Source organism: Bombina bombina, chromosome 1, assembly GCF_027579735.1.
Source record: "Bombina bombina isolate aBomBom1 chromosome 1, aBomBom1.pri, whole genome shotgun sequence".
Lineage (NCBI taxonomy): Eukaryota > Metazoa > Chordata > Amphibia > Anura > Bombinatoridae > Bombina > Bombina bombina.
The window spans coordinates 1,253,902,170-1,253,974,258 of NC_069499.1; positions in this window are offsets into that span (position 1 = coordinate 1,253,902,170).

Consider the following 72,089-nt stretch of genomic DNA (forward strand, 5'->3'; position numbering starts at 1 on the left):
GGCACTGCTCCCTGTTATTGAGAATGTCACACTTTACAAACTCTGCCAGCTTTCCGGGGACACAAAAAAAAGCATCATCTTTATGAAGAGCAAACATTTGTTGTTTTAATAATTGGGTGATTATGGCAGAGGTGTAGGGTCCATTACTCTAATATTTCCCAAAAGGCAACAATATTTACATCTCCTGTTGAAAATGGATATTATAAAGCTTAACCAGGCAGTGACATTAAACAACCTTTCCTTTCCCCAGGATATTTTTTCATAATCCCAATGAGAATTATTGTAAGGTCAGAGAGATGGAAGAACAGTAAAAAGAAAATGGTAGAAAGGGGATAATTGAGGGGAATAAGAAACAAGTGATATCTTCCTCGACTTTAGTAATATAACCTGGTATACAGGGAGTGCAGAATTATTAGGCAAGTTGTATTTTTGAGGATTAATTTTATTATTGAACAACAACCATGTTCTCAATGAACCCAAAAAACTCATTAATATCAAAGCTGAATATTTTTGGAAGTAGTTTTTAGTTTGTTTTTAGTTATAGCTATTTTAGGGGGATATCTGTGTGTGCAGGTGACTATTATTGTGCATAATTATTAGGCAACTTAACAAAAAACAAATATATACCCATTTCAATTATTTATTTTTACCAGTGAAACCAATATAACATCTCAACATTCACAAATATACATTTTTGATATTCAAAAACAAAACAAAAACAAATCAGTGACCAATATAGCCACCTTTCTTTGCAAAGACACTCAAAAGCCTGCCATCCATGGATTCTGTCAGTGTTTTGATCTGTTCACCATCAACATTGCGTGCAGCAGCAACCACAGCCTCCCAGACACTGTTCAGAGAGGTGTACTGTTTTCCCTCCTTGTAAATCTCACATTTGATGATGGACCACAGGTTCTCAATGGGGTTCAGATCAGGTGAACAAGGAGGCCATGTCATTAGATTATCTTCTTTTATACCCTTTCTTGCCAGCCACGCTGTGGAGTACTTGGACGCGTGTGATGGAGCATTGTCCTGCATGAAAATCATGTTTTTCTTGAAGGATGCAGACTTCTTCCTGTACCACTGCTTGAAGAAGGTGTCTTCCAGAAACTGGCAGTAGGACTGGGAGTTGAGCTTGACTCCATCCTCAACCCGAAAAGGCCCCACAAGCTCATCTTTGATGATACCAGCCCAAACCAGTACTCCACCTCCACCTTGCTGGCGTCTGAGTCGGACTGGAGCTCTCTGCCCTTTACCAATCCAGCCACGGGCCCATCCATCTGGCCCATCAAGACGCACTCTCATTTCATCAGTCCATAAAACCTTAGAAAAATCAGTCTTGAGATATTTCTTGGCCCAGTCTTGACGTTTCAGCTTGTGTGTCTTGTTCAGTGGTGGTCGTCTTTCAGCCTTTCTTACCTTGGCCATGTCTCTGAGTATTGCACACCTTGTGCTTTTGGGCACTCCAGTGATGTTGCAGCTCTGAAATATGGCCAAACTGGTGGCAAGTGGCATCTTGGCAGCTGCACGCTTGACTTTTCTCAGTTCATGGGCAGTTATTTTGCGCCTTGGTTTTTCCACACGCTTCTTGCGACCCTGTTGACTATTTTGAATGAAACGCCTGATTGTTCGATGATCACGCTTCAGAAGCTTTGCAATTTTAAGAGTGCTGCATCCCTCTGCAAGATATCTCACTATTTTTGACTTTTCTGAGCCTGTCAAGTCCTTCTTTTGACCCATTTTGCCAAAGGAAAGGAAGTTGCCTAATAATTATGCACACCTGATATAGGGTGTTGATGTCATTAGACCACACCCCTTCTCATTACAGAGATGCACATCACCTAATATGCTTAATTGGTAGTAGGCTTTCGAGCCTATACAGCTTGGAGTAAGACAACATGCATAAAGAGGATGATGTGGTCAAAATACTCATTTGCCTAATAATTCTGCACTCCCTGTAAACTATTAAAGGGACATTAAACACTAAGGGCCAGATAACAAGTGTCGCGCTAACAGTTATGCGCAAGCAAAAATGGGTTTATCATGGGTGTTTGTGCATGTCAGGTTTAGCACTCGTATTACAAGTTGTAAGTAAATGTGAATGCATGAGTGCAATCCGATTTACGCTAGAATAATTACCACATCCTCAGAGCTCTCAGAGTAAGTTCATCAAGCAGTGACGTAGCCATTTTCCCTGCATGATCTTCTGATAAAAAAATGTGTGTGTTTGTCAGAATAAGGGTTAGTTGTTTATAGCGCTAATCAAAACTGTGAGCCTATATTTATATGTTGTGCTGGCTAAGGGCTAGATTACAAGGGGCGCGTTAACAGTTACGCGCAAGCGAAGGGGGGATTATTGCGAGTTTTTGTGCTCGTCAGGTTTATCGCTCGTATTACAGTATAAAGAAGACACGAATGTGCTCAATGATAACCTCGTCCTAATCGCTCTTTTGTAAAACATAAAAGTGTCACAAAACACATCAAAAATACATTACACAGTACAGTTACACTCAAAATAACATCTAATAAAATTATTACTCAAAGTTATGAGGTCTCAAGTGTTAGAGGGAAAAAAGCCAGGTTAAAGGGCTTTAACATAGAGATACATACCTATACATGTCTAAATATGTATATGTATGTATGTGTGTGTGTATATGTATGAATATATCTATGTAAAGATGTATTTATAGACATATGCACATATATAAACACATAATTACATATGTATACACATATAGACATATATAAGTGCATTGGAGCACATTGCAAGATATTTTTTTACTCTGAGGTCAGTCTATTTAACCCCTTTGGACTGTGGTGCCACTCCTCGAGACACCTAAAACTTGCTTCACTCTCTTTTTTACTTATCTGGGCTTTTATTTGTATTCATTTGTATTAACGCTGCACTTAGATGCCGTATATTAGCTGTGGGCCGTAAGATATCTCAGTATTTGATATATGGCTATTCAGCTACGACTTATTTTGATTATCTCATATATCTTTTTGAACTTTAGCTATTTGCACTTTAGATTTCTGCTTACGGATTTTGTTAGTGATTTAGCTTATTTACATTCTGATTGACATATAGATGCTACTGTGATTTTATTTTTATCTAGGGAGACGTCCTTCTTTTAATATTTTTACAATTATTTTCTTCTATTTGGTTCTATATATTCATATGAATTTGATATAACCAATTTTTGATCATTTTTACATTCATTGAGTAATAAATTGTGTTTACTATATTTTATATTTATATCTTTGATTTATTCCTCTAGCACTCTATTGCTCTTCTGAGCGTTCCTTACCATAAATTCTTTATTTTCTGTTACATTTTTAACTATACATAGGGAAGGGTTAGTTTTGATAGGAGCTTACAGAGTACACTTCTGTGTGCCCTGCCGTTTTAAAGTAACTTAAAGGAATATGACACCCACATTTTTTCTTTCATGATTCATTATGTAACTATGGATGAATCACATTTATAGCACTGAGTATAAAACGGGACTGGGAAGGCATTAAAGGGATATGAAACATAATTTTTTCTTTCATGATTCAGATAGAGAATGCAATTTTAAGCAACTTTCTAATTTACTCCTATTATAATTTTTTCTTCATTCTCTTTGTATCTTTATTTAAAAAAGCAGAAATGAAAGCGTAGGAGTTGGCCCATTTTTGGTTCAGAACCTGGGTAGCACTTGCTTATTGGTGGCTAAATCAACAAGCACTACCCAGGGTGCTGAACCAAAAATTGTCTTCTAAGCTTACATTCCTTCTTTTTTAAAATAAAGATAACAATAGAACGAAAAAAAAATTATTATAGGAGTAAATTAGAAAGTTGCTTAAAATTGCATGCTCTATCTGAATTGTGAAAGAACAAAATGTGTCATATCCCTTTAATGCATTCCCAGTCCCGTTTTATACTCAGTGCTATAAACCAATCAATCATAGGAAAACTGTAGGTTTATGGCTAATTTCTAAATGGTTTAATTGCAAAGTTAAAGGGACATAAAAAGCAAAATGTTTCTTTCATGATTCAGACAGAGCATACAATTTTAAACAACTTTCCAATTTACTTCTCTTTTCTTAGTTTTCTTGTTCTCCTTTGTTAAAAACCAGGGATGTTAGCTCAGGGGTGTGCATGTGACTGCAGCACTACATGGCAGCAGTTTTGCAACAATATTAGACACTAGCAAAAGCACTATTTCCTGTCACATAGTGCTTCAGGCATGTGCACGTTACAAAGCCAATTTGATCATAGAAGTAGATTGGAAACTTTTTTTAAATTGTATTTTCTATCTGAATAATAAAAGAAAAACTTTGGGCTTCATGTCCCTTTAACTCTACATGCTTGAATTACCTTATTAAAACCTAATAATGTGCCAGTGCATTTGGTTTTTATTGAACACCGGAATATTTTATTGGTGCATGATGGAGAACAAGCCTGGTCCTTTGTTGAATACCAGTGCAATGATTTAATTTTTTATTGCCAAAAGCCACATTTTATTTCTATCAGCCACATAAAATAGCAGCATTTCAACATTAATAGATTTTTTTTTAAATTGTAACATACTACAATTTCAATATTTAAGTAGTGTCCCTCTTACTAATGCTTATTGACTGGTCATAGAATACCTAACAGAAAGACCTCTTTGAAAACAAATTAATCACTACTTTGTTATAACAGAAGATAGCAGATATTTAAGGACGTAGTTGTAAAAGAAAAGTAACCTTTGTTAATAAGAACTCATTGGGCTCCATGTACTAAGCCGTCAATTCATCCATCATTGTAGACGCGGATAAACTCGCCGTTACTCGTCGCGGGCGAAATGGTGTCCGCTGTCGCTATGTACTAATAATCCCCCAATAAATAGACACGTCTAGCCCGCTGCGAGCAGTGGCGGATTATTGATAAATTTGACGCCTCACTCGGCGCGTACTTAACTTTCAGTTGAATTGTCTGGCCAATTATTAACACGTGACATGCAAGGTGTCACGAACGTCATAGTAGTCGCGGGAATAGAATTTTGCTCCTATAAAAGTTCAACTTATCTAAACAACTTTATTATTGTTCAAACAAACATATCGATGAAAAATAACCATCATAGCCCCTATGACTTTGGATAAGTGGCGTGAAAAAGCAGATTGACTCATTCCAATAATGACGCTAGAAACTGCCTGAAAGAAGCCTGTTGCCATAAAATGCAATGCAGCTAATAGTTTCAGAAGTCCCGGAATAGCTTGTGAGCGAGCCGTCATCGGCTCCAAATGATCTTCAATCTCTCGATACAGGTGTAATATGGATTCACGATCAAGTCTGAATCTCCTTATGATCTTTCGGTCAGAAAGGCCGTGCAAACCAACCCGTGGAAGGAATACACGGGGGACACGAACTCTCCTCCTTCTAACCAATTAATTTGCGACATTTCCAGTATTCTGTCTTCTAGACCGCATTTGCATCACACGGAGAATAAACAAATACAGAAGTGTCTCCATAGCTGCCGAAATGAACAATGTAAGTACAATGCTGATATTACTGCCTTTTATATATGTCTAGACTGGCGTCTAGAGTGACTTTCCTATTGTTTTGTACCTTGCCCGCCACCTAAAAGGTGGCGAGGCAAAAATAACGAGGTGGGAGCGGAAATTGTCGCAAGATTTTTTAGTACATTCGTTTTTGGCGAGTTTTTGGTCAAATGTGTCTAATTACAGTGAAAAATGGAGAGGTAGCGAGGTTTGGCGGATAAGTACGCTCGCAATTTTAAAGATGCGAGTTTGAACATAGTTGACCACTTTGTACATATCAGTTTGCGAGTTTTGATGCAAGATTTGTTGCGGGTAGCTCACTGACTGCTTAGTACATGGAGCCCATTGTGTATATATATATATTTTTTTTTGCAGAGGTTTAAATTTAAAATTTAACAAATTGAAAATGACAGAGACAATTTTCCAAAATTACAGATTGAGACAGTATTTTACATGTACATATAGACATATGTTATTTCTACAGCAATCACAATAGGTGTCTACTGTAACATTCATTTTGGCACTATAAATTAAAAGAAAAAATATCTTTAGCTTAGACCAGAGCTTTTCAAACTTTTCATGTTGGTGACACACTTTTTAGACCTACATCATTTCGCGACACAGTAATTCAGTTGTACCAGCAAACAGGAGGTTAAACAAACTTGTTTTAAGAGATAGGGACACATACATAAATTATATAATAATGAAATGTATTGACAAGTAACAGTATGTATGTGCAAGAATTAAAAAAAGTTTAATAACACCAATAGCTACTTACTATTTTAACGGGATGTATGAGGTTGATGGGATGAACACAGTTTCTGAATATTTGGTGGAATATTAGATAAAGACACTCACATTTCATTATCAAGCATTTTTAAGCTTCCACTTCCTATCCATATATCAAGAGCAGGAGCAGCAATGCACTACTTGGAGCTAGCTGCAAAAAAACCCACTTTGACTTCTGACTTCAGCTCAGCATTTAAGCTGCCACCCTAGTCCGACTGACTACTGCCCGCACTGCAAACACTCTGCTATCCCACTCACTGACTATACATGCAGTCACAAACCGATTGAGGAGACTACATGTGCAATCAGGAGCCAATGTGCCGCCAAAGGGAATAGTTTCAGTTCCCGGTGAGCTGCGCCAATAGGTTAAGATGATCTGTGACCCACTAGGTATCAATCACGTGTCATCCACGTGATATGCGTAGCAGGCAGGTGGAAAGTCGGAAACCAAAAAAAAATGTAATTATTTTTTTAAATTCAAAGACATTTGTGCTGAAGCAGGGACACACCTACACACTGCCACCGACACACTAGTTTGTCACGGCCCACAGTTTGGAAAGCACTGGCTTAGACAGATAGACACCCTCACACTGAAAATAGACACTGACACACTAGATTTGTAATGTGCAATGATATAAATAAAATTCTCTCATAAAATGTATTGGATAGTTAAAAAAAAAGATTTTACTTAATACACATAAATCATTTTACAGTTCAATAAAAACCACCGGTGGATTCGAAGACAAATTATTAAAACATGTTATACCTAGAGCAAAGTTTCATAAAACAAAATTAAACTAAAAAATAGGAAGTCGATTCTATAGCTTAAACATAAACCATCTCCACTATTTAGCTCTTTAGATTCCAAAAAGTGCTACAAAGGAGCAGGGACTTCTCATCGGATGTGGATGTGCAAGACACTACCCCCGATGCGGGTAAATTTCCTGATTGTGCTTGACAATATATGTCCCATTTATGTATCCTTAATGTATATGTACATATATAAATACACAACTTCCATAATAAAAGACTTTAGTCTTTAGATGACACTGACATTGGAGCTGCAACATTAAGGGCTAGATTATGAATGGAGTGGTAATTACTGCTCCCGCTCGCACTCCAACACCGCTCGACTTCTGCTCTTTGCGCAAGTCAGGTAGTCCTCATATTACAAGTTGAAAGTAAATGGTTATCACTTGAGCGCTAACCCGACTAGTGCAAAGAGCAGAACTTCACGATCGCGTTAACATACTCTCCCACTGACTTCAATGGATAGAGAAAAGTGGGGGGAAACAAAAACCCATGCTCGTGCACTTACCCGAATTGCCATAAGCCCCCTACTCTAACAATCCCTAAACTGCCACTGGAAAAAAAAAACACTGCAACCTTCTAACATTAACATTAAAAATCTATCTAAAAAAACTACTCTAAAAAGTGCCCTGAAATGGGCATTTGGCTGGGCATTTAGCTCTTTTGCTGCCCAATCAAATACAAATTAGCTAATATAATGCAAGCTTTTCTATTGGCTGATTTGAATTTGAAAATGAAAGTCAGCCAATAGGAATATATATATATATATATATATATATATATATATATATATAAAAGGGGTACCTCGCATAAAAAATTCAGTGTGCGGCTGGTGGTGACCACATGAAGAGAATCATTGTTGAAGAATAGAAGATGGATGAAGACTGCCCCCCGCGATAAAGGTAAGAAGATCGAGCACCGCCGGGATGAAGATAAGAACATCGCCGCCAGGATGAAGATGGAGTGCTGCTGTCTGAATTCATCTTCGGTGAGTGCCATCTTTAGGGTTTAGTGTTAGTTTGGTTTTTTTAATTAGGGTTTTTTTCTTTTTCTGGGCAGCAGAAGAGCTAAATGGCCAGCCAAATGCCCTTTTCAGGGCACTTTTTAGAGTAGTTTTTTTTTTAGATAGATTTTTTTTTTGGGGGGGGGGATTAATGCAATAAGGTTGCAGTGGGGTTTTTTTTTCCAGAAAAAGAGCTGATACACTATAGGGCAATGCCCTAGAAAAGGGCTATCTTAAGGGCTATATTTGTAGTTTAGTGTTAGAATAGGTTTTTTTTATTATTATTATTATTTTTAGAAAAGGTATAACTCTTTTTTTATTTTTGATCATTTGTTTGTTATATTTTTTGTAATGGTAGGTTTTTTATTTTTTTGTAATGGTAGTTTTTTTTTAAAAAAGTACTAGTAGGTTGTTTTTTTTTTAAGTTATGGCAGGTTTATTTTTTTGTTTTTTGTAAAGGTAAGGTTAGTCTGTTTTGGGGTAATTTAGGGGGTGCTAGGTTAGGTTAGGAGGTTTAGATGTTAGTGGTTTACTTTGCGGTTGGGTGTGTGGTGGTTTAGGGGTTAATAGTGTAGTGGTTTACTTTGCGGTGGGATGGGTGGCAATAAAGGGGTTAATAGGGTAGTGGTTTACTTTGCGGTGGGTGACAGTTTAGGGGGTAATAGTGTAATAGCTTAGTTTGTGGTAGGGTGTGTGGAGCTTTAGGGGTTAATAGTTTGTTGGTTTACTTTACGTGTGGGGGGTGGAGGTATAGGGGTTAATAGTGTAGATAGGTAGTTTGCGATGTGAGGGTGTGGTGGTTTTGGGGTTCATAGTGTAGTTTAGTGCAACTATTTCCTCTGGACAAGCTCTTTTTGCGACCTTTCAAGGTCGCATAAAAAGTTTGAGTGGTAAATGCAATTGCATTTGAGCAATACGAGTGCACATTCCCGCTCGTCGCTACCCATAGAGTTCTGCGTCCTCCATACCACCATGTGACACTCATCCTACACCAGTCTGCCATGCTAAATGGGTCCTCCGGCTCCAGCAACTTCATGAGACAACAGCAAACAATGTCTCTCAATTATGTCCCAGGTCGCTAGCTTATGGTGTCCCTTGGAAGCATGCTTCCCAGCGATCAAACTCCACAACTGGTCAGCACAGTTTGCAAAATATAGGGCTCCACAGGCAGTTACAACAAGGCTCTCTGCATTCCTCTTTGGAATGCCAACATCAGTCCTATCAACCCATCCTACAGGCTCCGCAGGATCTGTTACTAAGTCCCTCCAAGAATTGTTAAAGGTAGGTAGTGAACGCTGGGGCCCTAAAACATCACCACTCTTATAATTGTCTATAGACGTACTATTCTGGAGAACTTTCTCTGCAGTACAAACACTAGCGGGTTGAACCACCATTGTTATCGCCTTTTCAAACGTAGCTTGATAACCGTCTAAGAGGTAGCTGAGCTCCCTGATAATTTATGCATCAGACTCTATATTGTGTTTATACAGCAGGCATTAAAGGGCAACTAAACCCAAAATCTTTCTTTCATGATTCAGATAGAGAATAGAAATTTAAACAACATTACAATTTACTTCCATTATTTATTTTGCTTCATTTTTAAGATATCCTTAGTTGAAGAAAAAGCAATGCACATGGTGAGCCAATCACACGAGGCTTCTATGTGCAGCAACCAATCAGCAGCTACTGAGCATATCTAGATATGCTTTTCAGCAAAGAATATCAAGAGAATAAAACAAATTAGATAATATAAGTAAATTACAAAGATGTTTAAAATTGCATTCTCTTTCTAAATCATAAAAGAAAAAATGTGGGTGTCATGTCCCTTTAAATGTTATTGAAGAAAATCACTATGCAGCATTAACTATCTGCTTTTTAACCCAGTTTCCTGGAGGCTATTGTGCAGCAGCCCCAGCAAAACAGATGACTGCCCTTGTGATCACTGCATAGCTTAACTGAAGAACATAGGCCATCTTCAATCTGGTTGTGAATCTTCCTAGTTAAACTAGACTCTGGATCTCCCCACAGATGCGTTCTGTCACTTCAGCTATAGGCTCCACCACCATCATTGTGTATTTTAGTTTTTTAGTTTTGCATGAATTAAATTGCAGAAACTCTTTCTGGATTACAGTTAGCAAAGTGCTAACATCATACAATAGTACTGGGCACCAAGCTTATCATGTGGATAAATTCCTTTAATCCTGCATTATTGATAGCTCATTAAAACAACTGCAGTATGCTTTCAGTTTGTCCCATATTCCTTTTCAATCTGTGTTACATAGTCTGCAGAACCATGCGGTACAGTGAGAGGGCGCTCTGACATACATACTCACTGCTCAGCACATGATTGCACAGCAATCCATACAGAAAAATATGTGTCCTTTTTTAATTTTAAAAAAAACAAGGGTTTTAACTGTTTACACAACTCAGAAGAAAAGGAATAGAGGTTTTTCCAAATCAAAGGGTCTATTCCAATCCTCTGACATGGCTTTTCACCGGACGTCTTGTGCAATCAGCACTCTAGCAAAAGCACTAAATAGCACTCAACTCGTAATCTGGCCCAAAATGTTTAATTATGTGTCGTTAAAAAACTTTGCAAAATATTTTCATTATTTTTTTGTTCCCTTTTCCTGTAATTTAACTCTGAAAATGGTTGGTTTTCTAAATTCCTCTGAGTTTCTAGAAAGTAATGGGCGCCGCCATATATGAATTTAACTTTTCCTTTTTTTCACTCTCCTGGGCCCTAATGATCGAAAGTCCTGCGGTGCAGCTATATATTCCAGGCTGCCAACATAATTGTCAACAGGCGGTATTATAATGGGTTATGATACTGGTGATAAATTCCAACCAGCATTGCCACAGACATTGGCAATGTAAAGTAAAGGATCGCTTTGTAATATATAGCACCGGGTCTAATAAATATACCTATGAACCCCTAAGCCAACATAGCCCACCACCGCAAACTAGCCCTACACTACTATCCCCTAAACCTATTATCCCCTTAACTGCCAATAGCCCGTCGCAATAAGCTTCCTAACCTATTAACCCCTAAATCGCCAATAACCCACTGAATTATCAATCTACACCTAACCCCTAAACTGCCAATAGCCCACTGCAATAAACCCTACACTACTTAACCCCTAAACTGCCACAACCCCCACCACAAATGCTTCTACACTCCCTACACTACTTAACTACCTAACAGCTAACCCCCCCAAGACCACTAACCTAACACCCCCTAAGTTACACAAAATAACACACACTAAAGTTACAAAAAAGAACATTACTTTTCAGACAAATTTTTTTAAGATATTTTTTTTAACTTAATGATAGATTTATTTTATTTTTTGTCTGGGCAAAAGAGCTTGATCACTTTAGGGCAATTCCCTACCAAATGCTCTCCTAAAGGCAATGCCCTGCCTTATCAGGACAACCGTTTTTTAGGATAGATTTTTTTTTTAAATGTAAAAAAGCTAAATCTCTATAGGGTAATGCCCTACAAAATGCCCTTCTAATGGCAATTGTTAGAGTAGGTTTTAGTATTAGAATATTTTTATTTTATGGTGGGCTTTTTTAAGGGGAGTTTAATTTTAGGATAGGTAAAACTTTTTTATATTCTATTATTTTTGGTAGTGCTTTGTTTTGTTTTGGGATGTTAGGTTAGAGGTCAGGGGGGGTTGGCTGTTATCTAGTTAAAGGGACAGTCAACTCAAAAAATTTTATTGTTTAAAAAGACAGATAATCCCTTTATTACCCATTCCCCATCTTTGCACATTGCTATATTAATACACTTTTTACCTCTGTAATTATCTTGTTACTAAGCCTCTTTTGACAGTCCCTGATCACATGACTTTAAATGTATTATCTATTGACTTGCATTTAAGCCAATTAGTGCTGTGTTGTTAGAACCCACCGGCGTCAGCACAATGTTATCTATATGACTCACATGAACTAGTACTCCCATGTTTTGAAAAGTAAATACAAAAGCATGTGATCATGGGGCTGGGCTGTCTTAAGTTTAGTGGCTTAGAAACATACATAAATGTAGAGGTTTAAAGGTTATAAAGTCAATATAACCATGCTGGTTTTACAAAGCTGGGGAATGGGCAGCAATTATCTATCTTTTTAAACAATAACAATTTTTGTGTTGACGGTCCCTTTAAGTAGTATAGGAGTAGTTTACATTGGGGCATTGTGGCGGTTTAGGGGTTAATAATTAAGTGGGTGGTTAGGTTTTTGGGTTATGGCAGGTTAGAGGTTAATAGTGTAGCAGGGTTAGGCTGCACTGGGGATGAGTGCACGTAAGAGGTTAATAGTTTATAGTAGGATTACATTTCAATAAAATGTTAAAATGACATGCATTTTTGTGTATAATGTATATTATTTTAATCATTGTATAGAAACAAACAGCTTTTTTTTTGGCGGGTACTTGTTATGATTTAAAATGATTTATAATTTAGGATTATGATTTATAATTTATGTTATCAAAGTCAAGGTGAAAAATTGGTTTATTTTATATATAATGATTAAAATAATATGCATTATAAATGAAAATGCAGATTATTATAACATTGTATAGAGATGTATCGACATAGATCCTATAGTTATAAAAGGGAGGTTTTTTTGTCTATATTAGTCAAGTATAGCGAAGACATGAGGTAGATGTAGGGATTCTGTGGGAGTTCGCTGGGCGCTCTAGGGGAGTAGAAATGTGTGTATGGAAGAATGCGCTGGTTCACAAAGTGCTCAAGGAAATTCGCTGTAATGTCTCATGGTTTGGCGTAGTGCATCCAAACACCATAAACAACAAAAATAGATACTCGCAGAATAGAGTTGAAAAATGTTGGCTTCTTTATTGAGAAACTCATATGGAGCTTCAGATACAAAAAAGCAACTTTTATTTTTCTCAAAGCATTTCAACAGCTTATAAACTGTCTTTTTCAAGAGCTTCAAAAATTTGTGTTACTTCATAAAAAGTTGAATTCAGTTCCGCAACGCAGGCGGCTTCAAATATACAATAATTTGCGCCATCTGTTCTTTCATTGGTTGAGAACAGATTTATACCAGTTCAAATTTAAAAAACTTAAAAACATTATACATATAAAATAAGTATAAAATGAATTAATTGTGTCACCTTGTGTCATTACCTCTCTTTACAAGATAAAAGCACTAGTAAAAAAGGATGACGTAAAGTAATAGTGTAAGGCGAAACTATATAAACATTTAGAATAAAAAAAATTTTATTGACCAATCTGTATGTTACATACAAACCAATCAAAAAAGTTCAACCTATCCTGTGACATATTGAAATTCAGTTCTCATTCGAGCCGTTCCCGTGTGATAGTTTCCATTCAGGTCCGCTTAACATCTCCCAATCACGTGTGGTGTATCGTCCAATCCGTAACTGGGCAAAAAGAAACGTCTTTGGTATGAAGTCTGTAATAATTCTAAAGTTTGCATAAAAGATCGTAAAGAAAAATGAACTAAAATTCAGAAGTAAATAATTATACTTATCATATTCGCCACCAAAACATTTTTTACAACATTTTATTAGTCATGTTTTACCACAAAAACATTTTCAGGGCTTTAGTTTGTACTAATGACATTAACAGCCATATTATATATCCATATATCCACCCAGGAGAATTATGATTGTTGCATTTTTTAGTATAAAGTCCATAATATATTCTAGAGTTTGCAAAAATTATCCTTATCCTATTTGCCTCCAAAACATTTTAAACAACATTATATTTGTCATGTTCACCACCAAAACATTTTTTAGACTTTAGTTGGTACTAATGACAATAAGAATAATAGCCAGATTATATATTCATATATCCACCCAGTGAAATTATGGTTGTTGCATTCTAGTTATTCCAATCCCACAAAAGACAGCGCAATCTGTGAATGCAAACAGATAGACTCCAATAGTGCAATATTGTATGTAAAAACAGCACTTTATTGACAAAAACTTTAGCCAGAATACTCACAATATGCAAGATAAAAACATGCACAAAAAGGTTTCTTTGTATAGCGATATAGTCCGGTGCTTGTGTGGTCTAAGGTAGCTCAGGAGAACAGCAGCAGATTTTCCGGTCGGCGTGTGACGTCAACACCCGACAAACAGCTGATCGATGTTTCCCTTGGTCCTAGTACACACAGGCTTGCAGAGCTTGTTGCCTCAACGCGTTTCTCGCCCCCTGCTGGGCGCTTTCTCAAGAGGAATAATGATCTACCAGACTGTCTCTTCATTGTTAATTTATATCCTGTGCAACAGCACCATCTATGTATAGAATCAGTTATTGCACTTAATATTTAAAAAATATTAGATAAAAATGTGTAAACATTTAATATATTATCCTATTCTTATATCTAGAACAGTTTGTTGTCTAACTTAATTAATAATAATTTAACATGAGTAATTAAAAAAACATTCATATATACACTAATACAGGAGCAAGATTAATAAATACATGATTGGTTGGGTCCTAAAACTTAAAATGTATATTATACCTATTACTAACTTAATTACATTTTTTTAAAATAAATAAATAATATATTATCCTAAAAAAATCTTTTTATCCATTTTCAATTATAAAGGTTAAATAACTTATTAAATTTTTTTATTTTATTATTAATCTTAGTTATCCACTAGTATTACAATTTATGTTATGTATGCTGCCACATCTAAGTCGACATTTAGACCCCTAGGCGCAAGAGTTCCCAATTTATATATCCAGAATGTCTCTCTGCGCCTAAGGGCCAAAAGTCTATCACCACCCCTGGAACTCGGTTTAATCATTTCTATGCCCATCACAGTAAGGCATTTGGGATCACAAGCATGTTTTTGAGAGTAGTGAATTGGTACACTATGTTTTAAGATGGGCTTCTTAATATTATAAATATGTTCACTAAATCTCTTGGATAGAATTGAGGGAGCTAGACCGAAGGTTCCTTCTGATCAGTCATTAACAAGAAATTCTTTTGAGAATGATCATTTTAGAGATTCTGCACCTACTTTTTTAGAATCTCCATGGAGACAAACGAGATGGAAAACCCACTCAGGAGAGAGGGAAGACAGGGACCAGAGATGGAATCAGAACTGGAGAGTAGAGAGGGAACCACAAGTGCCAGTGGAGGGATACAATCAACGAAAAAGAAGATTCAGCGAAAGAGAGGATGCAGATCAGGGAAGAGAAAGCAATTACAAAAGTGCAATAATTCAATAAGAGAGAAAAATGAAGCAAGCATTTACAATTTATCATCATATGTAATTGATAGTGGAAGCCTTGCACTATTGAGTAAAGGTCTATCCTTCGCCCCAAAAAAGAATTTAGATAAATTTAAAGTGTTTATAGATTTCCAAAGATTTATTAGAAATCTAACTTTAAAAAGGTTTTTTGCTTCCAATGAAAAACAGTCAGGGAATAGACAGAAGAGTGTACTACAAATTGATGATCTCGAAGCTTTGGAGAATATGAATTCTTTATTAGATGATGATAACTTACACACACTAAATGATATATATATACATAGTGACAAGAAAGTCAAATCTACCTTTTATCCGATCAGTGCACAGAGAGAATATATTAAAAGTTTTAAGAATTTGGTTGAAAAAGAATTGGAAACATTACCTGCCAATATTGATTTTAAAGATAACCTTAACACCTTTGAAAGAAAAGCGTTGAATTCTTTAACTAACAATAATAATATTACTATTCGCCAAGCGGATAAAGGTGGAGGCATAGTGATTCAAGACCGAGAAGTGTATATAAATGAGGCATTGAGATTATTAAGTGATTCATCTACTTATATTAAATTAAAAGGTGACCCAACAAAGATCTTTTTAAATGAATTAAAAAATATGTTGAATGTAGGGATGGAAGAGAATATTCTAACTAAAGATGAGTATAAATTTTTATATAATGAACACCCTAAACTGGCAATCATGTATCACTTGCCAAAAATACACAAGTCGATCTCAAACCCACCAGGAAGACCCATTATTTCGGGTATTGACTAATTAACAGCAAATTTGTCGAGTTATATTGATTACTTCCTTCAACCCCTTGTTGTTAAATTAAAATCCTACTTAAAAGATGGGGTACACCTAATACATGAGCTCCAAAATATCAAATGGAACAGTCAGATGAGGTTCATCACTTGTGATGTAACCTCATTGTATACAATTATCCAACACAATGTTGGAATCAAAGCTTGCTCTCATTTTCTAAAAGAAAAAGGGATTTTTCCAGACAACCAAATACGATTTTTAGAATATTGTATTAAATTTGTTTTAGAACATAATTATTTTGTTTTTGAGAAGGATTTTTTTCACCAAATATGTGGCACGGCGATGGGGACGAAATTTGCCCCATCGTATGCCAATTTATTTATGGGTCTTTTTGAAGAGAATTTTATTTGGAAAGACAGCCCTTTCAAAAACAATTTAATTTTTTATAGACGTTTTATAGATGATGTTTTTATTATTTGGGAGGGCCCTGAAATTGAAGCAATCAATTTTATTGAATTTATCAACACCAATGATTTTAATGTAAAATTTGTGGGCAATATCCAACAGCAGAAAATTGAATTCTTGGATCTATTGGTGTTTGTAGAGGACAATAATATATACACCAAAAATTATAGAAAATCAGTAGACAGCAATAGTCTATTACATGCCACTAGTGGCCATTATAAAAAATGGGTTAAAAATATCCCCAAAAGTCAATTTGTTAGGATAAAAAGAAATTGTTCGAAAGCAGATGATTATAATAGTGAGGCAGAAATTTTAAAAGAGAAATTGATATGCAAATCACATAATAGAGATCATTTAATACATATTATGAATGAAGTGGATCAGATAGATAGAGAGTGTTTATTAAATAAACAAAAAGAAATAGCTTTGAAATCAAATACACAAACAGTTAAATTTATTACTACATATGGAGAAGGTATTATGAATGTTAAAAAAATACTTAATAAATTTTGGCCTATTTTAAAAGGGGACCCTCTGATAAAAAATGAATTAGATACAAAGCCAAATGTTGTATATAGAAAAAATACTAATTTGAAGAATATACTGGCCCCAAGTAAGTTGAAGGAACTAAAACCAGTCAAGCATAACATCAATGAAAAATTTTTAAGTTTAAAAGGTACCTATAGATGTCACAAAGCCAGGTGCCCCATGTGTAAATGTATTAACAAAGAAAGATCAGTTTTTAGATCAACATCAGGACAGGAATATACAGTCAAACAATTCATTACGTGTAAAACCTCTTATGTAGTATATCTTTTAGAGTGTAGATGTGGATTGAAGTATGTAGGTCGTACGAAGAGATGCCTATCCAAGAGATTTAGTGAACATATTTATAATATTAAGAAGCCCATCTTAAAACATAGTGTACCAATTCACTACTCTCAAAAACATGCTTGTGATCCCAAATGCCTTACTGTGATGGGCATAGAAATGATTAAACCGAGTTCCAGGGGTGGTGATAGACTTTTGGCCCTTAGGCGCAGAGAGACATTCTGGATATATAAATTGGGAACTCTTGCGCCTAGGGGTCTAAATGTCGACTTAGATGTGGCAGCATACATAACATAAATTGTAATACTAGTGGATAACTAAGATTAATAATAAAATAAAAAAATTTAATAAGTTATTTAACCTTTATAATTGAAAATGGATAAAAAGATTTTTTTAGGATAATATATTATTTATTTATTTTAAAAAAATGTAATTAAGTTAGTAATAGGTATTATATACATTTTAAGTTTTAGGACCCAACCAATCATGTATTTATTAATCTTGCTCCTGTATTAGTGTATATATGAATGTTTTTTTAATTACTCATGTTAAATTATTATTAATTAAGTTAGACAACAAACTGTTCTAGATATAAGAATAGGATAATATATTAAATGTTTACACATTTTTATCTAATATTTTTTAAATATTAAGTGCAATAACTGATTCTATACATAGATGGTGCTGTTGCACAGGATATAAATTAACAATGAAGAGACAGTCTGGTAGATCATTATTCCTCTTGAGAAAGCGCCCAGCAGGGGGCGAGAAACGCGTTGAGGCAACAAGCTCTGCAAGCCTGTGTGTACTAGGACCAAGGGAAACATCGATCAGCTGTTTGTCGGGTGTTGACGTCACACGCCGACCGGAAAATCTGCTGCTGTTCTCCCGAGCTACCTTAGACCACACAAGCACCGGACTATATCGCTATACAAAGAAACCTTTTTGTGCATGTTTTTATCTCGCATATTGTGAGTATTCTGGCTAAAGTTTTTGTCAATAAAGTGCTGTTTTTACATACAATATTGCACTATTGGAGTCTATCTGTTTGCATTCACAGATTGCGCTGTCTTTTGTGGGATTGGAGTTACTGTGTATCAGCTGCAGGACAAGCAGTGTTTTTCAAGCAGCTGCAACTGGGTCTTCAAAAGGGAATCTCCAGACTAATCTTTCAGTATTAGTAAGACTGTTCTCAATTTGAGTTTACACCCTGTTTTGGACTATTGTTATTTTGGACTATTCACTACCCATATAATATCTTTATTAGTAATATTTTGATCCATATTTATTGCCATTTTAGTGCTGTGTCCATACCGTTGCTATATATATTTTTAGTTAATATCTCTCTTATACATATTCATATATTTGCTGAGTGATTGTCGCGCTGATTGTTTTTGGTGGTTTGTGTGCATTCTAGTTATACTGATAAAGACAAAAGTATATATAATAAAATAAGGAACGTTGCATGTTGTATACTGATTATAAAAATTATATGAACTATATGAATGCAGCAATCCTAATATCTTTATTTAAACCCCAATGTGCATGCGTTTTTAGTGTGTGAATCCACCTTAGTTCCCTTTGATCTAATTGTTTTTCTATATTACCCCCTCTCCAGTGTACTAAAGCGTTTTCTATTCATAACCATAGAAAAGTATCTTTATTGAATTGCATGCAATTTGAAATTTATTTATTTGATATAAAAAAGTTTTAATAGTTGAAAAACAAAAAATCTAACATATCTGCTACAATGTGGCTGTAACAGTCAATACTTAGGACAGACCTCTGGATTCTTAAAAGACAGAATACTAGAGCACTTATAGGGATAGTAAACCCCAAAAAATGTATTTTATGATTCAGATAGAAAATACAATTTTAAACAACTTTCCAATTTAATTCTATTATCAAATTTTCTTCATTCTTTTGTTATCCATTGCTGAAGGGACAGCATTGCACTACTAACAGGAAGCTGAAAATATCTATTTAGCCAATCACAAGAGACAAATGTGTGCAGGCACCAATTAGCAGCAGCTCCCACTAGTGTATGATATGTGCGCATTCATTTTTTAACAAGGGATACTAAGAGAACGAAGCACTTTTGAAAATAGAAGTGAATTTAAAAGTTTCTTAAAATGACATGCTCTATCTGAATCATGCAAGTTTAATTTTGACTTTTCTATCCCTTTAAATAATATAGAAAAAGAACATGATGATCATGGAGTACCTATACATTGCAACAATTGCATGAAATTCAGTATAGATACTTTTCTATGGTTGGGAATAGATTGAGAGAGACTGCTGGACAGCAGTGGTTCTACTTTCAGAAGGGAGTAAGATCCATATTTTTCTTTTTTTTTGTTCGAGGGGAGTAACCTGCAATTTGATTAGGATACATTGCCAGTAGTGCAATCTATTACAATCTCTGATGGACAGGTTATGTGTAGAGTTTCAGCCATGTTTGTCTCGCCACCTTTTCAGTGGCGAAATGTTACAGTGTGAGGCAGGTCGTGTAGGTATAGTGAACTTAAGTTCACATGGGCATTATTTGAAGTGGTCTTACATGGAAACCATTTTTGGTTTCAGTGAGTGCACTATCTGTGCTATGTAGGAACACTTCAAATATGCCCCTGAATTTCATGCAATTTGCAATTTATTTATTTTTTTATTTGAAATAAAAAGTTTTATTAGTTGCAAAACAAAAAATGTAATATATCTGCTAGAATGTGGCTGTAACAGTCAATACTTAGTAAGAACCAAAGGAGGCAGCAGCATGAATAATCACAATTGTTTATTGGTACAAAGAGCCAACAATGTGTTGGGGGTTCACCCCTTAAACATGTGGATACAGAGTAACACTGAATCTCTGCCTTTTATACACAGGTGTAATTAACACATAATTATCAATTAATAGGTACAATTTCCATATTCATACCAACCGCTAGTGGTGGTCATACAAAATGACATCCTCATTTTTCCACTAAAGGATATTAAAAGAATAAAGTGTCATAACTTATAAAAAATACAAAATCATTATTGTCACAGAACATCTCATAGGAAAATAGACCAATCAAGGTCCGTATTCATACCTTTGGGTTGTAAAATCCCCAATTTGTATATCCAAAAAGCCTCTCTCATTTTTAATAATACTTCCCTGTTTCCACCCCTCCTTGGTCTATGGACATGCTCAATAATTTGAAACCTAAGTTGTGAAATTTGGTGATTTGCTTTAGTAAAGTGATGAGCTACAGGGGCATCTAAATCCCCCCTCCTAATGCTGGATTTGTGCTCATTCATCCTCTCCTGTGCCTTACACATTGTTTCACCCACATAGAGAAGCCCACATGGGCATTTGATAAGATAAATTACATATTCGCTGTTACAGTTGCAGTAGCTCTTTATATCAATTTTTTTTTCTTGTATATGGGTGAAAGAAGGCAGCACCTTTAATCATGTTTCCACAGCTAAAGCAGCCCAAACAGGGGTAACATCCTTTATTGGCACTCGTAATATACCATGTGCCACTCACCTTAGCTGTGCCCACATAATTTTTGATCAATTTATCCCTTAACGAAGGAGCACATCTAAAGGCGGGTATGAAAATATCTTTAAATGCAGTGATATTGGGGTTACACTCATATAAGATATGCCAGTGCTTCCTTAAAATACTCAGCACCTTTTTACTTTGTCTGTTAAACTCTGTAACAAAAGTGATTCTCTCTTTTGTCCCCTCCTTTTCCTTGAATTTATTGTTATAAATCAAGGGTTGTCTGGACCGCTCTTCAACATTTTTCAAATTACACTGAATCACCTCACTAGGATAGCCCCAATCACTGAAAAGTTTACTCATTCCAGTAAGTCTTTGTTTAGATTTAACAGGATCAGAAACAATTTTATTTACCCTTAAAAACTGACTGTAGGGAAGAGAGTTCAATAATGCAGATACTGTAAATTCTAGGAAGGTCAGTGTAGGGTTATGCGCATAATGGCCTGCTTTACCCCAGAAAAACTTCTTTATGGTAAGATCTCTTACCATTTTGTTCACATCCACAATTGTTTTGAACAGATCGAAGTTTAGATTTGGTACAAAGCCCAGCCTGAGACCTAAGGCTTGTTGTTCGTCTAAGGTCAGATCTATATAGGAAAGATTAATTACTTTTAGACATTGTATTTGTTGCATCCTTCCATCCCCCCTCTGACTCCCCTCTGTCCCTGTCTGCCTCTTGTACCTCTTTCTATGATTCCCCCTCCTTCTTGGGGTCTTATGACCCTCTGAAAAACCTGCTGGTCACACACCTTAATACATGACTAATACAATGTTGTTAAAAATGTTTTGATGGTGAATATGATAAGTATAATTATTTACTTCTGAATTTATGTCTTTTTTTTTTTTACAATCCTTTATGCAAACTGTAGAATTTATTACGGACTTCATACCAAAGACGTTTATTTTTGCCTAATTACGGATTGGACGATACACCACATGTGATCGGAAAATGTTAAGCAGCCCTAACTGGAAACAATCACATGAGAACGGCCCGAATTTCAATATGTCACGGGATAGATTTAACTTTTTTTGATTGGTTTGTTTGTAACAAACTGGTTGGTCTATAATTATTTTTTTATTCTATTTTTTATATTGTTTTGCCTTGCAATATTACTTAACGGCCTTCTTATTTACTAGTGCTTTTATCTTGTAAAGAGAGGTAATGACACAAGGTGACACAATAAATTAATTTTATATTTTTTTTATATGTAACATGTATTTAAGTGTTTTCAATTTGAACTGGTGTAAATCTGCTCTTAACCAAGAGAACAGATGGCGCAAATCATTGTATATTTAAAGCCGCCTGCGTTGTGGAACTGAATATGACTTTTTATGAAGTAATTCTACTAAACAATCTGATTATCAGCCTATGTTTCTTAAATCTCACTCCACAGCTGATACTAGTTTAATGACTCTGATGTTATCAAATTTTAATCGTCTTGTCCTTTCACCTTCAAGACCTATTTATCATATTTCCCATCCTTCTATTTCTCCTCAGTTTGTTGCACTTTTTGTTGCTAGTGTGAAAAAGTTTGATTATTTACAAGAATGGTATATTAATGCTTCTCATCTTATTATTCCAGGATATGGTGGCATACCCCATACAGGAAAGAACATCTGTCTCCTATGCAGTATTGATTTACTTTCTTCTCCTGCAGGAATTCTACATGATGATAAACAAGTTCCTTTGGTTATGTCAGATAATATTTTATCTTGTGATACAAGTAGCACAGTAGATTTCTCTAATGTTTCTTATATACCTGCTACTTTATTAATTAATCATTTGAATCCTTTTGATTCTGTAGGATTATGGCAATGTATGGACCATGGTATCTCCCAATTTTCTGTTCATATTAGTATATTTGTACATACTACTACTTCACTTCCTTTGTCTAAACCTATTCCTACCTCTTTAGAAAAACCTTTTCATGAAGGTGATCCTATTCAGGTACGTTTAGATTCTGCGACACAAGTTGCTTATGATGTTGAATATCGTTTTGTTACTTGGCATCTTCAATTGTCAAGGTGGATGGTTTCTACACAATATTCAAACTGCACCCCCTTTATGTCTGTACAAGAAAAATCATTCCAATGGTGGTTTCATGAAAGTTTACTGCAAAATGTTTCTCTTCGATCTAATCATAGAACTAGGAGAGATGTACTTGCGACTGGCTTGGGAGCATATGGTAGTATGATTGGCTCTACTGCACAAATAAATTCTGAAATATTAAGATATAAATTAGCAAATCTTGCCTCTCATGCAGCTACAGGCTTAGATACTCAATATGGAATTAACAATAAATCTCCAGCAACATCAAACTTATGTTATGGTGGATATTACTAATATTATTAAAAATAAATTTAATATTTTAGTAAATGAATTATATAATTTTACACAAGAAACAGCCTGGGCTATGTTATGCTCTCAAGTACAATCTGATCTATCTACTGACTTAAAGATTCAACTTCAAAGTTTATGGTCTGGAAAGTGGCCAGCTTCTTTAAGTTTAGCTGCATCTAAGTCAGTCACTAATTTTGCCATGACACATCTTTTATGGTCGGAAGTAATTTTATCTGACTGCACCACTGAATTTTGTATGATTCATACATTAATTCCTTGGTCTGGTAAAGATACTATTATTTATCGCTTAGCGACAACTGGTCTTCCTGCTAATGGTTCATTACTGTTTCCAGTATTGTCACATCAATGGGTGTCACATAACATTGATGAATCAAAATGGACACTTGTTGATGTATCATTGTGTCATTCCAATGCAAATTTGTTTATCTGTTCCCTTTCACAATTCCATACAACCAATGAAACATGTTGGGAAAATCAAAAGTCTTGTACCTTACAAAGTCATTTTAATGTACTTAGACCGGTATTTTATTTAGGATCTGACAGAGTTTGTTTTCATTTATTTAATTCTGATACTATTATATTCCAAACACAGGATAATGTATTTGCTAGTTCTCATTTATTATCTGGTACCTGGTGTAATACTATTCCACTAAAATATATTGCATCATCTAATTGGAATTTTACCATGCCCCAAACTCTTAATATTACTTTAAATTTAACATGGGACCATGTTATGAATTTTTCTGTTTATAATTTACCTTTGGGTATGGGATCACAAATGAAAAAATGGTTAACTGATTCTACTATAATTTCTTCCTTATTACAAAATCTAAAACATGTTTCTGTAGATACTAAAATTACAGTTGAACATGAACAAGGAATTTTAAAATCAGCTACTTCTAGTATTTTACAGGATGCAAATATATCTTGGTGGGAATCTGTATTTGGATATAGTAGTACAGTTACTCAATTTTTTAATATTATGTTACACCCTGTTATTGTGTATATAAGCTTTGCATTTGTATGAGGCTATTGTTATCTTCAGCCTTCAGATCTCGAGGTATGTATCAATCTTTCTGTGATTAATAAATAGTTTATGTCAACTAATATTTGATAAATATGAGTATTAATTTAATCTGTTAGATAACCCAGATTAAATATTTGTCTATAGTTAGGGTTTTGTCTAGCCAAGGCATATGAAGTAATATAAGAATAATTCTTACAAGCATCTCATTTTTATCTTCTTTTGCGAGAATCATACATATACATCTGTTGCTAAACAATCATTTAGTGACAGCCCTTTAGACAAGAGGTATATATACGGCAGAAATAAAAGCCATTTTGGACCTGAAGCTGCAGGAGATTTCTCAATAAAGAAGCCAAATTTTTCAACTCTATTCTGTGAGTATCTTTTGTTGTTGTTCATGGTGTTTTAATGCACTACGCCAATGTGAACATTTTGAGACACTTCATCTCAACTGGGAAACCGTGAGACATTACAGCGAATTTCCTTGAACCTTGTTTACCAGCGCCTCCTTTCATACACATTTCTACAAACAGCTTTGGGAGAGACTGTTGGACGGAAGCGGTTTTACTTTCTGAGGGGAGTAGGATCCATATTGTTCTTTTTTCCTTTTTTTCCGGGGAAGTAACCTGCATTTTGATTTGGATACATCGCCAGTAGTGCAATATATTCCAATCTCTGATGGACAGGTTATGTGTAGAGTTTCAGCTATGTTTGTCTCGCCACCTTTTCAGTGGTGAAACTTTACAGTGTGAGGCAGGTTGTGTAGGTTTAGTGAAATTAAGGTCACGTAGGCATTATTTGAAGTGGTCTTACACAGAAACTTACACAGTTTTTGGTTTCAGTGAGTGCAGTGTCTGTACTGTGTAGAAACACTTCAAATATGCCCCTCACCCGTTGAAAGTTGCAATGTCGGCGGAGTTGAGCAGAAGCTGCAATCCCCATTATTTCCAATGGGAGACACATCACAACTTGTCGTCAGTTTGCGGGTCCCGCTTTTATTCTAATATATCACTAGACCGAGGGGTGTTGTGTCTCGCTAGGCCAAAAAGCCATTTTCCCGTCTGTCTGGTGATGTTTTGAATATTTGGGTCCCACTGAGAACACTTAGTGTCAAATATAAATCAGACAAACAAGGCTGTGTGGAACATCTAAAGTACAACTAGAGAACTTTTTAGAAACTAAACCTTTACACTTATATATTTAATATTTAAACAACTAATGTAATTATAAAAAAATGCATACACACACATAAATATATAAATATATATATATACAAATACAAAATTTGTTTTTTTAGCACACCTTACAAAAAGTTTAAATCATCATCTGGGAGTGCTGCCAATATGACCCAGTAATTACACAAACAAAGAGGTATCAGCGCACATCAATTTTCAAAAGCACAACATATGTTTTACTGCTGCAAAAAATTGCCTGCATATACATCAAGAGACAACTAATCTTTTTAAAAAAAATATTGGGAACTTAGTCACACAATATGGCCATATTTTGCTTAGCCAGTCACCACTTACAAGGTGCCCCAATTCGACTGGTCCTACTCTAAGTCCTTTTGCCACATAGGGCTGAAACATTCCTGCTTTTACTCTTCATAATAGAATGAGACTCCCTGGCTTTTTATTCACAACTCTTTAACACTGTAATGAGCACACCTGAACTTGGGTGGGGTGCTTAAACCAATGGGGGATGGTCAGTCTCCCTGGTAATTTTAAATACAAATACAAAATTTGTTTTCTTAGCACACCTTACAAAAAGTTTAAATCAACATCTGGGAGTGCTGCCAATATGACCCAGTAATTACACAAACAAAGAGGTATCAGCGCACATCCATTTTCAAAAGCACAACATATTTTTTACTGCTGCAAAAAATTGCCTGCATATACATCAAGAGACAACTAATCTTTTTTTAAAAAATATTGGGAACTTAGTCACACAATATGGGCATATTTTGCTTAGCCAGTCACCGCTTACAAGGTGCCCCAATTCGACTGGTCCTACTCTAAGTCCTTTTGCCACAGAGGGCTGAAACATTCCTGCTTTTACTCTTCATAATAGAATGAGACTCCCTGGCTTTTTATTCACAACTCTTTAACACTGTAATGAGCACACCTGAACTTGGGTGGGGTGCTTAAACCAATGGGGGATGGTCAGTCTCCCTGGTAATTTTAAATACAAATACAAAATTAGTTTTTTTAGCACACCTTACAAAAAGTTTAAATCAACATCTGGGAGTGCTGCCAATATGGCCCAGTAATTACACAAACAAAGAGGTATCAGCGCACATCCATTTTCAAAAGCACAACATATTTTTTACTGCTGCAAAAAACTGCCTGCATATACATCAAGAGACAACTAATATTTTTTTAAAAAAAATATTGGGAACTTAGTCACACAACATGGCCATATTTTGCTTAGCCAGTCACCGCTTACAAGGTGCCCCAATTCGACTGGTCCTACTCTAAGTCCTTTTGCCACAAAGGGCTGAAACATTCCTGCTTTTACTCTTCATAATAGAATGAGACTCCCTGGCTTTTTATTCACAACTCTTTAACACTGTAAAGAGCATACCTGAACTTGGGTGGGGTGCTTAAACCAATGGGGGATGGTCAGTCTCCCTGGTAATTTTAAATACAAATACAAAATTTGTTTTTTTAGCACACCTTACAAAAAGTTTAAATCAACATCTGGGTGTTCTGCCAATATGACCCAGTAATTACACAAACAAAGAGGTATCAGCGCACATCCATTTTCAAAAGCACAACATATTTTTTACTGCTGCAAAAAATTGCCTGCATATACATCAAGAGACAACTAATCTTTTTTTAAAAAATATTGGGAACTTAGTCACACAATATGGCCATATTTTGCTTAGCAAGTCATACGCTTACAAAGTGCCCCAATTCGACTGGTCCTACTCTAAGTACTTTTGCCACAGAGGGCTGAATCATTCCTGCTTTTACTCTTCATAATAGAATGAGACTCCCTGGCTTTTTATTCACAACTCTTTAACACTGTAATGAGCACACCTGAACTTGGGTGGGGTACTTAACCCCTTAATGACAGAGGACGTACCAGGTACGTCATAGAAAAAACTCCCCTTAACGACAATTGACGTACCTGGCACGTCCTCTGTTGTTTGAAGTGCTGGAAGCAATCATGATCGCTTCCAGCTGCTTCCAAGGGATTGTAGTGATGCCTCAATATTGAGGCATCACTGCAATCCCCTATTTTACCCACCGATGCAGAAAGGGCCACTCTGTGGCCCTCTCTGCATCGGCTATTGATTGCAAATCATTCGATTACGTTGGTGGGTGGGAGCAGCTTCCTGGAGCTTGTTGTGATGTTTCTTACTTTCCAATCATTCAGGATCGGATATTGCCTTTCTGCGGTTGCGGCCGGGGGTGCGGTGGGCGGCGTGTGCGCGTGCGTGCCCGCGAACGCAAAATATGCAGTTAAGTAAAAAAAAAAAAAACTGATGCCGATTAAGTGGTGTCTCAGTTGTTTAGTAAGGGATCTGGGAGGGGGAGGTATGTAGATTGTTCAGGGGGGGCCTGCTACACTACAGAAAACACATTTTTAATATAAAAAAGTAAAATAAAACAATTTTTGGGGGCAAATTGGGTACTGGTAGACAGCTGCCAGTACCCAAGATGGCGGCAAATAGGTAGATGGGGATGGTTATGGAAATGTTTGTGGGGGAACAGGGAGGTTGTGGGGTTAGGGGGATCCATCACTGCACACTGTATGAAAAAAAAATTTAAAAAAATTATAAACGCTTTTTATTTCAGTACTGGCAGACTTTCTGCCAGTACTTAAGATGGCGATGGCAATTGTGAGGTGGGGGAGGGAAGAGAGCTTTTTATGGGGGGTCAAGGGGAATCAGGGGGTGGGATGTGTCAGGTGGGAGGATGATCTCTACACTAAAGATAAAAATTAACCCTACAAGCTACCTAATTAACCCCTTAACTGCTGGGCATATTACAAGTGTGGTGCGCAGCAGCATTTAACGGCCTTATTATTACCAAAAAGCAAAGCCAAAGCCATATATGTCTGCTATTTCTGAAGAAAGGGGATCCTAGAGAAGCATTTTCAACCATTTGTGCCATAATTGCACAAGCTGTTTGTAAATAATTTCAGTGAGAAACCTAAAATTGTGAAAAATTTAACAGTTTTTTTTATTTGATCGTATTTGGCGGTGAAATGGTGGCATGAAATATACCAAAATGGGCCTAGATCAATACTTGGGGTTGTCTACTACACTAAACTAAAGCTAAAATTAAACCTAAAAGCTCCCTACAAGCTCCCTAATTAACCCCTTCACTGCTGGGCATAATACACGTGTGGTGTGCAGCGGCATTTAGCGGCCTTCTAATTACCAAAAAGCAACTCCAAAGCCATATATGTCTGCTATTTCTGAACAAAGGGGATCCCAGAGAAGTATTTACAACCATTTATGCCATAATTGCATAAGTTGTTTGTAAATAAATTCAGCGAGAAACCTAAAATTTGTGAAAAAAATTGTGAAAAAATCAACAATTTCTTTTATTTGATCGCATTTGGTGGTGAAATGGTGGCATGAAATATACCAAAATTGGCCTAGATCAATACTTTGGGATGTTTTCTAAATAAAAATATATACATGTCAAGGGATATTCAGGGATTCCTGAAAGATATCAGTGTTCCAATGTAACTAGCGCTAATTTTGAAAAAAAAGTGGTTTGGAAATAGCAAAGTGCTACTTGTATTTTTTGCCCTATAACTTGCAAAAAAAAGCAAAGAACATGCAGACATTGGGTATTTCTAAACTCGGGACAAAATTTAGAAACTATTTAGAATGGATTTTTTTTGGTGGTTGTAGATGTGTAACAGATTTTGGGGGTCATCTCTCTCTTTAAGCACCCAAGTGTGTTTTTTTCCATTTTTTCCTCATATTTTATATTTATTTTTATAGTAAATTATAAGATATGATGAAAATAATGGTATCTTTAGAAAGTCCACTTAATGGCGAGAAAAACGGTATATAATATGTGTGGGTACAGTAAATGAGTAAGAGGGAAATTACAGCTAAACACAAACATTGCAGAAATGTAAAAATAGCCATTGTCATTAAGGGTAAGAAAATTGAAAAATGGTCCGGTCATTAAGGGGTTAAACCAATGGGGGATGGTCAGTCTCCCTGGTAATTTTAAATACAAATACAAAATTTTTTTTTTTAGCACACCTTACAAAAAGTTTAAATCAACATCTGGGAGTGCTGCCAATATGACCCAGTAATTACACAAACAAAGAGGTATCAGCGCACATCCATTTTCAAAAGCACAACATATTTTTTACTGCTGCAAAAAATTGCCTGCAGCAGTAAAAAATATGTTGTGCTTTTGAAAATAGATGTGCGCTGATACCTCTTTGTTTGTGTAATCACTGGGTCATATTGGCAGCACTCCCAGATGTTGATTTAAACTTTTTTTAAGGTGTGCTAAAAAACCAAATTTTGTATTTGTATTTAAAATTACCAGGGAGACTGACCATCTCCCATTGGTTTAAGCACCCCACCCAAGTTCAGGTGTGCTCATTACAGTGTTAAAGAGTTGTGAATAAAAAGCCAGGGAGTCTCATTCTATTATGAAGAGTAAAAGCAGGAATGTTTCAGCCCTCTGTGGCAAAAGGACTTAGAGTAGGACCAGTCGAATTGGGGCACCTTGTAAGCGGTGACTGGCTAAGCAAAATATGGCCATATTGTGTGACTAAGTTCCCAATATTTTTTAAAAAAAGATTAGTTGTCTCTTGATGTATATGCAGGCAATTTTTTGCAGCAGTAAAAAATATGTTGTGCTTTTGAAAATGGATGTGCGCTGATACCTCTTTGTTTGTGTAATTACTGGGTCATATTGGCAGCACTCCCAGATGTTGATTTAAACTTTTTGTAAGGTGTGCTAAAAAACCAAATTTTGTATTTGTATTTAAAATTACCAGGGAGACAGACCATCCCCCATTGGTTTAAGCACCCCACCCAAGTTCAGGTGTGCTCATTACAGTGTTAAAGAGTTGTGAATAAAAAGCCAGGGAGTCTCATTCTATTATGAAGAGTAAAAGCAGTAATGTTTCAGCCCTCTGTGGCAAAAGGACTTAGAGTAGGACCAGTCGAATTGGGGCACCTTGTAAGCGGTGACTGGCTAAGCAAAATATGGCCATATTGTGTGACTAAGTTCCCAATATTTTTTAAAAAAAAGATTAGTTGTCTCTTGATGTATATGCAGGCAATTTTTTGCAGCAGTAAAAAATATGTTGTGCTTTTGAAAATGGATGTGCACTGATACCTCTTTGTTTGTGTAATTACTGGGTCATATTGCCAGCACTCCCAGATGTTGATTTAAACTTTTTGTAAGGTGTGCTAAAAAAACTAATTTTGTATTTGTATTTAAAATTACCAGGGAGACTGACCATCCCCCATTGGTTTAAGCACCCCTCCCAAGTTCAGGTGTGCTCATTACAGTGTTAAAGAGTTTTGAATAAAAAGCCAGGGAGTCTCATTCTATTATGAAGAGTAAAAGCAGTAATGTTTCAGCCCTCTGTGGCAAAAGGACTTAGAGTAGGACCAGTCGAATTGGGGCACCTTGTAAGCGGTGACTGGCTAAGCAAAATATGGCCATATTGTGTGACTAAGTTCCCAATATTTTTTTTAAAAAGATTAGTTGTCTCTTGATGTATATGCAGGCAATTTTTTGCAGCAGTAAAAAAATATGTTGTGCTTTTGAAAATGGATGTGCGCTGATATCTCTTTGTTTGTGTAATTACTGGGTCATATTGGCAGCACACCCAGATGTTGATTTAAACTTTTTGTAAAGTGTGCTAAAAAAACAAATTTTATATTTGTATTTAAAATTACCAGTGAGACTGACCATCCCCCATTGGTTTAAGCACCCCACCCAAGTTCAGGTGTGCTCATTACAGTGTTAAAAAGTTGTGAATAAAAAGCCAGGGAGTCTCATTCTATTATGAAGAGTAAAAGCAGGAATGTTTCAGCCCTCTGTGGCAAAAGGACTTAGAGTAGGACCAGTCGAATTGGGGCACCTTGTTAGTGGTGACTGGCTAAGCAAAATATGGCCATATTGTGTGACTAAGTTCCCAATATTTTTTTAAAAAAAGATTAGTTGTCTCTGATGTATATGCAGGCAATTTTTTGCAGCAGTAAAAAATATGTTGTGCTTTTGAAAATGGATGTGCGCTGATACCTCTTTGTTTGTGTAATTACTGGGTCATATTCGCAGCACTCCCAGATGTTGATTTAAACTTTTTGTAAGGTGTGCTAAAAAAACAAATTTTGTATTTAAAATTACCAGGGAGACTGACCATCCCCCATTGGTTTAAGCACCCCACCCAAGTTCAGGTGTGCTCATTACAGTGTTAAAGAGTTGTGAATAAAAAGCCAGGGAGTCTCATTCTATTATGAAGAGTAAAAGCAGGAATGTTTCAGCCCTCTGAGGCAAAAGGACTTAGAGTAGGACCAGTCGAATTGTGGCACCTTGTAAGCGGTGACTGGCTAAGCAAAATATGGCCATATTGTGTGACTAAGTTCCCAATATTTTTTAAAAAAAGATTAGTTGTCTCTTGATGTATATGCAGGCAATTTTTTGCAGCAGTTAAAAATATGTTGTGCTTTTGAAAATGGATGTGCGCTGATACCTCTTTGTTTGTGTAATTACTGGGTCATATTGGCAGCACTCCCAGATGTTGATTTAAACTTTTTGTAAGGTGTGCTAAAAAAACAAATTTTGTATTTGTATTTAAAATTACCAGGGAGACTGACCATGCCCCATTGGTTTAAGCACCCCACCCAAGTTCAGGTGTGCTCATTACAGTGTTAAAGAGTTGTGAATAAAAAGCCAGGGAGTCTCATTCTATTATGAAGAGTAAAAGCAGGAATGTTTCAGCCCTCTGTGGCAAAAGGACTTAGAGTAGGACCAGTCGAATTGGGGCACCTTGTAAGCAGTGACTGGCTAAGCAAAATATGGCCATATTGTGTGACTAAGTTCCCAATATTTTTTAAAAAAAGATTAGTTGTCTCTTGATGTATATGCAGGCAATTTTTTGCAGCAGTAAAAAATAAATAAATAAATATATATATATATATATATATATATATATATACACACACACACACACACACACACTCTTTCTCCCTCCTATCCTCTGTCCAGCAAGACCTAAATTCTGTTTAATTATTCTTCAGTCATATATTGTATAATCTTAAAGGGGTATAAAAGAAAAAAAAATTGGTAATTTATTTTTTGTTGGCTGTTCGGTGTAAAGTGAATACAAGGAAAGCAAAAAACAAACAAAGAAACATAAAGGTTACTAAGGTAGAAATTGAAATTCTAATTAAAACATCCTTATTATAGGATTTCTTACGTGTTTTGCTGATCCTTTTTTTTTTTAAATGTAAAATTTGAAAGGGGCAGACTTGCTGAACTTGAGCTACATGTACTGGACCCAAAGTACAAAAGTTGGAAAACATAAACAAAAGAAGTGCTCCAATGGTGTGATATCTTCACAGTAATGATATGCACATAAGTGAAGAAACATACTCACAGATTCAAAAGCACAAATGTGCAATTCTGGCAGACTGGACTGTTGGATGTCGCCCAGCAAACTTGCTCCCAGGATGTCAGCTGCAATAAGCGAATATACGAGCCGAGAACTCAGTATGGTATAGGTAGCCCAAACCAATCAGTGCTCCGTCAGTCTCATTCTTAGATATGGCTCAAAACAGTAAGAAATTGTAAAAACAGGTGTTTTATTAAAAAACAGTTTAAAACAGAATCAATAAAAAAGCCCACAACGCGTTTCTCGGATTTACTGTTTCATCCGAGAAACGCGCTGTGAGCTTTTTCATTGATTTTGTTTTAAACTTCAAAAAGCAGTTATATGGGGTTACAAGCGGTGGGTGTGGGCTGTTAGGAGAAAAAAACGGCACTTAAAAGTGACTTTACATTGCGGTCTATTGGAACTGTGTGTTCCCTGTAAATATATATGTATAGGTTTAAATACATATATATGTATGTGTTAATAATGTGTATATGCACATAATAACACATAAATATCATATACATATATATTTAAAAATGCTGCCCATCACTGTGCTACTTACCTCATTTGCTGCACTAGGTTCTCATGTCGTGTCTCATGGCATGAGAATGAGGCTCCTATTGGAGCCTATGGAAGTGAGCTCTCATGAAAGCAATGCTTCCTAGCAATGCGAATACGAGCTCGTGTTCACATTGTGCTGAACTTGTAATACCAGCACACATTATCGTGCACTGGTATTACTCAGTGGAGTTCTAATATCGCTTTGCAAAAGCAATATTTAGCGTTCAACTTGTAATCTGGCCCTTTATGTTTAAGTTCCCAATCAAATCTGAAAAAGCAGGGGCACATTAAAATAAACCTAAATACTATATAGTATTAATATAGTAAACTATTATATTGTCCGATGGTGAAAATTTAGTTTCAGAATTTACTTGATTTTTTAACATTTGTTTGGGAACTTAAACTACAGTGTTATCATACTTTTGTGTCACTAAATTTCCTAAGGTTTTTATTGTAAAACATGTAAATAAATCTGTGGGCATGAGATGTCTCTATAGTTTGTGTGTGTGTGCAGCATGTTTGTAGAGTGTGTGTGTAGTTTGTGTGTCTCACCTTTGTATGATTAGTGTGTACATGGTTTGTGTACTGTGGGCTAGATTACAAGTGTGATGCAAACGGTTTTGCACTAGCGTAATCGTGAATTTGCAAGCCATTTTCAATCCGCTAATATTACAAGTGCTGCAAAATTGCGCTATCATGAACGCCTTTTCCGCTTCAATCCTTTCCGCGATCTAAGAGCTGTGGTAAACTTGTTTTATGAAAATATAATGTTACATAAAACACAACAAAAATACATTACAAAGTACACTTACATCCATAAATAAACTATAAACCCCTATACTGCCACACCCCCATTGCAACATACCTAAATAAACTATTAACCCCTAAACCACCACCCCCACATTGTAAAGTACCTAAAAAAAAACCTATAAACCCCTAAACTGCCATCCCCTCACAATGAAAAGATATAAACTAAACCCCCTAACCTAACACCCCCTAACTTAAACCAAATTAAAAAACTCTTAAATTAGCTAAAAAAATCCTAACTACCTTAAAATAAATTAAATAAAAACAAAAAACCTACCATTACAGAAATAAAAAACCTACCATTACAAAAAATAAAAAAACTAACATTACAGAAAATATAAAATGAAATTACTAAAAATAAAAAAATGATCCTATTCTAATACCCCTTAAAAAAACAACAACCCCAAAATAAAACAAAAACTATATTCTAAAAATAAACTACCAATAGCCCTTAAAAGGGCCTTTTGTAGGGCATTGCCCTAAAGCGATCAGCTCTTTTGCTTAAAAAATACACTAACCCCCTAACATTACAACCCCCCACCCCCAAAATAAAAATAAAATAAAAATTACCCATTGCCCCAAAAATGGCATTTGGATGGGCATTGCCCTTAAAAGGGCATTCAGCTCTTTTGCTGCCTAAAAAAATAATAACCTATAAAAAAACACACCTATAAAAAAAAAACACACCTATAAAAAAAAACACCCCTATAAAAAAAACACCCCCCTCCCCCAAAAAAAATATTAAGACTAACCCCAAAGTTGATACTTGCTAATGATGATGGGTGGAGGTCTATCTTGATGATCTTGATTGAGGTGGCGGACTATCTTCTAACTTCATCCTGTTGTCGGCGGCAAGGTCAGCAGCGATGGTGGCGGTGACATCTGTGGTCCTCATCAGACTTTTAACGCGGAGGTACTCTTTTATATAGGGGTACCCTTGCATTCCTATTGGCTGATTTGAATCTTCAAATTATATCAGTTTTATTTGTTCCCAGGTTGAGCACTTCTCTCTTTTTATTTATGCAAATTATGACTCTTAGGGAAGTCTCCCTAAGTGTTATGCGGGAATAAAGACGTGGACCCGTTGTTCAGTGTGCCTAGCGGGATATTGCTGCACCTCACTGACAAGGCCCACACTAGGCCGAAACGTACTTCTGAGGTTTTGCCTTTTCTCTCGTTCAGAGAGGGATTACCTGGTATTTCGGGGCTGGACTCTACTGTTAAGTCAGGATCAGACTGATATGCTATAGGAAAGTTCTTCCCTGGGAAAGGCATATCTTGAGCAAAAAGAGGCTGCTTCTAGGGTGGTAACTAGCCATAGAACAAGCTATTATGCTATTGTTCATTCCCAGGTTGAGCGCTTCTCTCTTTTTATTTATGCATTTGCATGATTAGGCTGTTAGTTATTTTCCCACTTTTTGTCTCCATTGATTTCTATGGGGGAACACATGCACACAAAGACTCAGATTAGGATTTTTGCACTTCTCGGGTTTACCACTAGCGCAAAATATTTTGTTTGTTTATATTTGTAAAAAACCAATGGAATCCAAGAAGTGCAAAAAGCCTAATCCTAGTGATGTTTTTGCTAGCATTTTTTTTTTTACTGCAACACTTGTAATCTAGCCCTGTATGTGTAGTATTTATAGTGTGTAGCCTGTTTAGTGTGTGTAGAATGTGTGTCTAGTAGTTGTGTGTATAGTATGTGTACTGTGTGTCTGTATAGTATGTGTAGTGTGTGTTGTCTGTATAGTGTGTGTAGAATGTTTGTAGAGTGTGTGAGTAGTTTGTGTGTCTAGCAATTCTGTGGATAGTGTGTGTACTGTCTATGTGTATAGTATGTGTAGTGTGTGTTGTCTGTATAGTGTGTGTAGAATGTTTGTAGAGTGCTTGAGTAGTTTGTGTGTCTAGCAGTTGTGAGGATAGTGTGTGTACTGTGTATTTGTGTAGTGTGTGTTGTCTGTATAGTGTGTGTAGTCTGCCTTCCACTGTATATGTTTTACTACAGGTAACAGGACAGGATGTTGCTATCGTCCAAGTAACCTGCTGACAAATGCTTCTACTTAGCATGTATTAAGTTCTATTTTTAAACCTTTGTTTTCCTCAGCAACCACTGTATGTTTTCTCAAGAAAAAGAAAAAAACACCCACTAGACAATAAAATCTAGGGTTTTTGAGAATCATTTCAATGTTAAGATACTAGGAGAAATAACTTTTTTCAACTTGTATGGGTTGGTAAGAAAATTGTGCTTTTCTTATTAAAGTTTTGCCAGTGATCTGAATCCCAAAATGCTTCTGGCATTAATACCCCCTCAAGCTCTAAATCGTTATCTTCAGCAAACACAAAATCACTATCTGCTTGTAAAAAATAAATTACACACCATTAAGACAAAATAGTGAGTTTAGCAATTATTTCACAGATTTAAGAGCCTGTATGTTGAAATTTCCAATTGTATAACGTGTAGTGGTTGTGTAGTGGTTATATGTGCAACAAAAGTGTATGTTTTGGTGATATTGCTTATTAAAACTATCCAATATTGATGTGAGTTTGATGTGAATTTCAGGTTGTGTTGCTCATGTGCAAAATCAATGTTACATTCAAAATGTTTGGGGGGGGGGGGGGGGGAGGGGCTGTAATAAGCAAATAGTGTTGATTGGGTTTATTAAGTTCTGTCAGCTGTTGAATTTGATAAGTAAAAATGGCCCCTAAATGTGTCATTAAATATTCCAATTTTGGTCAGAAAAACAGGTCTGGCATATATTAAGTAAAGTTGCTGCGGATAAACAATGACAATGGCTGATTGTGATAACATTGACATCTGCAACTATTAACAAGCTAATAATGATCAAACTATTGACTTTAATCAACTGTGTAATTGCTCCAAAAATACCCAACAATTTTACTTCAGTTTCTTCATCTACACTCAATGATAGTACCCCTAAGACTGAAAAACAGAGTTAACATCCAGCAGTTCAGTAAAATTAACATTATAATTGACCGTTCTATCTGAAGCATATTTAACAATGATAAAATGATAAATACTAATTACATGAGTCACTAACCATTCAGTAATATTTGAGCCTACATTTAATTCCAAGTCTGTCCCTCACTATGCTGCACCAGGCCATGACCTCTTGTTTTCATCTATTTGAACTGTTTGACTCTTGCACTTTGATTCACATATTTAAAATGCCATATTTGAATATTCTTCTCATTATCTTATCATTTAAGCTCTGGTTTCTTTGTTAATGTATTCCAGTATCTCACAATTAGTGTACAAATATAAATGTTGTAGTGTATATGGATGCGCATAAAATTAAGAACAAGCCAGCAGCATGTACAGAAAAAGCAGCTTAATAAATGCAATGCATTGCTCTCTTTTAATTTAATTGGTGTTTATACAGAACCACAGAATTAAATAATTCCAAATATTGACCCATTCAAGCATTAAAATAAACGCTGCCTGTTTCTGTGGTGATTAGATACAGACATGCATAAACCTTTGAGAGTGCCCTTCAGGACATTATATAAAAGAAATGGCAAAACGTCAATATTTCTAGATCAAGTAGTAGAAAATAGCTTTATGTTTAATAATTATTTTATCATAAATAGACTCTAATATCTCAAAACTACCTTTATTTATTTTGACACTAATGTGATTTGGAATTCGAACCACCATCTCTCATTCCTGAAGGGAATAACATTATGGAAAACACAAACAAACGTAGTAAATAAATATCCTGTATCTTGTTGGCCAGGTCTACTCACCATACAAATATTTCTCAGTAAAAAAAAAAAAAAAGAATGATGTATGGTGACTTATGACTTAAAAGGAACTCAGCAGGTCATGGAGGGGATTTGGATCAAGTCTTATAGCATTTCAGCTTAAAAATAAAGTCAAATGTTATTGATTTGTTATATATTTTAGAAAGGAGGTGAAGCTTTCTTTGGAAGGAGATTATTACAAATGAAGTGGAAGTAACAAGGCTTTAATCATGTAAATTCCATTAGAAGATACGCTATAAGCTTCTTTATAACTAGAACTTTTACATTCTAAGCTGTTCTTTATATTTCTTTGTATATTCTCTCTCTTTTCTTTATGGGGATGTTATGTTTTTTTTAGTGTTTTGTTTTCCTGTCTCTTTTGTATCGCTAGGGTTTTATAATGGGTTTTTGAATCCTTAGAATTTAGATGACCTGATTGATTTCTAGGAACTAGATAATAACTGAGATGTACATTATAGAGACAAGATCACTACATATTTACAATCCTGTTGCTAAAATGGGAAGCTTGCAAACAATCACAGTCAAGTAATTTACAAACGTTGTGACAAGTGACACATATTAAAGGGATATTATACCCAATTTCAAGTAACTTTCTGATTTACTCCATATTATCCTTTTCTATTAATTCTCTTGTTATCTTTATTTTAAACACTGCAGGAATGTAAGTTTAGGAGCTGGCCAATTTTTGGTTCATCACGATGGGTAGCACTTGCTGATTGGTGGCTGATTATTGTACATGCAATGAACTGGGCAATATTTATGGGCTGCCGTGGGGTCTAATTGTTCAAGCAAGGTCATGTTTAAAATTCACTCATGATCTCTATCTTTTCCAGCCTATTACCATTGGTTGTTCCTTCCATTAACATATAGAGGGCTAGATTACGAGTGGAGCACTATGTTACGCACTCAGTCACGCGTTAACCTCGCTAGACGGAAGCCTTTTAAGCGCAGTTGGTTGTGATTGTATGACAAGTTGAAAGTAAAACATTCGTGTGCAAGCGAAACCTGAAATGTACTAATCAAAAATTGCGACTGTGTTAACGTATTCTCCCCACAGACGTAAATAGAGAGCGCAAACTGAAAAAAACCTAACACCTATAGTTGCGCTCTAACCCTACAGGAGTTATGAAAATGCCACATTCCAATGTTCTTCCCATACAGAAAATTGTACTTTTTATTGTAACTAAATATTTCTATGTAGATCTATATATACCTATACATGTATATCTATTTATATATATATATATATATATATATATATATATATATATTTTTATATATATATATATATTTTTTTTTACATTAACAATATCAGACATATATAGAAATATATATTTAATATTAAAAATAAAAAAAAATTCTATGTAAGGAACATAGGAATGTAAAACATGTGTAACGCGCATCGAGGATCGCGACTTAGGACTAATGTGGTCAGGTTAGTGTACATGAAGAATTGCTATCTTTAATGCGAGCTCTTAAAATATTAAATATAAACTATTGAAAAAAATGTAAAAATTGTTTTAAATTATTATACAGACTGTAAAATATTCTAAATAATGAATAGAATATATCTATACTTCACAGTATGTATAATACTGCAGTCACTTGAAAGAACACATTAATTTTGGCAATGCTGATGAGATGCTAATGAGGGGATGATTGTGGGTGTTCCAGGGAGTTTTTGAGGCAGATTTGTCACCTAAACTTCAACTCATGCAGAATTGCATAAGATCTGATTGACCTGATGAAGTAAAAGCTGACAGGTTGTCTTGTCATTTTTATCTTATTTTATTTCTCTTCAACATTTTGAACATTTTCTTTGGTACATATGTTAATGAGGACTGGTTTATAGAAAGTGCATTTATTGCTTTAATTTATTTGTTTGGTAGTCTTTTGAGGGTGCTTTGTACCCTTGTCAATGGAATTAGTTCTTTGTCGCAAGAAGTCAATAGTTGCGGGATAGAAGCAGCTGCATTGATTTAAGTGGAGTTGAACTCACCACTTGCTGCTCTGATGAGGAGCGGTGGTTACAAATCTTTATAAATTTTACAGTATTTAATCAGTGAAGCTGTGGAGAGTGTTTTTTAAGAGAGATACTAGTTTCTATAACTAGTTTTATTGAATCTAGTCATTGTATATGTACAGTGTCACATCGTTCTGGAGGGAGGCAGCATTAGCTGTAAAGGACTCATGATCCAAAAGCACATTTGTATGAACACAAAGAGCAGAAAAAGGATATGTAACTACCTGCAGAAAAAGATTGTTCTTTGTGTTAATGGTTCTAAGGGTATAGAAATTATCAGGGACGATCCACAAAAGGTATGATAAGTATAAAAATCCAATGTCTATTGTAACATATGAAACAAGGTTAATCCCTGATGAAGTGCCTGTGAGGCAGGAAACACTTCAATACCTTTTTTTACTTTACTGACAACAGGTGAATTTGTACTATGTACTGTACCTTGTTGCAAGAATCAAAAGACAATGACAACCCATTAGAATGAATTTAAAAAGAGCCTTCAATATCCGATCAAAACCGCAAGTAATCAACCACTGCCCCAACTGGGCAGCAAGGACCCCCAATATATCCTAACCAGATTGACTGACCTCTCCTCAACTGATCCATTTGGACCTCCGCAACCAAATTGCCACCTGTCTCTCTGAGACCAGCACATCACTTGCCTGAATACCACCTTTGTCCACCACTACGTCCAAAATGCGGAAAGACGCGAAAAATGCCAGCACAAAAGCAGTCCTCATACTCATCTTGGCACACCCCAGGTAAAGCCTCCACCACCTTTTTAAGAATGGAAAATATTACTGGCCTTCTCCCATTAACACTCACTCGCCACCTACACAGGACCTGCACCGCCATCCGAAATACAAAAGGTTTGGTAATATCCCGCAAGCCCACTAATTGAAATAAAAAGACCAATGCAGCTAAACACCTCTGTACCATAGCCCTAGATAACCCCACTCATTTCCATGAAGTAAAAGGGGTAACCCCCCTCCTGCAAAACCAGATGCCAAGTCCCCCACACCTGCACATATGCTTTCCATATTTGCCTTGGCCTTTTATTGACAACTCTATCATGCATCTAGTCTTCTCACATATTACCACATATTGAGAATCTTTAAATGCCAATAGTAGACGTCACTCCAGATGTTGTGTGCGGCACAATCTGACTACTTTTGCTAGTTATCAAAAAACTAGCAGGTACGCTCGGCACTTTTAAGGCCCAGCGTACCTGGTTTTCAAACCGCCAGCCTGGAGGCGGCGGATCCCATAGGAATCAATGGGAGTCTGACCATAGCGAAAGTACAAGTTCAAAGCTCTTTTACCTTACCAGCCCTTAAAAGTGCCTTTTGTGGGGGCATGCCCCAAAGAATTCAGCTCTTTTGCCTGTAAAAGAAAAATACAACCCCCCCCAACATTAAAACCCACCACCCACATACCCCTAATCTAACCCAAACCCCCCTTAAAATAACCTAACACTAATCCCCTGAAGATCATCCTACCTTTAGTTGTCTTCACTCAGCCGAGCCACCGATGGAACTGAAGAGGACATCCGGACCGGCAGAAGTTATCCTCCAAGGGGCGCTGAAGAAATCTTCCATCCGATGAAGTGATCCTCCAAGCGGCGCTGAAGAAATCTTCCATCCGGGCGAGGTCATCTTCCAAGAGGCGCTGAAGAAGTCTTCTATCCGGGCAAGGTCATCGTCGAAGCCGGGTCTTGAATCTTCATCCCGCCGACGCGGAACATCCTCCTTTCCCGACGAACTACCGACGAATGAAGGCTCCTTTAAGGGACGTCATCCAAGATGGCGTCCCTTCAATTCCGATTGGCTGATAGGATTCTATCAGCCAATCGGAATTAAGGTAGGAAAAATCTGATGGAATCAGCCAATCAGATTGAGCTCGCATTCTATTGGCTGATCGGAACAGCCAATAGAATGCGAGCTCAATCTGATTGGCTGATGGGATCAGCCAATCGGATTGAACTTGAATCTGATTGGCTGATTCCATCAGCCAATCAGAATTTTCCTACCTTAATTCCGATTTTCTGATAGAATCCTATCAGCCAATCGGAATTGAAGGGACGCCATCTTGGATGACGTCCCTTAAAGGAGCCTTCATTCGTCTGTAGTTCGTCGGGAAAGGAGGATGTTCCGCGCCGGCGGGATGAAGATTCAAGACCCGGCTTTGACGATGACCTCGCCCGGATAGAAGACTTCTTCAGCGCCTCTTGGAAGATGACCTCGCCCGGATGGAAGATTTCTTCAGCGCCGCTTGGAGGATCACTTCATCGGATGGAAGATTTCTTCAGCGCCCCTTGGAGGATAACTTCTGCCGGTCCGAATGTCCTCTTCAGTTCCATCGGTGGCTCGGCTGAGTGAAGACAACTAAAGGTAGGATGATCTTCAGGGGATTAGTGTTAGGTTATTTTAAGGGGGGTTTGGGTTAGATTAGGGGTATGTGGGTGGTGGGTTTTAATGTTGGGGGGGTTGTATTTTTCTTTTACAGGCAAAAGAGCTGAACTTTGGGGCATGCCCCCACAAAAGGCCCTTTTAAGGGCTGGTACGGCAAAAGAGCTTTGAACTTTTTTAATGTAGAATAGGGTAGGGCATTTTTTTATTTTGGGGGGTTGTTATTTTATTAGGGGGCTTAGATTAGGTGTAAGTAGCTTAAAATTGTTGTAATATGTTTTTAAATGTTTGTAACTTTTTTTTTTTTTGTAACTTAGCTTTTTTTATTTTTTGTACTTTAGTTAGTTTATGTAATTGTATTTAATTGTAGTTATTTGTAGGTAGTTTAATTAATTAATTTAATGATAGTGTAGTGTTAGGTTTAATTGTAACTTAGGTTAGGATTTATTTTACAGGTAATTTTGTATTTCTTTTAGCTAGGTAGTTATTAAATAGTTAATAACTATTTAATAACTATTCTAACTAGCTAAAATAAATACAAAGTTACCTGTAAAATAAATATAAATCCTAAAATAGCTACAATGTAATTATGAATTACATTGTAGCTATATTAGGGTTTATTTTACAGGTAAGTATTTAGTTTTAAATAGGAATAATTTATTAAAGTATAGTGTAGTGTTAGGTGTAATTGTAACTTAGGTTAGGATTTATTTTACAGGTAAATTTCTCTTCATTTTAGCTAGGTAGCTATTAAATAGTTAATAACTATTTAATAGCTATTGTACCTAGTTAAAATAAATTGAAAGGTACCTGTAAAATAAAAATAAATCCTAAGATAGCTACAATATAATTATTATTTATATTGTAGCTATATTAGGGTTTATTTTATAGGTAAGTATTTAGTTTTAAATAGGATTAACTTAGTTAATAATATAAATATTATTTAGATGTATTTAATTAATATTTAAGTTAGGGGGGTGTTAGGGTTAGTGTTAGACTTAGGTTTAGGGGTTAATAATTTTATTACAGTGGCGGCGGTATAGTGGGGGGCAGGATAGGGGTTAATAAATTTATTATAGGTGCCGATGGTGTAGGGGGGGGCAGGATAGGGGTTAATAAATTTAATATAGGTTGCGGCGGGTTCAGGGAGCGGCGGTTTAGGGGTTAAACAATTTTTTTATTTGCGGCGAGGTGCGGGGTCAGCAGGATAGGGGTTAATAACTTTATTACAGAGGGCGGCGGTATAGGGGGGGCAGGATAGGGGTTACTAGGTATAATGTAGGTGGCAGCGGTGTCCGGGAGCAGCGGTTTAGGGGTTAATACATTTATAAGACTTGCGGCGGGGTCTAGGAGCGGCAGTTTAGGGGTTAATACATTTTTAATAGTTGCGGCAGGGTCTAGGAGCGGCGGTTTAGGGCTTAGTAACTTTATTTAGTTGCGGGGGGCTCCGGGGGCGCCGGTATAGGGGTTAGAGCAGTGTAGTTTAGTGTGGTTGCTTAGTGACAGGCTAGCAAAAAAGCTGTCAAACAGCCGAAGAGCAGCGAGATCGGATGAGTGATAACTCTCACAGTCCGCTGCTCATCGCCCCGCGGCTTTTTGACAGCTTTTTTTGATAACTTAGGCGTATTTTTTCAGGTCCGCGGTGGCGAAGGTAGGCGAGCTTAGGCGGGCGTATTGGGCCGGCGAAGTCAGAAAAGTTGACGGCTTGATAACTACCCCCCATAGAGTATGTATCCCAAATAAACTCAAAACCAACACTGGGCCTTCAGACTTATCCTTAACAATAGAAATCCCGAACTCCCCAGCGATCTGCATGAACCCCTCAACTAAAGTTGTGCATTCTTTGGACTGAGGAGGATGACAAATAAAAAATCGTCCAAGTAATGGACCACTGATTTCCGACCGGCTACCAATTTTACCACCCACTCCATGAAGCAACTAAACTTCTTGAAGTAAGAGCATGATATTGAGCATCCCATCAGGAGGCAAAGGTCTACGAAAAACACCCCTTCTAAAAAACAACCCAGTAAATGGTGGCATGTTGGATGAACCGGTAGCAGCCGAAAGGCAGCCTACACGTCTACCTTAGCCATCAACGCCGCCCGCCCCAGCAGATCGCACCAAACCCACCGCTTTATCAAACAAAGCATAACTAACAGCAGACAATTCTGGGTCAATGCAATCATTAACTGAAGATCCCATCGGATATGGCAGATGGTGAATCATCCAGAATTGACCCAGAGCCTTTTTTGGGACCACTTCCAATGGGGAGACCCTCAAGATAGCAATAGGTAATGCCTGAAACGGACCTGCCATGCAACCCAATGACACTTCCTTTAACAATTTTTTGCGAACCACCCCCGGATGTTCCCGGACTGACTTCAAATTCCCTGATATCGTTGTCCCTTCGGACGTCACAAATGTAATCCAGAAACCCGAACTAAACCCTGTAAGTAACAATTCTGTCTTGATCGCTTTTCCCCTCAACTTAGTGTACTGTCTTAGCCAAGGGACCATCTTTTCTACTTTCACTGGCATCTTGGCCCGATACAGCCACCTCTCCCAACCTGCCCCCTGACCGTCCCTTTTTGAAACATTTTGCGTACGAATGCAATCCCCCACAATCGGAGCATTTGTGCTTATATTTACAGGAGACACCAAAACGGTATTGGCTCTCATTAAATTGGAAACACAGAAAAAGCGGTACTGCCACCCGTACCACCGTTGGTGGTGACACCCCCAACTTGAAAGTACTGCCCCGACCACAAAGGAGTCATGATTTCGAGCCATTTGCCCATATCCCTGTCGTCCCAACCCATATCCGGGCACACCGCCAAAAGCTGTCGAAACTGTTCATCCTAGCGCCACCACGCTAACCCCCCTTAAGTTCGGTATGTCGCGGATTTCTCATCATAATAACAAAATAAGGAGGAACCCTGGTCTGGGAATTTCTCTGTAATAACACTAGCTAAAATGCAAAAAGCTTAAGACCAATTACTAAGCGTCTTCAGCAATTTGCGATACCACTTTTTTCTCTCCTCCTACTCTTTTTTGCCTGACTCGGCCTTGGAATCCTCCTTAATCTCTACAAACTGGTCCACCGGCAATAAGGAAAGGATTTCAAGAAACTCCCTTTTCCATATTTTGTCTTTTACTTCTGTCACCAGGTGTAAACCCAATGGTCCAATGGAGCACAGACAAGGGCGCCGAAATGCCTCTTCCGTCACCTTGAAACCTCCTGCACTGCCCATGGTACTTGGTGCGATGGCACCCAATTCAGGAACACCCGCCGATCCTACTGACACAGTCAACCCTCCTACGGTTCCTGAAACAGTCTCATCTGGTCAGGCCACCGACCTTCAATCCACTTTCTCCTAGGATCTCCTCCTGCTGGAAGGCGAGAGCCTCCTATCGTTCCCTGCTCCTTCCACAAGGCAACATATCAAAGCGAGCCCAGGTAGGTAATACTCTTACTCCAACCTCCCGTCTCCTGGGGAGCGGTGAGCGTGACCTGGCCCACCTAGTCCTGGAGTCCACGCCTGTTGTCCTAGGCCCCCGACTCTGAACTCCCCTGTTCTCTTGCAAAGACACAGCAGACCTGATAAAACCCAAGCTCATCCGCACTGCCCCCTCCTCAGCTCACCAATCCCAGACGTCACATCCCTGACCAGTCTTCCAATCCGCTGCTCTCTCTTCTTTTGCACCTGTGGGGACAAACAATGCTAAAGCTGTGCAAAGCATCAAGCTCACCCACCTGGCCAGCGGCAATAGTTCTGGTAGAAGTGCCTTCACCCAACTCCTCAAAAGTCGCTGAAGACATCCCCAGAACAATGGAGTCGCCATCATGGTCCTGTAAGTGTTTTGCATCAGCCACATGGTCCACTATCAAAAAATGAAAATCATCATAGACGCCATAAAACCAGCCACTGGGAAGAGCCTGAGATCCACAATCGCCTTGAACCTCCTGGGACAACCTCACCTCGTGGGTCTTGCAGGCTGCCCCTCCTCCTCCACAACAGGTCCTCCCTCGGACAAGGCCCCTATGCCCCGCAACTGCTCAAACAGCCAGCCTGGACCTCTCGGTTTCGCCAAGGCTACTGCTGCAGCCAACACATCCTGAACTTGGGCTATGGCAGGTACACAAAGCAGTTAGTACTGGATCAGCATGAGAACCTGTAACAACACTAGCTTCTTCTCACCTGCTGGTCTGGAAATGAAGGTTCATCTCTTTATTTATACCCCTACACCTCCCACTGACCTAATCGCTACCCTTATTATTCTGCCTTGGGGTCAAAAGCACCTCCCTCCTATTCTTTACGTCCAGGGCTGCCTTTTTCAATGTAAGTCTGTTATCAAATTGAATTGGTTCTCTTGGCATCCTTTGTCAAATTTCACACCTAAGTAGACTCAGCAGCAGCACCTCTGGGAGACAGTTGGTGATTGGTGGCTACACAAATATGCTTCTTGTCATTTGCTCACCAATGACCACATTTTTTTGTTCCTGTAACTATGACTTGCTTGATTGTAGTCAATGTTATTTAATTCTTTAGGTCCATATCTTGTTCCTGGCAAAATATGAGTCACCAGTAATTCATATGAGTAATGGAAAAAAGTAGACTAGAGAATATGTTTTATAGATCACATTACTCAGCCAGGGAGGTCCATTCCAATCAACCAATTTTACATGCTCAGGTAATCTCCCACCCTTAGTCACACCCACATAAACACAAACATGCACGTACACACACTTGCACACACACATACACATGCACACACACACATACACATGCATGCGCACACATACACACAAACATACCCATGCACACTCACACACAAACATTAACAAGCACGGGCGCACACACACATACACACAAACATACACACACGTGCACTCACATAAACATAAACATACACACACAAGCACGCACACAGACAAACATAAACTCGCAGGCACGCATGCACACACATACATACACACGCATGCGCACACATACACACAAACATAACCACGCACACACAAACATTCACACGTGCGCACACAAACATACATACATGCGCACTCACACACAAACATACAAACACAGACGCACACACACATACATACAAACATACATACACACATGCATGCAAGCACACACATACACATACACATGCACGTGTGTGCACGCACACCCACTCTCCTTTCCATTTGTTCAGACATGAAACTGCTCTTTTTGCATAGACATGCAGTCACTTTTATCCACACCCTCCTGCTTTCTCCTACTCTTATGCACAAATGCCATATGCTTACTCTTTCTTACTCATGCCCCATAGTACTCTCTTGCTATTATGCACACAAACACATGCAGCTGCTCCTCCTACCCTTGCAGACATCCTATTCTTACAGCTTTTTCACATAACCCAGGCACTCTCTCATGCACAGTACCAGCCATGCACATTTCTCTTGATGCTCTTCTGACCCTTGTATACTACCCCAGGCACTCTCCTCCATTTACTCTCTCTTTGTGTAATTTTATGTTAAGAGCTTTAAGAAAATAGGTACTTTTATGTTGATTAAGTAGGATGCATGAGCCCTGATAACTAAAGGAAGGCATTTTTAGTTTTGTTGTAACTTTTGTCCTGTAGTAGTCATTAGATAAAAAACAAATACATGTTTTGTATGTATATTTTCAAGAGACTTGTATTATTCTTATTTATTTTACATTTTACCCACCTCTATATGCTGCAAATTTGAAAATGAGTGGGATTTTTTTTCTTCAAAAGATTGTGAACGCTGATATTTTAAGTCTCGTTTACACATACCTTCTTGTAAAAATGTAAATATTGCTCAAGCTCTTCACTTTTAGGATATTTAAGTAAACATGTTTATTCACATAGGGGCCTATCTATCAAGTTCCGAATGGAGCTTGATGCCCCGTGTTTCTGGCGAGCATGCAGGCTCGCCAGAAACAGCAGTTATGAAGCAGCGGTCACAGAGACCGCTGCTCCATAACCTGTCCGCCTGCTCTGAGCAGGCGGACAGACATCGCCAGAAATCAACCCGATCGAGTACGATCGGGTTGATTGACAACCCCCCTGCTGGCGGCCCATTGGCCGCGAGTCTGCAGGGGGTGGCATTGCACCAGCAGCTCTTGTGAGCTGCTGGTGCATATTGCTCGCCGTATTCAGCGAGGTCTGGCAGACCTCAACCGCACTGTTGGATCAGGTCCACCAGACTTTCTTAAATAGGGGCCATAGACTTCAATGAAAGTCTAAGGCAATTGACACTGAAATATAATATTCAAATCTTAATATTTCTTCACAGTAACATTCAAAAGGCTGAACTAGTATCAATGACGGAATTTTTTCTACCATTGAATATAATAATACAGGGAGTGCAGAATTATTAGGCAAATGAGTATTTTGACCACATCATCCTCTTTATGCATGTTGTCTTACTCCAAGCTGTATAGGCTCAAAAGCCTTCTACCAATTAAGCATATTAGGTGATGTGCATCTCTGTAATGAGAAGGGGTGTGGTCTAATGACATCAACACCCTATATCAGGTGTGCATAATTATTAGGCAACTTCCTTTCCTTTGGCAAAATGGGTCAAAAGAAGGACTTGACAGGCTCAGAAAAGTCAAAAATAGTGAGATATCTTGCAGAGGGATGCAGCACTCTAAAAATTGCAAAGTTTCTGAAGCGTGATCATCGAACAATCAAGCGTTTCATTCAAAATAGTCAACAGGGTCGCAAGAAGCGTGTGGAAAAACCAAGGCACAAAATAACTGCCCATGAACTGAGAAAAGTCAAGCGTGCAGCTGCCAAGATGCCACTTGCCACCAGTTTGGCCATATTTCAGAGCTGCAACATCACTGGAGTGCCCAAAAGCACAAGGTGTACAATACTCAGAGACATGGCCAAGGTAAGAAAGGCTGAAAGACGAGCACCACTGAACAAGACACACAAGCTGAAACGTCAAGACTGGGCCAAGAAATATCTCAAGACTGATTTTTCTAAGGTTTTATGGACTGATGAAATGAGAGTGAGTCTTAATGGGCCAGATGGATGGGCCCGTGGCTGGATTGGTAAAGGGCAGAGAGCTCCAGTCCGACTCAGACGCCAGCAAGGTGGAGGTGGAGTACTGGTTTGGGCTGGTATCATCAAAGATGAGCTTGTGGGGCCTTTTCGGTTTGAGGATGGAGTCAAGCTCAACTCCCAGTCCTACTGCCAGTTTCTGGAAGACACCTTCTTCAAGCAGTGGTACAGGAAGAAGTCTGCATCCTTCAAGAAAAACATGATTTTCATGCAGGACAATGCTCCATCACACGCGTCCAAGTACTCCACAGCGTGGCTGGCAAGAAAGGGTATAAAAGAAGAAAATCTAATGACATGGCCTCCTTGTTCACCTGATCTAAACCCCATTGAGAACCTGTGGTCCATCATCAAATGTGAGATTTACAAGGAGGGAAAACAGTACACCTCTCTGAACAGTGTCTGGGAGGCTGTGGTTGCTGCTGCACGCAATGTTGATGGTGAACAGATCAAAACACTGACAGAATCCATGGATGGCAGGCTTTTGAGTGTCCTTGCAAAGAAAGGTGGCTATATTGGTCACTGATTTGTTTTTGTTTTGTTTTTGAATGTCAGAAATGTATATTTGTGAATGTTGAGATGTTATATTGGTTTCACTGGTAAAAATAAATAATTGAAATGGGTATATATTTGTTTTTTGTTAAGTTGCCTAATTATTATGCACAGTAATAGTCACCTGCACACACAGATATCCCCCTAAAATAGCTATAACTAAAAACAAACTAAAAAATACTTCCAAAACTATTCAGCTTTGATATTAATGAGTTTTTTGGGTTCATTGAGAACATGGTTGTTGTTCAATAATAAAATTAATCCTCAAAAATACAACTTGCCTAATAATTCTGCACTCCCTGTACAGACATTTACCCATCCTAGTAAGAAGAGTCACCAGACGGCAACGTGACAAGTAGTTTATTTGACAAAGTAGGAATGTAAGCTAAGGAGCCGGCACATTTTTGGTTAAGCACCCTGGGAAGTGCTGGCTGATTGGTGGCTACATTTAGCCACCAATAAACAAGTGCAACCCAGGTCTGAACCAAAAATGGGACGGCTTTTAAGCATACATTCCTGCTTTTCAAATAAAGATACCAAGAGAATGAAGAAAAATTGATAGTAAGAGTAAATTAGAAATTTGCTTAAAATTGCTGCTCTATCTGAATCATGATAGTTTAATTTTGACTTTAGTGTCCCTTTAATGAATCAACTGAAGAGACTAACATAAGAATTTAAATAGATTTGTTTCACGGAAGAATTTTTGAAAGATTATGCTACTGTTTGCATTAAAGAAGCAGAGTACAGCTGTGGTCTACCTGAGAAATGCTGGCACGTAACCATTAGCTTGAGAAGCTGTCATCTGTTTCTAAGATAAATAATATTGCAGGTATTAGATGCCAGTCACATTATGCTTCATAGTTTTTATTAATTAATGTTTAGCTATCAAAAGTTTATATTAAAACTTGCCAAGCTAAACTAATAGTGTGGAAAAAAAAAATATATATATATATATATTTCTAGACTAAAAAAACCATGCTGTATAGCTTTAAATATTGGGCCCTATATATCTAAAAGGATAATAACTTTATAAAAGTGAGACAGTGCTAGTAAAGGTTTAATCAATAAATATATTTGACTCAATATAAAATCAAGTACAGAGCAAGAGGCTATATTGTAATCTAGATTCATGCAACATTTGCTTCAGTCTAAACATAGTACAAACACAGGCAAAAAAGAATCTAATAAAAAAGTATCATACCATTAAAACAGATACTTGCAATTAACAGGTTGTGGCAGGACGTAGAGCTGCAGATAAACAGAGCAAACTACATATGCACACAACGGGCCGGCTAAAGTTCCACTACTTGTTTCCAGTACCGCGTCTCTTCATCAGGTGGAATACAGATTGATGCTTTGGGGATCTTTATATATAGCAGCATGGGTGTCTATATTTACCACCTGTCCAATTTTTAATATATCATTTAAAACATAATGCATTAAAACTTTGGCATTAAACCATTGTACCAGTAGTGTGCATACAAACACCTAGATTTAGAGTTCTGCATTAGCCATCAAAAGCAGCTTTAAGGGCTCCTAATGATGCTTTTGGCCGCCCGCTGGTATTTAGAGTCAGGCAGGTACAGGTCTACTGCTCACTTCCCTACCGCGATTCCAGGCTACCGCAGATCCCCTTACACCAATTGCGTATCCTATCTTTTCAATGGGATCTGCCTAACGCTGGTATTTGGAGTCTTGGGAGAAGTGAGTGGTAGAGCCTCCACCGACAAGACTCCAACCGCAAAAAAAAGTCAGTAGTTAAGAGCTTTATGGGCTAACGCCGGAATATAAAGCTCTTAACTACTCTGCTCTAAAGTACACTAACACCAATAAACTACCTATGTACCCCTAAACCAAAGCCTCCCCACATCGCCGCCACTGTAATAAAATTTTTTAACCCCTAATCTGCCGACCGGACACCGCCGCCACCTACATTATCCCTATGAACCCCTAATCTGCTGCCCCTAACATCGCCGACCTCTATATTATATTTATTAACCCCTAATCTGCCCTCCCCCCATCGTCGCCGCTACCTAACTACACTTATTAACCCCTAATATGCCGACCGCACCTCGCCGCCTCTATAATAAATGTATTAACCCCTAAACCGCCGCACTCCCACCTCGCAAACACTAGAATAAATTGTATTAACCCCTAATCTGCCCTCCCTAACATCGCCGCCACCTACCTACAATTATTAGCCCCTAATCTCCCGCCCACACCGTTGCCGCTACTATAATAAAGTTATTAACCCCTAAACCTAACTCTAACCCTAACCCTAACACCCCCCTAACATAAATATAATTTAAATTAAACGAAATAATATTCCTAAAATTAACTAAATTATTCCTATTTAAAACTAAATACTTACCTATAAAATAAACCCTAATATAGCTACAATATAACTAATAGTTACATTGTAGCTATTTTAGGATTTATATTTATTTTACAGGCAACTTTGTATTTATTTTAACTAGGTACAATAGCTATTAAATAGTTAATAACTATTTAATAGCTACCTAGTTAAAATAAGTACAAAATTACATGTAAAATAAATCCTAACCTAAATTACAATTAAACCTAACATTACACTATTAATTAAATAAATTACCTACAATTACATAAAATAAAATACAATAAAATAAACTATTCTATAATACAAAAACAAACAAACACTAAATTACAAAAAATAAAAAAGTATTACAAGCAGTTTAAACTAATTACACCTAATCTAAGCCCCCTAATAAAATAAGAAAGCCCCCCAAAATAAAAAAATCCCTACCCTATTCTAAAATACAAAAGTAATCAGCTTTTTTACCAGCCCTTAAAAGGGCTTTTTGCAGGGCCTTGCCCCAAAGTAATCAGCTCTTTTGCATGAAAATAAAAATACAATGCCCCCAACATTACAACCCACCACCCACATACCCCTACTCTAACCCACCCAAACCCCCCTTAAAAAAACCTATCGCTAACCCCCTGAAGATCTCCCTACCTTGAGTTGTCTTCACTCAGCCGAGCCGAATTCTTCATCCAAGGTGCGCAGAGGAGGTCCATCATCCGGTAGAAGTCTTCATCCAAGCGGGGCAAGAAGAGGTCCTCCATCCGGTAGAAGTTTTCATCCAAGCGGGGCAAGAAGAGGTCCTCCATCCAGTAGAAGTCTTCATCCAGGGGGCGTCTTCAATCTTCATCCATCCGGAGCGGAGCCATCTTCAAAGGAGCCGACACAGAGCCATCCTCTTCTACCGACGGACTAATGACGAATGAAGGTTCCTTTAAGGGACGTCATCCAAGATGGCATCCCTTCAATTCCAATTGGCTGATAGAATTCTATCAGCCATTCGGAATTAAGGTAGAAAAAATCTGATTGGCTGATGCAATCAGCCAATCAGTTTGAAATTCAATCCGATTGGCTGATCCAATCAGCCAATCATATTGAACTCGCATTCTATTGGCTGTTCCGATATTGTAGCTATATTAGGGTTTATTTTATAGGTAAGTATTTAGTTTTAAATAGGAATAATTTAGTTAATTTTAGGAATATTATTTAGTTTAATATAAATTATATTTATGTTAGGGGGGTGTTAGGGTTAGGGTTAGAGTTATGTTTAGGGATTAATAACTTTATTATAGTAGTGGCGACGGTGCGGGCGGGAGATTAGGGGTTAATAATTGTAGGAAGGTGGCGGCGATGTTAGGAAGGGCAGATTAGGGGTTAATACTATTTATTATAGTGTTTGCGAGGCGGGAGTGTGGAGGTTTAGGGGTTAATACATTTATTATAATGGCGGCGAGGTCCGGTCGGCAGATCAGGGGTTAATAAGTGTATGCAAGGTAGTGGCAATGTTGGGGGGCAGATTAGGGGTTAATAAATATAATATAGGGGTCGGCAGTGTTAGGGTCAGCAGATTAGGGGTTCATAGGGATAATGTAGGTTGCGGCGGTGTCCGGAGTGGAAGACTAGGGGTTAATAATAATATGCAGGGATCAGCGATAGCGGGGGCGGCAGATTAAAGGGGTTAATAAGTGTAAGGTTAGGGGTGTTTAGACTTGGGGTTCATGTTAGGGTGTTAGGTGTAGACTTAGAAAGTGTTTTCCCATAGGAAACAATGGGGCCGCGTTAGGAGCTGAACGCTTCTTTTTTGCAGGTGTTAGGTTTTTTTTCCAGGTAAAACTGCCCCATTGTTTCCTATGGGGATATCATGCAAGAGCACGTTTTTCCAGCTTACCGCTACCGTAAGCAATGTTGGTATTGAGGGTTGAAGTGGGGCTAAGTTAGGCTCAACGCACCCTTTTTTGAGCCTAATGCAGCCCCTCAGACAACTCTAAATACCAGCATTGTTGGAAGGATGCGTTGGGAAAAAAGCAACGTTAGCTACGCGGCTTTTTACCGACAAAACTCTAAATCTAGGCGATAGTTTGTCAGACACTAGTGCTGCCTTGGTTTTATAAATATTGAGGTATCAGTCTTACCGTAATGCCAGCAAAGAAAATGCAGCTTTGTATGAAATAATATAAATGTATTTTTGTTTGTATCATCATTAATAATGGTTTTAAATTGCATGTAAGTTGTGTGGATCTAATAACATTATTTTTATAGCACAATGGGGTGTCATAAAGCAAAATATTAAAAAACAATTATTTGATTTGTTTATTATTTTAGTGTTTATGATTAATTTGCACAGGCATACAAGTTAAGTCTATAACAGATATGTTAAATGTGTATGCTAGAAGCTGCTTAGACACAGTTTAGAGAGCTTGTCTGTCACACTTTTGTGCATGTAATGGAGGAAATACAAAAACACAAATTGTCTTGAATTTGTTTGGGTTTTTAGCATATCTAGGCCATTGTCAATTTCAGTATCCATAATTTAAAATCTCTAGGGAAAGGACATTATAGCATGCAAAATATACATTATTTTATCTTATTAAAAAAGTGCACTGAAACAGAAATGAACTTAACTAAGGAAATTGTTGCAATAAATAAATATATACGTGAAATTGAGTTTACAAGAAACGGTCTTATAAACAATTATCTGATCCAATTAAATAACCTAAAGATTATAGTTAACTCAAAATGTTTCTTAACCTGTGAATCTCATTGGGTCAGAGTGATATTAGGAGAGTTATTATAAATAAGCGTGCTTGGTATTGATGTAGAAGATACATGGTTAAACATCAGATTGGAATGAGCATGGAGCAAAATGTTCCAAATTGCTTTTTTTCTGCTGAATAATAAAATCCACTGAATAGAAATGTACAGGCTAAGGTCAACTTTGTTCTATCATGTAAACGGAATTCAAATATGAGATTAGTACTTCATATTCTCTTGTCATGTAAAAAGAAAAAACATGGATGTTATTTCTAATATGGGCCACTTGGTCTAATGTTGTGGTCAATAGCTTGTAGGTCATTATAGAGAGTGTAAAACACCACCCATATCACCTTAATTTTGATAAAAGGCTAGGAAGTTTCTTTCAGATATTGTTAACGTTATTATTAGGCTTTATGTATAGGTTTGCCATCTGTTCTAGGTTTGCCATTGTTAGGGATATCATAATTTAATGAACCCCCTTTAGGTACGATAAATGATGGACCATCCTTACCTTTCCTTGTTCCTTTTAAGAACCACCCCAAGAGGAAATATTTTCAAATTCACCAAGGGCAGATCCGAAAAAAGGACCAGCCATGCAACTCACCAACACCTTTTTATTCAGCTTTTCCCACACAACCCCAGGCCATTCCCTAACCAATTTTAAATTACCCCCAAAGTGCCCACTACCCCTGTGGAAGGGATGACAAAACTGAATTCAAAGCCATGCAATAACAATGCTGCAATCTCCTTACAACCCCTCTTTCTAGTGTATTTGCCAAGCCATGGTTCCATATTTTTTACCCTCACCAGAGCTTGCCCCTTCGCCAAGTAGGTCTGGCTTAGCACCGGGCTTAACCCTACAGAAACATTTGGCATAGGAGTATGATCCTCCACAGTAGCAGCATTCATGCAAAAATGTACCATTTGCGCCCCACTTGCATTGCCCTTTTTTAAGGTGAAACACAACCCTTTTTTAAATGGGACCAAGGAAATACCTGCTCTAGATCCACCGGCTCCTGTCTGGAAGGGCAATGAAACCCACAGAGAAATCATTTTCTTCAGCCAGAGCCCCATATCGGCTAAACACTGCCAAAAGTGACCGTCATACACCCACCATGCCATTACCCCATAAGTTCTCTGAGGAGACGCTATTTCATCGAGATAACAAAAGAGCGGGGCACCCTGTTCAGGGAACTTTCCTGCCAGAACACTAGCATAGATCACAAATGCCTTAAAGGGACATTAAACCCCAAAAAATTCTTTCATGATTCAAATAGAGGACACAATTTTTTATAAATTTTCCAATTTACTTCTATTATGAAATGTTTTTCATTCTCATGTTATTCTTTGCTGAAGAGATACCTAGGTAGGTAGCATGCGCATGCCTGAAGCAATACATGACAGGAAATAGTACTGCCATCTAGTGTCCCTGCTAATGTATAACTGTTGCAAAACTGCTGCTATATAGTGCTGCCGACACGTGCACACTCTTGAGCTTACATCACTGCTTTTCCACAAAGGATAACAAGAAAACTAAAAACATTTGATAATAGAAGTAAATTAGAAAGTTGTTTAAAATGTTAAGTTCTATCTAAAGCATGAAAGAACAAAATTGGGTTTTATGTCCCTTTAAACTAATTGCTAAACAGTAGCTTCATTATTTCATGGGATTAAAGGCCCCTTCCTACGACGCCTCCAGCCCATATCAAGGGTCACCTTAAAAAATAAATAAAACTAAAGTTTAATATAACTGTAAGTTTTCATTTAATGACCAGGTTAAAAAAAAAATCTATCTGCTATATCACAGATGTTTTTAATACTTTAATAATCAAAGTCCATAAAAGACAGCAGCACTCACCACTCCAAAGTTCATAGATTTATTAAGACATCAAGGTGCACACAAAAGACAATGTTTCGGACCTCTAGTCCTTAGTCATGTCACTAAGAACTAAGGACTAAGTAATAGAGGTCCGAAACGTTGTCCATTTTGTGCACCTTGATGTCTTAATAAATCTATGAACTTTGGAGTGGTGAGTGCTGCTGTCTTTTATCGACTTAAAGGGCCACTAAACCCAAAATCTTTCTTTCATGATTCAGATAGAGAATAGAAATTTAAACAACATTACAATTTACTTCCATAATTTATTTTGCTTCATTTTTTAAATATCCTTATTTGAAGAAAAAGCAATGCACATGGTGAGCCAATCACATGAGGCTTCTATGTGCAGCAACCAATCAGCAGCTAGTGAGCATATCTAGATATGCTTTTCATCAAAGAATATCAAGAGAATAAAACAAATTAGATAATATAAGTAAATTAGAAAGATGTTTAAAATTGCATTCTCTTTCTAAATCATAAAAGAAAAAAATGTGGGTGGCATGTCACTTTAAGCTTGGGACCCTGTGTGGAGCCTCTGACAGATTGCACCCTCATATCTGTTGTGCTGTTCCATTTCTATTTTGTGTTTAATACTTTAAGAACCATGGGGTCGATCCGATATAAAGCGTCGCCCGCAAAAGCCGGCGACGCCAATATTTACGCTGATTTGGTATCCTATATACGGCGTAACCTAGAAGTTACGCGCGTATATTTCTGCCGTCGCCCGCAGTTTTTTGGGCCATAGGCAGGTATACCAAACCAGCGCAGTTTGGTATCCAATATGCAGCGTAAGGACTTACGTGGCGAAAATGGAGAAAACTTACTCCATTTTCACCTCGCCACAAAAAGCAGCCGTAAGAAGCCTTACGCTGACTATTGGAGCCCCGTAACTCCCTAAACTAACTAGAAAATAAACCTAACACCTAACGCATGCGCAATGTCTATCTCCCTGTCAACCGCGATCTTCTAAAATAAACCTAACACCTAACGCATGCGCAATGTCTATCTACCTGTCAACCGCGATCCCACCCCCGAAATCCCTAATAAAGTTATTAACCCCTAAACCGCCGCTCCCGGACCCCCCCGCCATCTACATAAACTAACCCCCTACTGTGAGCCCCTAAAACCGCCGCCATCTACCTTATCTATCCCCTAATCTGACCCCTTACACCGCCGCCACCTATATAAAAATTATTAACCCCTAATCTAATCCCCCTTTACCGCCGCCAGCTATATTAATATTATTAACCCCTAATGTAAGCCCCTTACACCGCCGCCATCTCTATTAAAATGATTAACCCCTAATTTAATCTACCTACCCCGCCGCCAGCTATATTATCTATATTAACCCTAAGTATATTATAGTTAATATAGGTATTACATTATATATATTAACTATATTAACCCTAATTATATTAGGGTTAATATAGTTAATATAGTTACTATAGTATTTATATTAACTATATTAGCTCTATCTAACCCTAACACCCCTAACTAAATTTATATTAAATTAATCTAATTCATTTATAAACTAATATATTCCTATTTAAATCTAAATACTTACCTATAAAACAAACCCTAAGATAGCTACAATATAATTAATAATTACATTGTAGCTATGTTAGGGTTAATATTTATTTTACAGGTAAATTGTTAATTATTTTAACTAGGTATAATAGATATTAAATAGTTATTAACTATTTAATATCTACCTAGTTAAAATAATTACCCAATTACCTGTAAAATAAATCCTAACCTAAGTTACAAATACACCTACACTATCAATAAATTTAATAAACTACAAACATCTATCTAAAAATACAATTAAATTAACTAAACTAAATTACAAAAAAAAACAAACACTAAATTACAAAAAATAAAAAAAAGATTACAAGATATTTAAGCTAATTACACCTATTCTAAGCCCCCTAATAAAATAATAAACCCCCAAAATAAAAAAAATTCCCTGCCCTATTCTAAATTAAACAAATTTCAAAGCTCTTTACCTTACCAGCCCTTAAAAGGGCCTTTTGTGGGGCATGCCCCAAAGAATTCAGCTCTTTTGCATACAACAAATACAACCCCCCCCATTACAACCCACCACCCACATACCCCTATTCTAAAACCACCCAAACCCCCCTTAAAAAAGCCTAACACTACCCCCCTGAAGATCTCCCTACCTTGTCTTCACCACACCGGGCCGAACTCCTGATCCGATCCGGGCGATGTCTTCCTCCAAGCGGCAAAGAAGAATTCTTCCTCCGGCGACGTCTTCCTCCAAGCGGCAGCAAAGTCTTCATTCTTCCGGCGGCATCTTCAATCTTCTTTCTTCGTTCCCCCGCAGCGGAGCATCCATCCCGGCCGACTGCTGTACTTGGAATGAGGTACCTTTAAATGACGTCATCCAAGATGGCGTCCGCCGAATTCCGATTGGCTGATAGGATTCTATCAGCCAATCGGAATTAAGTTAGAAAAATCTGATTGGCTGATTGAATCAGCCAATCAGATTCAAGTTCAATCCGATTGGCTGATCCAATCAGCCAATCAGATTGAGCTCGCATTCTATTGGCTGTTCCGATCAGCCAATAGAATGCAAGCTCAATCTGATTGGCTGATTGGATCAGCCAATCGGATTGAACTTGAATCTGATTGGCTGATTGAATCAGCCAATCAGATTTTTTTTACTTAATTCCGATTGGCTGATAGAATCCTATCAGCCAATCGGAATTCGGCGGACGCCATCTTGGATGACGTCATTTAAAGGTACCTCATTCCAAGTTCAGCAGTCGGCCGGGATGGATGCTCCGCGGCGGCGGAGCGAAGAAAGAAGATTGAAGATGCCGCCGGAAGAATGAAGACTTTGCTGCCGCTTGGAGGAAGACGTCGCCGGAGGAAGAATTCTTCTTTGCCGCTTGGAGGATGACATCGCCGGAGGAAGAATTCTTCTTTGCCGCTTGGAGGAAGACATCGCCAGGATCGGATCAGGAGTTCGGCCCCGTGTGGTGAAGACAAGGTAGGGAGATCTTCAGGGGGGTAGTGTTAGGCTTTTTTAAGGGGGGTTTGGGTGGGTTTAGAATAGGGGTATGTGGGTGGTGGGTTGTAATGGGGGGGGGTATTGTATTTGTTGTATGCAAAAGAGCTGAATTCTTTGGGGCATGCCCCACAAAAGGCCCTTTTAAGGGCTGGTAAGGTAAAAGAGCTTTGAAATTTGTTGAATTTAGAATAGGGCAGGGAATTTTTTTTATTTTGGGCGTTTATTATTTTATTAGGGGGCTTAGAATAGGTGTAATTAGCTTAAATATCTTGTAATCTTTTTTTTATTTTTTGTAATTTAGTGTTTGTTTTTTTTTGTAATTTAGTTTAGTTAATTTAATTGTATTTTTAGATAGATGTTTGTAGTTTATTAAATTTATTGATAGTGTAGGTGTATTTGTAACATAGGTTAGGATTTATTTTACAGGTAATTGGGTAATTATTTTAACTAGGTAGATATTAAATAGTTAATAACTATTTAATATCTATTATACCTAGTTAAAATAATTAACAATTTACCCGTAAAATAAATATTAACCCTAACATAGCTACAATGTAATTATTAATTATATTGTAGCTATCTTAGGGTTTATTTTATAGGTAAGTATTTAGATTTAAATAGGAATATTTTAGTTTATAAATGAATTAGATTAATTTAATATAAATTTAGTTAGGGGTGTTAGGGTTAGATAGAGTTAATATAGTTAATATAAATACTATAGTAACTATATTAACTATATTAACCCTAATATAATTAGGGTTAATATAGTTAATATATATAATGTAATACCTATATTAACTATAATATACTTAGGGTTAATATAGATAATATAGCTGGCGGCGGGGTAGGTAGATTAAATTAGGGGTTAATCATTTTAATAGAGATGGCGGCGGTGTAAGGGGCTTACATTAGGGGTTAATAATTTTAATATAGATGGCGGCGGTGTTAGGGGCTCACTTTAGGGGGTTATAGATATAATATAGCTGGCGGCGGGGTACGGGAGCGGAGGTTTAGGGGTTAATAACTTTATTAGGTTGCGGCGGGGTACGGGAGCGGCGGTTTAGGGGTTAATAGCTTTTTTATTGTTAGGCTAGTGAGGGGGATAGCGGATAGAGGGTCAGACAGTGCGGGCTATGTTAGGGAGGCGTGTTAGACAGTGCGGTCTATGTTAGGGAGGCGTGTTAGACAGTGCGGGCTATGTTAGGGAGGCGTGTTAGACAGTGCGGGTGTTTTAAACTTTAGTCAGGTTTTATAGGCGCCGGCAGTTTCTAACGTGCCGCAAGTCACTGGCGACGCCAGAAATTTGTACTTACGCAGATTTCTGGACATCGCTGGTTTGTGAGACTTACGGCACGTTAGCATCTGACAGCGACTTATATTGGATGGCTCGAGTTGCGAGCTGAAACTGCGGGCGACGCCGGTTCCCTCGCTTGCGCCGCAAACTGCGATCGATATCGGATCGCGCCCCATCAATGAAGTTTACTACATTAATCTAAGAACCCGAAAAAGCAACAACAACAAAATTTAGATGCACAGTGAAACAATACTTCTGCACCAAAACAAACATGAAGCATCAACCACCACTGAATTCAGTTGTGCTAAGGAGAAATAAATACATTTAATCCAGTTATTTTGAATCTTTATTTATGAGATTCGAGCTGTAGCCTTTAAAATGTAACTTTGGATCCAGATAATAAAGACAGCTTAGATTGCTTATGAACTGAGGAATTGCATTCTGAAAAACATGATTTTAATCAGTGCAAGGCAGTGAACAAAACATGTGGTTTGTGGCAGAGCAGTGAAATCTACACACTACCTGCTTTTTGCTGATTGTGTAGACATTTTTAGTTTTCCTTGGCTCAATACTATGTAGCATATAACAATGCAGACACTGGGTCATATTTGTATTTTTGTGGTTATAATCATGTTTTATGCTGATAATGGAATTTATGCAGGCTTTACAAATTATTCCTGCACTTCAACCATGTTCTGTAGGTAGAGATTTATCAGTTTAAATTGTATCTCACAGGAAAACATTTTTTAAAGGGAGAGTTACTTCTTAAAACTACTAATGCCAAAGGGATTTGGAACTCAAACCATCATTTTATCACTGCAAAAGAAATTAAGTTTGTGTAGAAAGTAAAATAAAGATAAACCCAACACAGCAGGTGTGCTAGATGTGACTATACCTGTTTCTCTAAAGGCAGCTTTATCAGTTGAAAATTAAACATGTCTTCTGAAAACTTAGTTATTCAGAGATGCTTATTATTTATACCTTAAAGGGACATTCCAGCCAAAATTGGAATGCATGTGGATGCATTTCAGTTTTGAATAGAATCATTTTTTAAAAACTGAATTTAAGTATGCACCGTGCACCAGCATTTTAAACACAGCACTAGCTCAGAGAGCCTGAGGTGCTCTCTGAGGACAAAATTTGTTAATTGCTAACATGATACAAGCCCCACTGACACTCTGAACAGCTGCAGTATTTAAAATGCTGGTGCACTAAGAATATCTAGTTATACAGACAAAAATAAACTGTTCTCCAAATATATAAAGTGCATGTGCTGGGTATATATAAGCTGTAAACACTGGATCAAAGCATGTAGAGATTATGGGAGATCAGTTCTCACTGTGCCTAACTCACGACTCCAAGGAAGCTTGCAAAACCCAGGCAGGTGGGGCACTGTGGCAAATAGCCAACCCTACCCCTTGCGCTCCAGCTCTTCGGGTCTGGCTGCAATCACCGCATTCCGACACAAACAACGATGTACCTTCTATGAGGCTACACAACACATGTGATTGTCGCTTCCGGGTGACATCATCGACCAAGTGCTGGTTGGCTAACAGTGATGAATGCGCTTACTCCGTCCGTCATACTTTCAATGGATCCAGGATAAGAATAGTCACCCAAAGCTGATAGGTAGTATAAAGGATAGGAGGGCTCCTCTCCCTCCTACGTAAAGTGACAATAAAAAATCCTGGGCAAGCCACCTCTTTGATTACGATAAAACCAAGGCTTTATTATGTTCAGATTAAAAAGTACATTGGTACCAAGGCATAGTAAGGAAAGAGAGTAGAAACGGTCTTAGGCGTTTTGGCAATGCGTAGCCGTAATCATAGACCATAAATTCTTACAGGTGTCACACTTATTTAAACTATACATAAGTTACCTATTGGTGGATAAAAACACATACCCCCCTTCCTTCCCTCCCTGATAATGAAAACAGCGTTAACCCGTTCAATGCATAGATGTAAAAAAAAATCATGAATTCCATTTAATTCAAAATCATTGTTAGATATATATATATAAGTATGTCAAATAGCAATGTGCTTGTTGAGATACTAGGATTAACATATACAGTGGGGCAAAAAAGTATTTAGTCAGCCACCAATTGTGCAAGTTCTCCCACTTAAGAAGATGAGAGAGGCCTGTACTTTTCATCATAGGTATACCTCAACTATGAGAGACAAAATGTGGAAACAAATCCAGACAATCACATTGTCTGATTTGGAAATAATTTATTTGCAAATTATGGTGGAAAATAAGTATTTGGTCAATATCAAAAGTTCATCTCAATACTTTGTTATATATCCTTTGTTGGCAATGACAGAGGTCAAATGTTTTCTGTAAGTCTTCACAAGGTTGTTGCACACTGTTGCTGGTATGTTGGCCCATTCCTGCATGCAGATCTCCTCTAGAGCAGTGATGTTTTGGGGCTGTCGCTGGGCAACACAGACTTTCAACTCCCTCCAAAGGTTTTCTATGGGGTTGAGATCTGGAGACTGGCTAGGCCACTCCAGGACCTTGAAATGCTTCTTACAAAGCTACTCCTTCCTTGCCCGGGCAGTGTGTTTGGCATCATTGTCATGCTGAAAGACCCAGCCACGTTTCATCTTCAATGCCCTTGCTGATGGAAGGAGGTTTGCACTCGAAATCTCACAATACATGGCCCCATTCATTCTTTCATGTACATGGATCAGTCATCCTGTTCCCTTTGCAGAGAAACAGCCCCAAAGCATGATGTTGCCACCACCATGCTTCACAGTAGGTATGGTGTTCTTTGGTTGCAACTCAGCATTCTCTCTCCTCCAAACACGACGAGTTGTGTTTCTACCAAACAGTTCTACTTTGGTGTCATCTGACCATATGACATTCTCCCAATCCGCTTCTGGATCATCCAAATGCTCTCTAGCATACTTCAGATGGGCCCGGACATGTACTGGCTTAAGCAGGGGGACACATCTGGCACTGCAGGATCTGAGTCCCTGCCGGCGTAGTTACTGATGGTAGCCTTTGTTACGTTAGTCCCAGCTCTCTGCAGGTCATTCACTAGGTCCCCCCATGTGGTTCTGGGATGTTTGCTCACTGTTCTTGTGATTATTTTGACCCCACGGGGTAAGATCTTGCGTGGAGCCCCAGATCGAGGGAGATTATCAGTGGTCTTGTATGTCTTCCATTTTCTAATTATTGCTCCCACAGTTGATTTCTTCACACCAAGCTGCTTTCCTATTGCAGATTCAGTCTTCCCAGCCTGGTGCAGGTCTACAATTTTGTTTCTGGTGTCCTTCGACAGCTCTTTGGTCTTCACCATAGTGGAGTTTGGAGTGTGACTGTTTGAGGTTGTGGACAGGTGTCTTCTATACTGATAACAAGTTCAAACAGGTGCCAATAATACAGGTAATGAGTGGAAGACAGAGGAGCCTCTTAAAGAAGAAGATAGAGGTCTGTGAGAGCCAGAAATAAGTGGGAGAACTTGCACAATTGGTTGCTGACTAAATACTTTTTTGACCCACTGTATCATTTTGGCTGCAAATTTAATTTAAGATTGATGATGGTTCAATTACATAAACATGTATTTCATGTATTTCATGTATTTCTATGTATATATTTGAGTTTGTATATGTATCTAACCATGATTTAATTGAAATGGAATTCATGATTTTGGGTTTTTCTACAGCTATGCATTGAATGGTTTAACACTGTTTTCATTATCAGGGAGGGAAGTAAGGGGGGGGTGTTTTATCCACCAATGGGTAACTTATGTATAGTTTAAATAAGTGTGACACCTGTAAGAATTTATGGTCTATGATTACGGCTACGCATTCCCGAAACGCGTAAGACCGTTTCTACACTCTTTCCCTACTATGCCTTGGTACCCATGTACTTTTTAATCTGAACATAATAAAGCCTTGATTTTATGGTATTCATAGGATGGAGCCCTCCTATCCTTTATACTACCTACCTATCAACTTTGGGTGACTGTTCCTATCCTGGATCTATTGAAAGTATGAAGACGGACTGAATAGGCGCATACATCACTGTTAGCCAACCAGTGCTTGGTCGATGACGTCACCCGGAAGCGACAATCACACGTGTTGTGTAGCCTCATAGAAGGTACATTGTTATATGAGGAGGAACGCAGTGATTGCAGCCGGACCCGAAGAACCAGAGCGCAAAAGGTAGGGTTGGCTATTTGCCACAGTCCCCCACTGGCCTGGGTTTTTCAAGCTTCCTTAGAGTGGTGAGTCAGGCACAGTAAGAACTGATCGCCCATAATCTCTACACACTTTGATCCAGTGTTGACAGTTTATATATACCCAGCACTTGCACTTTATATATTTGGAGAACTGTTTCTTTTTGTCTGTATCATTTTCTCTCCTAAACTCCATTTATATATTTTGTGCTTGAGTTTTGGCTGAATTTTTTAACTATTATTTAATTGCCTTGTAATTTAAACATGGAGGTACCTAGGGAACAGCAGATCCCGAGAGGACTAAGGGTTAAAAAAAATGTCCAACATTTGAGGTTCAGGACTCAGAATTCATAAAATAATGGAACAGTATTCTGTCGGAGTGCTCCATTAGACTTATGTTGATGCTTATTAAATATAAATCTGAGCAACTTATTTCTGTTAGGAATGAAATTGTTTCTTTACAAGCAGAGCTTAATAGACATCAACTCTCTAATGGGTATGGAGAATTTGATAAAATGTTACATGATGTAATTGAGATACAAAAAAGAGATATTATTCAGGTTAAACATGTGAATTTTTTACGAGATCAAAAAGATTACACCACTGGGCAAATTTTCATATGGCATAAGACACATAGATGTAGACGCATTTGGCTTAATCAAGGGTATGAAGAAGACAAGGATAACACTTTAGGAACCAATGGGAATAATTGTAGGAGGAGGAGGAGGAGAAGGAGACATAGGGGTAGGAAGAAGGTTACTTTTAAGGGCACTGATAAGGTAAGTACTGACGAATAATCCCTACCCAACTTTTTCACCTCCTATGATAAAGGTTCAAACTCAGAAAATGAGAGTCCCTATCTGTATTTAGTGACATGTGTGACTTGGTCGCTATCCAATTTTTGGAGAGTGAGCAAACCACAGGGTCGCCTTCAAATCACCCATGCCCTCCCAGTTTTAAAACCAGGTCTAGATTTAATCCTGTGCAATCAAGGGGAAAAGCCCTGGAAAGCTTTCATAAGAGAGTGTTGGAAGATTTGAAAAATCTAAATGAAACTGCAAAACAATATGTCCATAGTGATTAAACAATCAGATAAGGGTGGCAGCATTGTAGTTATGGACAGACATGTGTATATTTCAGAGGCTTTACGACAATTAAGTGATTTTGTATCATACAAAGCTGTTAGCAGGAATCCAACTCGATTGTTTCAGAATAAACTCAGATCACTGTTAAATTATGCTTTATTTTATGGTATTATCAATAAAGTCACCTTTGACTTTTGATACATTGAATACCCAGTAGTACCAATCTTCCACCACTTGCCAAAGGTACACAAAGGTTTAGATGACATCAAAGCATGACCTATAGTTGCAGGAATAGGCTCTTTATTTGAACATCTATCAGAATGGATTGATAGTATCCTGCAGCCTTTGGTTACGTTTCTCCCATGTTTTCTAAGGGATACTACCCATATGCTGAACCTTGTGGAACCTTTGCAAGTGGTGGAGGACATGAGCTGGCTCACAGTAGATGTTGTTGCCCTTTATACCTCTATACCCCATTCATTGGGACTTGAAGCTATTACATATTTTCTTAATTTGATGACTGATTATCAGGATGAGACCAATGAATTTATAATTGTAGCTACTAAATTCCTTTTTAGAGCACAATTATTTTCTATTTGAGGAAACTTATTATGTCCAGCTAAGAGGTACAGCTATGGGGGGCATATGCTAATTTATTTATTCATATACTAATTTATTTATGGGTTGGCTTGAATATAGATACCTCTTTGGACATAATAATCCTTTCTCAAGTAAAATCCTGCATTACAAAATATTTATTGATGATCTTATTTTCATAAGCTCATTTACTTTACAGAAGGCAGATTCATTTGTGAAATATCTTAACCCGTGTATCCCTGAAATACAGTTTACCTATGAGTGTCATAAAGAAAAAAATACATTTTTTGGATATTGAGCTTACTATGGACTTTAAGTCTAGGAAAATTGAAACTTGAGTGTATCGCAAACCTATTGCGGGTAATTCTTTATTGCACTCATTAAGCTCACATCCAAAACATTTATTTGGAGGAATAGCGAAGGGACAATTTCTCAGGACTAAGAGGATTAGTTCAAGGGAAGATACCTTTCTCTCTGAATCTGTATCTCTGCAAGATAGCCTGCAAAATCGTGGCTATAATGAGAATGTTATTAGACATGCTCTTGAGGACACACAAAAGAGAGAAAGAAGTAGCCTTATAAAATCTAGCAATCAATTCCATAGGAATATGGGGAAAGAGGAGAAGAGACAAAATATTCAATGCAATTCTACCAAATATGCAACATCATGAAGAAATATCTACAGATCCTAGATGGAGATGATCTACTTAAAGACACAGTTAAGGATGCTTGTAGATTAATTTACAGGAAGTAATTATTTATTTATTTAGGTATTGCCTCTCTATGCCTATGCAATATTAATCAAGCTCGACTCTGTATTTGGTATGTTGATACCCTATAACCATCCTATGATGTGTGTGCAAACTTTATAAGTATTGTTTACTTTTTATGGAGCAAAAGGATTTATCACTTTTCTCATTTATTGTTGTCAATGTCTATATTTATGCAATTGAACCATCATCAATCTATAAATTAAATTTGCAGCCAAAATGATATATGTTAATCCTAGTATCTAAACACACATTGCTATTTGACATACTCTAATTCTATGTGTATATATATATATATATATATATATATATATATATATATATATATATATATATATATATATATATATATATATATATATATATATATATATATATATATATATATATATATATATATATATATATATATATGAGTTTGTATATGTATCTAACCATGATTTTAATTGAAATGGAATTCATGATTTGGGGTTTTTCTACAGCTATGCATTGAATAGGTTAACACTTTTTTTATTATCAGGGAGGGAAGGAAGGGGGGGGGGTATCCACCAATGGGTAATTTATGTATAGTTTTAATAAGTGTGACACTTGTAAGAATTTATGGTCCATAAAGACTGTTTCTACTCTCTTTCCCTACTATGACTTGGTACCCATGTACTTTTTAATCTGAACATAATAAAGCCTTGGTAGTATCATAATCAAAGAGGTGGTTTGTCCAGGATTATTTGTTGTCAGTATCTAGCTATGCTTCACCTGCACATGCAGAGAAAAATGTTAAAACTAAAACAGGGATTACTTTTTCTAGAAGCATTTTGCCAATGCATGTATATTGCAAATATGTTTCTATTTAAAGATGTAATTCATCGAAGTGCATTTAAATTTTGACCACAATGTCCCTTTAAATCTGCCACCCAAAAAATGAAATGCTGAGAATTACTTACATGCTCTCTCAGCCTCAGTTCATCTTCGTACCCCATTTATATAAATAGCATCCATTTAGCAAATAAGAAACACAGAAAATTGGGGGAAGACCATTCAGGTTGCTGTAATTAGACAACAACAAATAACAGATAAACTTTTTTATTGTTTGTTGGCAGCAAACAAGTACTAAATTAACACTATGATGACGGCCAGTGGCCTAGACATACAGAACCAGGTGGAGCCCTGATATTTTCTTCTTTGTCTATATGTTAGCCTGGACAGTTTGTTTTTTTAATGTAATTTTAATGATATTGATTTATCCCATTTTAATTATTTTACTCCATAACTTTTTAAGGCATTTTTATGACCCATTCTATGCGCAGATGTGACGAGGACAAGTACAAATCTCTATCAGGTAGATTATGAGTTGTGCGGTCATCTTTTAATGCTGAAAAATTTCAGCGTTAAAACAGCAACGCAGCCATTATGAGTCTTGTCGGTATAACTGTACCGCAGCCTTTTAGCCTGTAACGCAACGTCAGTCCTGCACTCGTAAAAATTATGTTTTTTCATGGGACTTGCTCAGCGCTGCCATTACAAGTTTTGCGCGTGAGGCTAAAAAGCTTGGGTTACACCCTATAACAAGAAGATCCATACCCCCATCTAAGAGCAGTAGTTATAAGTTTTATGCAACAAAACTGTTACATAAAACTCATAACTAAAGTGTTACAAAGTACACTAAACACCCATAAACTACCTATTAACCCCTAAACCGGTGCCTTCCCGCATCGCAAACAATTTTTAAATATTTGGAAATTGCGGAACTAAGATTGTTCCCCTGGACATTATGCACTTGTAGCACTCTGATGCTCAGACTCAGAAGGCATGGCTTCACAAGAATGAGTTAAAATATAGCTTTTATTGTTTTGTTAAAAACTGGGTTAAACAAAAACACTCAAATAGTTTAAAATCAACAATGTTGGATAGAACCTGAGTGGTAATTAATGTGATACTGTTATATTGCTTGCATAATCTGGGTTAGTATTGTACTATTGGCAGTGAAATACTGCTAATGATGCCCATCACTATAGTATCACTTTGTACCATATTAATTATTTGAGAATGTATCTATTATTATATAAGAGATGAGAATATTATTTTTTCCTATTTAAGGATAAATAATACCATCACAATAGATAAACTATTCATCTAATACAGTGCATGGTCCTTCACCACTAGAACCACAGTATTCTATTCAGAGTATCATAAAATTACTGTGGATCACTACTGACACACAATCCATAGGACTCTGGTAGGAATAATCAAAGTTCCAGCCAATGTAACGCATAATGTCAAGCCAGATACTATGTCCTGACAACCATAGTGAACCTAACAATCACTAGGTATTAGAATATACCACATACTCTAAGGTGATACCATGAAATAGACTTCATTGAGTACTGATATAACATTATCACATTAATTACCACTCAGGTTCTTTCCAACATTGCTGATTTTAAACTATTTGAGTGTTTTTGTTTAATCCAATTTTTAACAAAACAATAAAAGTTATATTTTAACTCATCCTTGTGAAGTCATGCCTTCTGAGTCTGAGCATCAGAGTGCTACAAGTGCATACTGTCCAGTGGAACAATCTTAGTTCCGCAGAGATTCCAAGTACATATCTATTTATGCACAAACACCAACCCACCTATTCTAATAGAGAATATAGAAAGTGAGGAACTAGAACCAGAACAGATTCAGTCCTCACCATATTTAAACCGAAACAAAATGGGGTTTGCCTAGAATAGTGCCATTGTTAAATCTATTTTCTAGTAGTAACTTTTTAAATATTATTAACCCCTAATCTGCAATCCGCCCACATCGCCCCCACTATACTTAAGCTATTAACTCCTATTCCGCCACTCCCCGCCACTGCCGCCACTATAATAAATCTATTAACCCTTAAACCGCAAGCCCCCACAACGAAATATACTAAATTAAACAATTAACCCCTAAACCGAAAACCCCACATCGCAATAAACTAGTAACCCCTAAACCTAACGCCCCCTAACTTTATATTAAAATTACTATTTCTCTATCTTAAATTAAATTAAGACTTTCCTGTCAAATTAAAAAAATCGAAGTTTAAACTAACAATTAAACTAATATAACTATTAAACTAAAAATAAACTGCCAATTAAAGAAAACTAAAATAAACATTAAATAAATCCTAAAACAACTATAAAAATTACAAAGTATCTAATTGCAAAAAAAATACTAAATTACAAAAAAATGTGTATTTGCCCTTACAAATGCCCTTTTCAGGGCAATTGGTAGTTTAGGATTTTGTTAGAGTTAGGTTTATAATTTTGGGGGGGGGGGTTGGTTGGGTGGTGGGTTTTACTGTTGGGGAGTCTTTGTGTTTTTTTTACAAGTAAAAGAGCTGATTTCTTTAGGGCGATGCCCCACAAAAGGCCCTTTTAAGGGCTATTGGTAGTTTATTGTAGGCTAGGATTTTTTTTTTATTTTGGGTGGGCTTTTTTATTTTTATACGACTATTAGATTAGGTGTAATCCGTTTTTATTTTTGTTAATTTACTGCTAGATTACGAGTTTTGCGTTATGAGCGGTGCAGTGCTAACTTACAAGTTATTGTCACCGCTCACCTCCCTCTAGCGATGCTATTACAGGTTTACAAATACCCGGCGTTAGCAGGCAATAAGTGAGCGTTGAGCAAAATTGAGCTCCATACCGCACTCCAATACCAGCGCTGCTGTGAGCTGGTTTTACGTGCTTGTGCACGATTTCCCCAAAGACATCAATGGGGAGAGCCGGCTGAAAAAAAGCCTAACACCTGCAATAAAGGAGCGTAAAGCTCCATAACGCAGCCCCATTGATTCCTATGTGGAAATAAAAAGTTATGTTTACACCTAACACCCTAACATAAACCCCAAGTCTTAACACCCCTAATCTGCCACCCCCGACATCGTCGCCACCTACATTACACTTATTAACCCCTAATCTAACGCCCCAGACATCGCCGCCACCTACA